This window comes from Rattus norvegicus, chromosome 13 (assembly GCF_021556685.1).
Source record: "Rattus norvegicus strain SHRSP/BbbUtx chromosome 13, alternate assembly SHRSP_T2T, whole genome shotgun sequence".
Taxonomy (NCBI): Eukaryota; Metazoa; Chordata; class Mammalia; order Rodentia; family Muridae; genus Rattus; species Rattus norvegicus.
In genome coordinates this window covers 103,761,661-103,833,201 of record NC_141546.1, presented here as the reverse complement: position 1 = coordinate 103,833,201, position 71,541 = coordinate 103,761,661, and the positions used below count along the sequence as shown (strand labels likewise).

Here is a 71,541-nt window from a genome sequence, read left to right as displayed (position 1 = left end):
TTCAAAAAGTTTTAACCACCTGTTGTGACCACCCCATTATGACTGCCTTGTTATGACCACCTTGCAATCATGTCCTTGTTTCAGGAGGGTTTTATGACCACCTTATGGTTCTGTTCTGCTTCTGTACTCCCGCCTATTTGCCAAGTCTCCCGTTTGGAAACCCCCTACTCCTGAACTATAAAACCGTTTTCTTACTCACATCCAATGCTGAGCCCTGGAGCTCTGCCTTGAGGAGAGATAGCTCGTGCACGGTAAAGCCTGCTTCAACTGCTTTGGCCACGGTTTGGGGCGGTGATCTTTCTCCTTGCATCTGTGGGATGAACAAAATGACAGGAACATGGGGATCCTCTCTGCTGACCGCATGGCCACTTTACGGATTTTAGTATTCCAGAACGGTCTTCAGCCAGAACTCTCTTCAGCCAGAACTCTCTATAGTCTTAGGTTACTCATCTTAAAAGTTTGTTTTTTCCAGCCAGGAGTGGGTTTCCCTGCAATCCCAGGACCTGGAGCTTACCTGGGCTGCAGATAAAACCCTGCATCCGAAGCAAAACCAAAGCTTCCCACACCATTCCGTGGGACTCCGAGGTTACTGCTGGCTTCAGAAGATTCTCCCCCTTTACTCTGAGGGGTGGGATCGCTTGGGTATAGTGGTTCAGAACATGGTGTGCTCCAGACACGGTGGTTACTGAAAGTGAGACACACACAGGCCGAGCTTTGGTTCAGTTCACAGCAGCGTCACGAGCATGTACGTCCGTCTGTCCAGTGTGGCCATGTCGGAGACCTCTTCCTTTGAGGCAAGGGTTTCCAAACCGACAGCAACCACATAATAATGTGGAAACGATTTTCAAATTTTGTTTTAAATTTAAGACATTTTCAAAGATCGCACCAGTCAAACTTTTCTTCTCTTCAAAATTCTCCCAAAAATTTTTAGTCAGAAATATTCTTTATATGGTGCTGGGGGGTGGTGGTGGTGGAACAGGGATTAGACAGAATTATGTAAAACCTCTACTTGTGAGGAACATCATCCAGCCCTAAAAAATTTTAAAGATAAATTATTTACTCTATTGAAAAATACATGGATTATGTTTAGAGTTTCTGTGACTCCACAGGGGTGATATTTATTTATTTATTTATTTATTTATTTATTTACTTATTTATTTATTTTTAGGGGTAGTTATTTTTCTATTTCCTGTTACTTGCTTCTTTAGGGGCAAGATTTTAGTGAGGAGGACTGGTACAAGGTGGTGCCTTCTCTTTCTCCTCCTTTGAACAAGTGAATGTTGCTGTAGAAAGAGGACAGACAGGAAGAAGGAGGAAGGAAAAAAGGAAGGAAGGAAGGAAGGAAGGAAGGAAGGAAGGAAGGAAGGAAGGAAAGAAGGAAGGAAGGGAGAAGAGAAGGAGAGAAGGAAGGAAGGAGATGTTGCAGTGAGACCAGGCTCTTGGCTGAAACCTTCGGTGCCACAGAGCCACCTAGTGGTGGGAAGAAAAAGGGGTGTTAAAAGTTCAGGTCCCTTTTCAAGGACTTAGCGTCTCTGAGTGGTGCTTTGTAAGCTGTAACCAGTTTGCCCAGGATATACAGAGATAACGAGTACTCACTTTTGCAACAAAATGTATTTAAACCACATTTCCTTGTTGACTGTTTAATATTCATTCCAAAGACCCTCTTAAAACCTTTCTAAATTAATCCTATCTTGAAAATAGTTTCTTGCCCATGAAATGCTCGACCTTGTCCTGTGGAAGTCTAGATACATACATGACAAGCGCAGAAGCGTAAGCCGTAACCTGAAAGCGGGGCGGGTCAAAGCAAATCGCTAGTGGTGTATGTAGATTGTTGTCTTTATGCGGGTGAAGACAGGCACAAGATAAGGCAAGGCCTGTGATGGGGCAGTGAAAAGGTAAGGTGGGGACAGAGTTTTTGTAAGGCGGGAAAGAGGAGAGGAAAAGGAGAAGAAGCAAGATGGAGAAGGAGAAGGATGGCCCAGATCTGTGTGGCCTTAACTGGCTAAAGGTCGTTATGAAGATTTCTTAAGGGATGGATTTTTACAGGGCAAATTATTTTTATAATTTGTCTTATCTAGGTGAGCCGTTTGTAACATTATCAACTGGTTGTGAGTTTATTGTGTGGACGTTTTGTGGATTGAGAATTTAATGTGTAAGTCTGATTGATAATTACAAGTTTATTGAGTTTTGATGTTAACGGGCTACTGGAGTTGAGACTATAACCACAGGGGTTGGATGCTGGGAATGTGAGCAGAGTCTGCAGCAAGAGAGCTGCGAGATAGGTGGTCTCTGTATGGGACCAGAGTGGTAGTGACCCACCTTGGGAACTGGATGGGTGGAGAGATTGCTGCTGGGCTCAGAGAGTAGCCATTGGCAGGGTGGGATGGAGATTGGGATCTTAGCAGGTGAGATGCTTTGCTGACGGAGATGAAAATACCCTGCAGATGCCGTGTGGCCACTGGAGCCGGCTAGCGTGGGATGGTAGATTCGTTTTTAATATTTACCGCAACAGGCATACTTCTGACTTCCCAGAGGATATGAAGACTCCAGGGACACGGTCAGCTGGAGTGTTTTTGCAGCATTGGGAAGCCCGGCTGCAGTCCTCACATGTGGAAATCAAAAGCCATCGATTTACTTTTTGTTCTGCTCCAAACAGAGAAGAAGACAAACCTGGGGAAAGGAAGTTTCTTTTGTGATAGATAATCCAGGAAGCACCGTGCTGAGGAGAAAGAAGTAAGATTCCCAGAGAAGTCAGCAGAAGGGCCCCTGTCAGTACTGCCGTAGTAAGTATCTGGGTTTGCTGCTTCCCTCTCTCTCTGCATTTCATGCGGGACGGACACCCACCTATTGGCTCTCAACCCCACTTCCAGGCTGTACTTGGCACTGGTAAAACAAGCTGCCTTAGTATCCAAGAAAGTTCCCGAGATGCCCAAAGACCTGTGGCTTGCACTTCCTGGCCTGGAGTCTGAGCCCACTTGTGTGGTACTCTGTTCTCTGACATGATATGGTGTTATCATTTTCACCTGGTCGAGATGCTCACAGAACTGGTCTTACTGGCCTGTCCTCACAGGGGAAGGGAGAGAGAGGGCCATCAGATCCTCACCTGAGATACAGCCACCCGCTCCTTTCAGCTCCATTTCTAGCTGCAAGTACTCCCTCACAGCTGCACACACAGTCTTGTGAAGGCAATGGTTCTAGAAGGTATAGAAACTGGAAGGCTGACTAGGGTAGGAATTCAAGAGATGCAGCTTTCTGAGTCCTCATCCTTGCTGTGGTGGGGCTGTTCAGGGATGTGACTGCCCAGGTAACCCGTACTCTGGTAAACAACCCCTCACTTGAGGTCTTTGAACCAGCAAACCAACGAACCAAATTGTTCAGTTAACCGGTCGTTAGTGAACCAAGTTGGTTCCGTAATCCGCACTCACCTTTGCGTAATCCGGACGCACCTTTCTTTGGTCTGTCAGTGTCCTATCTGTGGTGGATACACAATTCCGTGGCTCTCCCGGGAATGCTCACACAACACACTCACACAACAGCTTGACACACCTTCGTCTAACACCACATGGGCCATGAGGATGTTATAAAATTATTGGCTAGAGTCAACCTTTGGCATCCTCTGCTTGTACCCACGTAACTGCATTGTTACGTGCTGTCTGCATTTCTGACTCTGCGTTTAAATGAGCCACCACACCTGTAGCAACTATACATGACGCGTATGTGTGCACGCATGTATGAGCACTTTTGTGTGTACATTTAGAGGCCTGAGGTTGACATTGTACACCTCCCTGGGTAGTTATCTATCTACCTTAGGCTTTGAGACACTCTCTCATGGAACCCGGAACCAAATTGCACTGCTTTGGATGGAATGGATGCCCACCAATCCCCAGGGGACTTCCCACCTCTACCTCTCCAGTTCTGGAGTTAAAAATCACACTTGGCTTTTTACATTAGTGTCAACTGACTTAGGTCCTCACACTGCGTGGCAGACACTTCATCCGTTGAGCATATCTCCTTAGGCAGCCTCTTCCCTGACCTCCATAAGGATGCAGTCGCATTGGGTTAGGCTGCGCCATAATGACCCGGTCTTACTAATTGCATCTGCAACCACCTTGCTTCCAGTTACACTCCGACGTCCTGGGGGTTACGATTCCAGAATGTGGGTTTGTGGAGGACAAAATCCAGGCCACGACAGCGACGGCATCAGACCGGTTAGTTACAGGAGAGAGGTAGGATGTCGTTCTAGCTCATTCTGATTGCCAACTTGACACAACTTGGTGTCACCTGGGAGAGAGGAGTCTCAGTTGAGGAATTGTCTCAACAGACTGGCCTGTGGGTGTGGGCATTTTCTTGCCCGCTAATCGATGTAGGAGGGCCCAGTGCATTATGGGTGTTGTCATCATCCTCAGGCAGTGGGCATGGGCTGATAAGAAAGATGGGTGAGCACTGGTCAGTAAGCAGCATTCCTCCATTCTCTGCTTCAAGTCCTGTTTGAGCCCCTGCCCTGGCTTCCCTCAGTGACCTAGAAATATCAGCCAGATAGGCCCTCTTCCCCTCCAAGTTGCTTTTAGTCAGTGTTTCCTCACAGCCACAGAAAGCGCGTTGGGACAGAGATGTCTATATTAAGCACAGACTATAAATATATTTCACAATAAAACAAGTACTCTGGCCCAAGGCGATATCTTGCAAGATCCTATGGGTGTAAAGCAGATATTCTTTTACCTCTCAGAGTAGTTCTGCCCAGCACTGTGGGAAGAGGAAGGAGGTGCCAGTCATTTCGTTCGGGGTGGAAGGGATCCAATGCAATTTAACTACCACCAGGAAACAGGCTGTTCCTACTCAGTTCCATGCTGAAGAGCTGACAGACCATACTGCTGACGGCTTGCCTATTGAACATTGAGTCTACATTGAACATATTGAGTCTACACTGCTCTTGTCAGAGGGAGCCCATGTACCACCATCATTCCCGATACCACGACTACTCTCATGATAAGACTACTGTATAAACATTTGGCTAGGCAAAGATACCCACTAGGCATTTCCTGTCTCCTCTGTGGTGGATCCTCTGTAGTGAGCACAGGCTCGAGACACAAAGCCTCAACTCCCCCAGACTGTTCCCATGATGTTTACCCACAGTCTTCTTCCTGAAACTTCTGTCTCAAACAATCCCACCATGCCTGTCCGTCTATCAGTGGGAAGTCATATGCCCAGGAATGCCTCTGGAGCTCAAACTGCGTTTCCTTCACACAGAGTCAACAGCTGGGTGTGCTGATAAAGGTCTGCTGTTTGGCTCCCCCATGGGGAACATAGAGAACAATGGTCTGTCTTCAGGACACATTCCCTGCCGGGTGCACACCTCTGCAGGTTAATTTCCAGACGACCACCTCACAAAGTCATAGAGGTGGGTTATGAAAGAGCCCCAGGGGGACAGAAGGGCTACCCGGAATGTTATTTACAAAGCCATCTGTGTTCTACGGATCTGGCTGAGCCTTATTCAAGGATGATTTTTTTTTAAGATTTATTTATTTTATGTATGTGAATACACCGTCGCTGTCCTCAGACACACCAGAAGAGGGCATCAGATCTCATTACAGATGGTTGTGAGCCACCATGTGGTTGCTGCGAATTGAACCTGAGGTTCCATGATCAGGTGTTCAGTCTTCACGAAGCACAAAAGCAGCTGGTTCTCAAATGGTGAAGCATTTGCTAGAGGAGAGAAAAGTCTTTGATTCAGAATTTCAGCTTGGGTATATCTCTTTGAGACTTGTTGCATGGTTGGCCTTCCTTTCATGGTTGTCATCAGCACTGCTAGATCTGCCCGATGACTCAGCCCAGTTAAGGTGCTTGCTTGACTTTGCGTTATTGTGGCCCGCAATATCCTTCTGAGCCAGTCTATCACTTTTTCTAGCCGCATAAATCAAGGAAAACTCCAGTGTGCTGGTCCTTTATCTCTCACCCAGGAACACAATGATCTGTTAGCTACAGCCACAGAGCTTTACTCTTTCTCTGCTACTCCAGTCAAGCTGTCCACTCTAGCAAGTGCTTTCACATTACATGGTTAAATGCTGGTGCCATCCTAGGACATTCTAGGATCTCTTTTGGTTGTTTTTGTTTTTCAAGATAAGGTTTTTCTGTGTCTCCCTGGCTATTCTGGAACTCACTCTGTAGACCAGGCTGGCCCTGAACTCACAGAGGTCCATTTGCCTCTGCCTCTGGAGTGCTGAGATTAAAAACATGAGCCACCACTGCCAGGCTCACTCCAGAGTCTTTTGTTTTATTATTGAACACAGTGTCCCAGCTGCACATCCAACTGTCAGCACTGACCCCTAGAGGTCAACTGCTGTGACCTCCTTGAAGAGTCCAGTGTCCTTACTACAATATTCATTGCCTTGTCATAGGTGGCATTTTTTAGGCTGGACTGGAAATAATCAATTGGTAGATTTGAACAATAAATTCAATCTGTCCACCCTGTTTCCTCAAGCCTTCGAACCCTTTCCTTAATTAATACAGGGTCTCTCTATGTAACTCTGGATATCCTGGAACTCATTATGTAGAGCTGGCCTCAAACCCACAGAGTTCTGCCTGTCTCTGCCTCCCCAGTATTGGGAATAAAGGTGTGCACTACCGCACCTGGCAAGCATGGTGGTTTAGACTCCTTATCTTTTCCCCTTCCTCAAGATCTCCTCCAAGATGTGTTTCCCTGATTTCAGCTGGTACATATTCAGCAGACACACTGCTCTTTGGCAAATATGATATTTGCTCCTAGAAGAGTGACCGATACAGATACAGTGAGTGATGGTGGATGTGGGGACTAGAAAAGGCACAGAGCAAAGATCTACCTTAGCTTGGCCCATCTGAACATCATCAACATAGGAGTCAGGGTCTCGTACTTTCCATATCAAGGTCCCAACTTTAGTGAGTTTTCTGGTGACAGCCCACTGTTTCCCAGGGCCTGTGATGGGTGAGCTCTGAGATGCAGGGTCACCAGAGACTTCATCCCAGGACTGCTTCTCGATACTGATATGATGCCTTTCCTGTCACTGTTACATAGCCTAATGATTCCTGGGCCTCAGCCCACACCCTATTGGGCAAATTTCTTGCAGATCATCACGAAGATGTACTCTCATGTAGTAATTCTGCATAGACAAATAGATAATTTTGCAATTTCTGATAATAGTTTTATAGAACTCAACTGCAAATAGAACTCTGTAAGCCTTCATGTCATAGGCTAATTGCACTAGGGAAAGAAAACAGGCTTGGGACAAATTTATGATCAAGGGAAAAAACATTTATTCTAGGTCCAGTCCAAGTTGAAGCCACAGGTATGCACTACGATAAAGCAAGGCCATGTGAAACTATTGCTCTGAACTTATACTGAGCTTAAGAATGAAACACTGCTTTGAACTAACTATCAACATCCTTTGGTAACTGCCCTTTTGTGTAACAGTTTATAAGATAATTTTTCTTTTGGTTCTTTTTTTCGGAGCTGGGGACCGAACCCAAGGCCTTGTGCTTCCTAGGCAAGCGCTCTACCACTGAGCTAAATCCCCAACCCCTTATGAGATAATTTTATAAAGATTTTTTTGTCTAAAAAGGTAAAAATTGCCAGAGAGAAGAAATCAAGTGTGTCATTTGGGGCTCTGCCCCATCCACCAAATTATGTATGTATATGTCTGTCTGCCTGTCTGTATGCATGTGCATATGTGTCTATACATATGAATACTTATTAAGTATGCATGAACACTTGTGAAATTATTGAGACAGGTGGCAGGGCAGGGCTAAAGTGTGTGCATATCTGTGTGTGTGTGTGTGTGTGTGTGTGTGTGTGTGTGTGTGCTTAAATTCTCCCTTTCTTCCTCTTCTTTTCTCTGACTCACAAAGAGATAATAGACTTCAAGCCTCTTGTCTGGCCATGAGGAGTCCTTGAGTCAGAGAGAAACTAAGCCTTTTTTCTAATTCCCCTTCTGCTACCTGTGGGGGTCAAATTACCAGAAACCAGTAGCCTTTAGCCTGAGAATAGCAAAGAGTTAAAGGAAGAGAAAAATTACCAAAATTACCAGCCATGGATTATCCAAGAGCTCAAGTCAGAAGAATTGCCAAAAGTAAGCGGCTTTTGTCCACAGATAGGCAAGAATTAAACACAGAAGACTTACCAAAGATTAAGCAACTTTGGTCCCCATCACTGACTCCCTACCCCTTCACTGCTTCCCTTGGGAAACTGGGTGTCAGGATCAGTCCCGGGCACTAACTGACTCTAAAAAGAAGTGGGATGTGAGCAGAGATACGAGAGTGATCACTGTAGGGCCAAGAGGAACCGAGAGAAGAGTTATTTTTCAGTTTTCATTTTAAGTGTGCATGCATGTTTTGCCAGTATATGTGTCCTGTGTATGTGACCCAGAAAAGGGAATCAGATTCCCCGAACTGGAGTTATGGTTGTGAGCTACCATGCAGATGCTGGGAAGTGAACCCAGGTCTTCTGCAAGAGCAGAAACTGCTGAGCCACCTTTCCAATTCAAAGACTATTTACTTTTAAAGAAAAATATATAGGTCTTTAGGTGCTACTAGGAAATTGGAAGTAGTTAGGACTGTTTATTTAGATCGTTGAGGAGGGGAAGCCCTGAGAGAGGTGTGCTACATAACACAGTTGAGCCTGGTAGAATTTGAAATGTTTCCCAGGGTTGTTTGGGTGATGGGGGGTTTCATTTATGACATCTTGCGTTTCCTGCGAACTATACAGTGAGGTCTATTCCTGAGGATGAGCAGGAAGTGGGTACTTAGAGGAGGCTGGAGAAATTATAAAATTTGGAGCAAGGTCTGGGGAGTAATCCAGAGGGTGGGTTCGTAGCTGTATGTGAGTGTCCAGTTGTGGGACTTCTTTCTGTCCCTGTGTGTCTCACGGTATTCCCCAGGAAGAGGACAGACAGACAGGCAAATGCACACATCTGGGAGACATTAGAACAAAGGGTAATGGCGTTGGTCTCAGTGCTGAGTGCTACAGCTCACACCGGAGAAGAAGATGGGAAGGCTAGACAGCACCAAGTGATAGAAAGTAAGGTAGTGGATGAATGATCCAGGCATGGTGGTCTGCGCTTCGAGAAGGACTGACTGCTAGAAAAGCAAGGGCAGGGCAAGAATCCTCAAAGGGAAGTGTAGAAACCAAGTTCTAAGAAAACCAGGAAACATCTTAGTGTGGTAGTCTTAGGGCGATTGTTGCTGTGATAAAACATTATGACCAAAGCAAGCTGGAAGGAGCCGGTTTATTCAGCTGACACTTCCACATCACTGCTCATCACTGAAGAAAATCAGGGCAGGAGCTCCAACAAGGTAGGAGCCTGAGGCAGTGCTGATGCAGAGGCCATGGAGGGGTGCTGCTTACTGTCCCTCACTCCCTGGCTTGCTCAGCCTGCTTTCTTATAGAACCCAGGACCACCAGCCTAGGGTTGGCACCACTCGCACTAGGCTAAGTGAGGCCTCCCTCATCAATCACTAATTAAGAAAATGTCCTCCAGCAGGATCTTATGGAGGCATTTTCTCCATGTTTCAAAATCTCCTTTCAGATAACCCTAGGTTGTGTCAGATTGACATAAAGTTAGCCTGCTCAGTGGTTTTATGAAGAAGGTTGTGTTTGAACTGAAGGATCAGCATGATTTCAGTAAAAGGGAAGCAGAACCAAATCCAACTGCAGGAATAGTCTAATGAAAGGTAAAGGGGACAGAGCAAGTTTGAAAGAGATGGAAGGCAGCACATCAACTTCACAATTCATAGCTTGTTCCTGCCTTTGGAAGCTTATTTGTGAGGAAAGGGATCTCACCTGTCCTTGAGGACTTAACTGATAAAAAGTTGATGAGGGAAGAAAAACGGTGTCCCCTCCCCCCACCCCACTGTGTTGTGTAGCTACTGGTAAGGGGCACTGCTCTGTTAAAGAAACACTATAGTTTGTTTACTCATGTTCCATAAGCAACCATAGTGAAATTCAATCTCTCTCTCTCTCTCTCTCTCTCTCTCTCTCTCTCTCTCTCTCTCGCTCTCGCTCTCGCTCTCGCTCTCGCTCTCCCTCTCGCTCTCCCTCTCGCTCTCGCTCTCCCTCCCCCTCCCCCCCCCATTATATACAGAGTACACAGTTGCTTTCTTTAGATACACACCAGAAGAGGACATCAGATCCCATTACGGATGGTTGTGAGCCACCATGTGGTTGCTGGGAATTGAACTCAGGACCTCTGGAAGAGCAGTCAGTTCATATATATATATATATATATATATATATATATATATATATATATATATATGTTCATATACTCACAAACCTGGGCTTCATAAAAAGGTTGGAGTGCACTCATTTTAGAAGGGTCTTGTGAATATTTGAGTCTGATAAAAAGCGTTCACCTTTAATCTCATATTCAGCGCCACTACAACCTGCGCGCGCAAATTCAGATTTTGAAAATAAGACTGAGATGACTGAGAGGTCAGCAGTTGGTGTTTTGCATGCATGTCTTAGATTCAAGTTCAGATTATTTTGTTATGCTGTGCCTCCGTTTTATTTACGCGTTTTATTTATTTATATTTATTTGTTTGTTTGTTTATTTTGTATTTATTTTGCGACAAGAGTCTCTGTATATAGCCCAGGCTGTCCTCCAAACGCCCTCCTCAGGGCGGCTATGACAGGCGCGCGCCAGCTGGCTCAACTTCGCAGCCAACTTTCATAGTAATAGTCACCTCAGAGCTAACACCTCACGTTTGTCCTACAGTTAGAGGGAGCGGCCACCCCGCGGAACAGGCCTCACCCTCCTCCTCAGCACGCCCAGCGGCTCAGGGCCACCCTTTTGAGCATGTAGTGCCCGTCTCTAGGCAACGCCAGCCCATCCAAAGTCTGCTTTGGCACCGCTTGTTTTTAAACAGTCGTCCAAAAGAACCAATCAGAGGAGGCTCACCGAGGATGCTGGCGCGGATTGGTCGACAGCCTTTAGCAATGGCCAATAGGCGTGGAGACTAGCTGGGAGGGACCGGAAGTGAACGACAGGAAGAGGGGCGGTGGCCGCGGGCAGTTTGAATCGCTCGTGCTGGGCGGCAGGTGCGGCGCGCTTTGTGAGGAGCTCGGCGGTGAAGAACCCGGGGTTCTCGGATCCCTGAGCCGGGTTCCGAGAGGCGCTCAGGTGAGCAGCCCCCCCCAGCCCGGAATCCCCGTCCCCCACGCGGCGCCCCATCGGAGTCCCTCATGGTTTCTTGTAGCTTCATTCTCGCTTAGCGGCTTTGGGTCGCCTGGGTGCCAGGCTGTGCTTTGTGCTCAGCAGCCAGAACTAAATAGCACTGGCAGGATTCTGACGGAGGACAACCGTAGAAACCCGCCAGAACCTCTTAGGACCTGAGGCGGGCGATTGGCCCTTGAAGCGAGCCCTCCGCATAATTTAAGACATACTTTCCGGTGGAAGTCCTTTTAAACCTTCACCTCCGACGTTTTGCTTCATCTTTCGTCTTCCTCTCAGACCCTGCCTCTTCAATCTTACTTTTTTGGTTTACGGATTTTTACAACTTTTGCTCCAGTGACCCAATTTAGGTGGCGGTCAGATGGTTCCTTACATCGTCAACACCTAATCGCAAGTAGGCAGGGGATCGGTGTGGTGTATTTATATGTAAGCGTAGGCGAGGTAGAAAATGTATATATGTGTTTTAATGAACATAGTAAAAAATGCTCTTTAAACACCCAAGGCTAATAACCAGAACTCTGACATCTCTCACTCAAATAACAACCCTAAAACCCCATGATGCCCACTGGACAGTATGTAAGTGGAGACGAAACAGTGCTCTACTCTGAGTCTCTGAAAAGACGACACCTTGGTCTGCCCTCAGGATCCTAACCCTCGAATCAAAAACTTCTGTTGGCTTTTAGGGCCTTAGGATGTGTGTAGTCCTGTTTCGATTTGATGTCTCAGGATCAAGTGGTATCCAAGGGAGTCTTCCCCTTCTCTGAGAAGAAGGGGAGGTGTTTGTGAGGTGGGGACTGGGCGCAAGGGGTGGGGTGGGGAACTACCATTAGGATGTAAAGCGAGGGCTGGAGAGATGGCTCAGCGGTTAAGAGCATCGACCGCTCTTCCAGAGGTCCTGAGTTCAATTCCCAGCAATCACATGGTGGCTCACAACCATCTGTAAAGAGATCCGATGCCCTCTTCTGGTGTATCTGAAGACAGCTACAGTGTACTTATATATAATAAATGAATAAATAAATCTTTTAAAAAAAAAGGATGTAAAGTGAATAAATAATAATTATAATAATAATAATAAAGAGAAAAAAAATACATCACATAGGTGAGCAGCCATGGGAAGACAGGCTTAGGAATTTAAAGTATAAATATTGTATAATAATCCGCAGCATAATGAAATATAACTTTTGTTATACTAACTACATACATAACTACCTTCTTGTTTTCAACAAGGTGTGACTACAAACAAACGTACATAGCTGTTTGTAGGTTTTGAATTAGAGAAGAAGCCTGCTGCATTTCCTGCTTGTATCTCACTAGATTGTTCTTTCTTGTCTTGTTGACCATGGCTTTTTTCCTCTCTGTGTAGCCCCGGCTGTTCTGGAACTCACTCTGTAGACCAGGCTGGCTTCAAACTCAAGAGATCCGCCTGCCTCTGTCTCTCAAGTGCTGGGCTAAAAGGAGGATTTGGCTGAGGAATCTTGATGTAATGATTTCGGTGGCTGGCTGAATAGTTAAGACAGTTTTGCGTGTGGTTTTGGTCTAGCGTACTCTCATCTTGAATGGACAAACTACAAGCTGATGTCTTAGAGCAGGGTCAGTTGTTCTTTGTCTTAATTAAGAGGCCTTTGATTTCTTTTAGAAAATTTTGCGGGAAATTGGGCGTGGAGTTACAGATGTCTTCTGAGAAATGAGATCTTGGAAAAAAAAATCATGAAGCTGGCAGCAGAAACTGTCTTCAAGGCCCTTATCTAACATGCCAAGATCCTTGTTTCTCTTTAACTTTTGGAAATATCTTTTCAAAATATTTCCAGTTAGATACTGTCTCTATACGTACATGGATGTGGCTCAGAAGGAGGTGATCCACATTTCCTTTGTGTCCTAAGCTGAAGTATGTTTTTGGGGAACTGATATAATAGTTAACACATGTAGGAAATGTACCAGGAGATGCCATTCTAATGCTCAAGGAAGTTGCCAACATTATTCTCATAATTGACAAAACCAAGACAAAGACCAGTTGCATTTGAGTGACAGCGGCAGGGCTCGAATTGCCCTTTGAATCCCTGTCTGTGTTCCTTTTACATGTGGAGCATGCCTCTGTCACCTTTGCAGTGGTCCTGGCAGTAGCCCGGACTTACTCTTGACTAATGCATGCATGCATCAGTCTAACAAACGATGCAGCTTGGAAAGAGTTAGACGTCTGTGAGAGCCTGACTGGAAGCTGACCTGTTAGACGTCTGTGAGAGCCTGACTGGAAGCTGACCTGTTAGACGTCTGTGAGAGCCTGACTGGAAACTGACCTGTTAGACGTCTGTGAGAGCCTGACTGGAAGCTGACCTGTTAGACGTCTGTGAGAGCCTGACTGGAAGCTGACCTGTTAGACGTCTGTGAGAGCCTGACTGGAAGCTGACCTGTTAGACGTCTGTGAGAGACTGACTGGAAGCTGACCTGTTAGACGTCTGTGAGAGACTGACTGGAAACTGACCTGTTAGACGTCTGTGAGAGACTGACTGGAAACTGACCTGTTAGACGTCTGTGAGAGACTGACTGGAAACTGACCTGTTTAGGAATCACAGAAAAAGCTTCCCTGAGGATTAAAAGCAGTGGTTCTCGAATGGTAGGGTTTTGAACCCCAGAGGGGTCACGTTTTAGATATCCAGCATAGCAGATGTTTACATTAAGATTCATAACAGTAGCCAGATTACAGATATGACGTAGCCATGAAATAATTTTATGGTTGGGGGACACCACAGCATGAGGAACTGTAGTGAGGGTTCGCAGCGTTAGGAGGATTGAGAGGCACTGCTCTAAAGTGCGCATGCTGACGATGGGGAGAGGGAGAAGACCGTTTGGAGATCATGTGGTGCTTTCCTTTCATGCAGGTAGATCTGTTTCACCTGGAAACATTACAGCAAGGCATTTCTGTCTTCATATAAAGCAAGTGGCTACGACTTTAAAACTGAAAAATAAGAATAAAATGAGGAAAGCACAGAATGTTATATAATCTTAAAGTTTCTTTACTAACTTTTTTTTTTTTCCAGTTTACTTCTAGATGCTTTAAAAATAAAACAAGATGAGCTGGGCGTTGGAAGAGTGGAAGGAAGGTCTCCCGACCAGAGCTCTTCAGAAAATTCAAGAGCTTGAAGGACAGCTGGACAAACTGAAGAAGGAGAAACAGCAGAGGCAGTTTCAGCTGGATTCTCTCGAAGCCGCGCTGCAGAAGCAGAAGCAGAAGGTATCAGTGCGGCAGGCGGCCTCCTGCTGGGTCCTCCCCTTCTTTTCCCTTTCCTGTAGGAAGCAGATCTTGCCATCTCCAGGTGGTATCATCTCTCCCTCTTCAGATGTTTTCAGTTGCCTCTGATCTTCTTCATCTGTGGCTTTATTGCTGCAGACCTGCAGATATTTAGGGCTTCATTTCATTCTAACTTAGGTTTGGGAAATAGCTTTATTGCCGCGTGTGAGAAAGAAGGTCAAGTGTCTGGCCTCAGAGCTGGATCGAGATAGTTTTATGGTATTTTACAGTTGAAATGGAGATTGCTGTCTAACAGTGAGCTTTAAAAAACTTTGATGTTCCCAACATCATCTCTTCTGGGGTATTAAATGAAAACCTTTAAAAAAAAAAAGCAAAACCCCTTTAGCCAACTATGTAGTAGTACAACTATGCTTGTGACTTCTAATATATTTTTGCTTATGGAGGGATTTTTAATTCCTTTAAATAACTGGCTTCTTCATTAGGACTTGAAAAGGAATAGTCAGGAAAAGTTATAAGAGTTATTTTAAAATTCTTTTTTAAAAATATATTTGTGTGTGTGTGTTGTGTGTGTGTCTGATTGTGTACCACATGTATGAGGGCTCAGAAAAGGACATCAGATCCCATAGAATTGGCGTTGCGGACAATTGTGAGTCACGTGACGTGGGTGCTGGGAATTGAACCCAGGTACTTTGCAAGAGCAGCAAGTTATTCTTACTGAGCCATTGCTGCAGGCTTTTGTTTTCAAATTCTTTAGAGGATGTTAAAAGATAATAAAATGTGGACTTTATAGAACTTTGTGTCTGTATATACAGAGTTTGGTCATTTAAAATTTCTTTGTTCATGAAGTGTCACCACCCCCTCCTCAGGGGTTTATTATTACTATGGCATCACAGAAAAGTTAGAGTCAGATTTATGTGTAATACTTGGTAAGTACATAACTATTTCCTTGTCAACAATCTGTTAGGTTGAAGATGGAAAAACTGAGGGTGCAGACCTGAAAAGGGAAAATCAAAGATTGATGGAGATATGTGAAAATTTGGAGAAAACACGGCAGAAGCTTTCTCACGAACTTCAAGTTAAGGAGTCACAAGTGAATTTTCAAGAAAGTCAACTGAGCTCATGCAAAAAGCAAATAGAAAAGCTGGAGCAGGAGCTTAAGCGGTAACTGTCTGAGTAACGTAACATTCCTGTGGACTTCAGTGCTGAGGCCTCAGACTCCACCTGAGAGCTTGGGCAAAGGCTGAGGAATCCTAACTTGTAGCTAGGCTCACATAAGGAAGGTTAAAACTTGTAGTGCTGAGGGTCCCAATATACAACACCTGCAGACAGGCCACACTGGAGAGAGCCTCATTTGTCACCCCTTGCTTTTGCCAGGCACTCAGGGAAGCTAAAGCTGCCAGAGATCAGCTGGTACCTGCCTATAATTTCTCTCTGTAATTTCGATGGAGCAAAAGAGCCCCTAAAGTTAGATGGATAGCATTTCTAGCCATAGTCTTTGTAGATGTATTATGTTAATTTGTATCTCTTTATAAAATGCCGTAGAATTCTCTAAGTTATTTATTTGTGTGTTCGTGCACACATGGTGAAGTCTTTGAATAATTTTTGGTAGCCATTTCTCTATGAGTCCCAAGGATCAATCTTGGATTGGTGGCAAATGTCTTTACCTACTGAGCCACCTTGCCCATCCCAAGTCTCTTATTTTGTAGTGATTATCATAAGTAATGTCTCCATTTTCATAATTAGAACCTATGTTTGAATAATACCACTTGGCTTGTGTTTCTGAAGTTCTTTCTGTGTCTTTTTTTGTTTTTTGTTTTTGCTTAGATGGAGTGTAAAATACGGTCGGACTGTATCCCAAGCCCTCTTTACTTTGCTGCTAAAGTCCTCGTAGGACTTTATAATATTTTGAAAGGTGGCTACTTCCTTTTACATCTGGCTTAAGAATTAGCTCTTACTAAAATGTCGAATAAAAGGATTTTGAGAGCATAATTGTCATACACTTCTCTGTTCTTTGGAAATATATGGCATTGGTATTCTGTAGTCTTTGTTCTAATCTGTGCTCTTGGTCTCTTCGGCTTTTTAAACAGGTGTAAATCTGAGTTTGAGAGAAGCCAACAATCGGCAGAGGTTTCCTTAAACCCATGCAGTACACCCCAGAAACTCTTCACCACTCCACTCACACCAAGTCAGTATTATATCTGCTTAAACAACTCTGAGCTCTAAATTATGAATTAATGATCTAGTCCAAATTTGTACTTCCCTTTTAATTTTAGTGTTTCAAAAATGTCATCCCCAATTGCATGTTTGTTGAGTTATGTTGATCCATTAGGAGTAAGCATTTACCTCTATATTTTACCCTTTTGCAGTATGTTTCAAAAGAAATTTTGTTTCAGAATATAGGAGACACCTGTTTTCATATATGAGTAATTTGATCAATACTTTGACATATTGCTCCACAATGTTCTATTAAATATTAAGATATTCAAGACTTTGCACAATCATTGCTGATCTTTTAATTCTTTTATGAAGTCATTAGTTGACACAAAATCTTATTTGGTTGTCTGGGTTTAGGTTCCACGTATGAAGATCTAAAAGAAAAATATAATAAAGAAGTTGAAGACCGGAAAAGATTAGAGGCAGAGGTTAAAGCTTTGCATGCGAAAGTAAGTTCATTATGGTCCCTGCCAATGAACATGTACTTACAGAAACCCTTGGCTGTAGCATATGGAGAGCGATTTGCTGTATATAGATCCATCCGGTTTATTTCTCTTACCTTGAGAAAAACTCCAGGCTTCATTGGTAGTGGTTATTTTCCTTTGTTTTAAAAGTAGGGGCCAACAAGATGGCTCAGCAGGTGAGGGCCCTTGCTGTGACATCCTGACTTTTCGGGTCTGATCTGTGGCAGCCATGGGGGAAGAAAAACACTGGACTCCCGTAGCTGTCTTCTGATGTGCACAGGTGCAGCGGTGTGCACATTAAACTTAGGAAGTCTGGGCTTGGTGGAACATGTCTGTGATCTCAGCTCTGAGGAGACTGAGGCAGGAGGGTCTGGCATGCCGAGCCATCCTGAGCTATGTGGTTAAGACCTTGTCTTAAAATCAAAACTAAAGACTCTAGGTGAGGTTAGTTTTATCTGCAAATATTGAATGTTCATGGGGGTAACCAGGGCCGTTTTATCTTATTAAAACTAGATAAGGACCATGTTTGGAGAGGGAAGGTCTGGGGACTTATTCCTTATTCTTAATGCTTGCTGCCGACTCCTCTCTGTGCACTGCAATTCTGTCAGAACTGTGGGTTTTGAGAGTTGTTATTGGTAAAATTTTTATTTCAGAAGAGAATGCTGGCAATGTGGTGTCCTGTTTGCTTTGGTAGTTGCCAGTAGGTTTTTCTGTTTGTTTGTTTTGTGTTTTCAAGACGTAGACTAGACTCAAACTTATATGTAGCTGAGGATTGCCTTGAATTTCTGAACTTCCCACCTTGTTTTCTGAGGGCCAGGGTCACAGAGGCGTGCCACTGAACTTGGTTTATTCTGTGTTGTGGATAGGCTCAAGGACTTCATGTATATTGGCCACATACTCTACCAACTGCACTGAACCCTAGAGAGAGACTCCATTATCATATGGGCCAGTAAACAGAGAACTGGTGAGAGAATTGCTTAAAGGCAACAAAGACATAGGCATTTAGTGAGATGTTACAATTCAAACAGCTGAAGGCAGGCTTTATAAGTAGGGAACTAAATATTGAGGATCAAAAGAGACCTATTTCTTTACCTATCCTTAAAGCTTGTTTGCAGTCACCAGGAGTTTTGTACCAAACGTACTGCTTACCACAATAAATAAAAGTAAAGTTATCCAGCTTGTCTTAGAGACATGCACTTCCTCATTTGGTACCAGCTCTACCCCGATGTTAAAGGAGTGTGACTTTCTGTAACCATTGACTCTCCAATGGCAGAATAATGCTTGCTGAAGAATTAACACAGCGTCTGCCTCCAAGGCTCTGTGTTATCAGAAAGAAGGCAGAAATACTGTAGAGCACGGGCTACACGCAAGTGTCGATATAAAACAGCACGTGCTGCTCCTAGGGGATTACCAGGTATGCAGCATGAGACTGGTGACAGTTCTATAGGTTGGTCTTGAGAGGTAGGTGGGGAAGACAGACAAGCAAAGGAAGCCGGTTTGGGACTTAAGATGGAGGTGGATCATGGTAAGCATTAGAGCCGAGGTTTGGCCCTTAGGAAGTGGTGGATCTGTCTCAGGTGGTCGTTCTTGCTCGCCTGAGGAACGGGTGAGGACACTGCATTACCAGGTCTTGGCACTCAGGATGTCCTGCATCTGTTTGGAGTTCACCGTCAGCCTGCTGCTCTTCCTTGTCACTGTGGGGTTGTGGCTTTATGTTCTCTTTGAAAAGAAATAGCCCTGAGTGTTGAGAGTTCCAGGTTTGTGGGTGAAGGTAGGGCAGTAATGAGCTTGTAGAACATAGGCAGGGTCCTGGGTTTGATCCCCAACACTGGGGGAAAAAATAAATAAATTTTAAAAAATGAGATTTCTAAAGAGCTCTAAAGAGTTTGTTTTTGCAGAAAGCGAGCCTGCCTGTTTCCCAAGCCACCATGAATCACCGGGACATTGCAAGACATCAGGCTTCATCATCGGTATTTTCGTGGCAACAGGACAAAACCCCAAGTCGCCTTTCATCTTGTTCTCTGAGAACCCCACTACGGAGAGATGTCTCTGCTGCTCACTTTTTGGGGGAAGAAGTGACCCCTAACAAATCAAGTGTTCAGATAGGGAGAGGAGACTGCAGTGGCCTCCCTGACGATCCTCATTGCTCTCAGCCTTTGCATCAGGCCAAAGCCCAGAATCAAGGTAACTTTCTGACAAATTAAGGTTGAATGAAGGTTTTCCTAGATAATTTTAGTCTGGGGTGTGCACTGTATATTTTGTTAGACACCTTTCTAGTTCATATCCTAGACTCGTGTTGTGAAATTTTCCATTTCTGTAATGACAAAAGACATTGACAGTTTTGGAGAAACTTGTATTTTTATTGAAACATAGTGCTGTTGGCCTTTAGAAGTAGTGTGAAGACTTTGATTTATTTTCCCAGAAGCAAAGAGAGAAGGTTGATTACAAGTCTGCACTCCCCATGTATCTCGCCTGTGCTCTTAGAATGAGCTGTGCTCTGGCCAGCCTTGGCCAGAGGTGTGGCCTGTGTGCAGAGCAGTTCTGCCCTGCGAGCCAGCCTGTCCATAGGGAACAAACCTGTGACCGTGGCTGCTGTTCCACACTACTGACAGCCAGCCTGCAGGTGGTGTTGTGCACTCTGCTCTGTGGACTCTGGTACTTCCCAGTGCTGGGGTACATGGACAGTTGTCATCAGTGTGTGTGGTGAGAGCTGCGGTGCTGCCAGTGTCCTTGGAGCCAGCACTGTGTGGGGGAACAGGGAGGGACTTGGCTGTTCATTTTGTGACTATGTGAGATTTACACTATTGTTCTTCAGTGGAGGCAAAGCTCTTGGGTACTGTAGGGGGTGAGCATTCCACTGCCCAGCATGGGTTTGAATTGATATGGACATAAAGCAGACCTTAGTGTCCAGGGTGTAAAGTTCAGTGGCGACTTTTCAGAGGACATCCCCTGTGGTAAGCACACCACTACCATAGATACTGCTTGTAAAGCATTCCCTTCCCGTGCGCCTCTGAAGGCGTAAGGAAACGTATTTCTCTTTTTCTATATAAAGTATTCAAATTCATGTGTCAGTGCAGAGACTGGCTGTTGAAGTTAAATCTAATTAAGGTAGTTTCTGTATTTAATGTAATAAGACTTATCTCACTGAAGATTTCGGAGTAGGTAAAACCACTAAGTTGTGAACAGTTTGTGAATACATGTATATCTATCTGTATATATCATATAAATTGGAGTGTGGTTTTCTTTTGTGCTTTAAGAACTAAAAAGCAAGATGAATGAGTTAGAACTACGCCTGCGAGGACAAGAAAAGGAAATGAAAGACCAAGTGAATAAATTCCAAGAGTTACAGCTACAACTGGAGAAAACAAAAGTGGACTTAATTGAAAAAGAGAAAATTTTGAATAAAACCAGAGATGAAGTAGTGAGAACCACAGCCCAGTATGAGCAAGCAGCAGCCAAGGTACTTGACTTTTCCATGGATGACTGAGAAAGGGCTGGCTTTTTACATCTAAGTTGACAGAATAATTCTGAGGAAAGGCCTTTGGAAGCCCATGTTGGTGCTGCTGAGGCACGTGAACTAGTAGTCGTGGTCAGGTAGTGATAGGACCTGTCTGGCCTGTGCCCTTGAGTAAGTCACAGTGAGCAGTGAGCACTGATGGGAGAGGAGGAAGCTGGAGAAGCTTCAGGACACAGAATGGGAGCTAGATCATCTGCCCCTGGGACTCAGTAGATCATGGGAGCTAGATCGTCTGCCCCCAGGACTCAGTAGATCATAGGAGCTAGATCGTCTGCCCCCGGGACTCAGTAGATCATGGGAGCTAGATCATCTGCCCCCGGGACTCAGTGGATCATGGGAGCTAGATCGTCTGCCCCCAGGACTCAGTAGATCATGGGAGCTAGATCATCTGCCCCCGGGACTCAGTAGATCATGGGAGCTAGATCGTCTGCCCCCGGGACTCAGTAGATACGTGTGGCCCTAGACCTTTCTTAAGGCTTTGAGTGAGATCATGTTTAACCCAAGCCTTTTCTTTTTTTTTCTGTCACTAGTTCTTCACTAAGTTCTTTATTGAGTGTCTGCTGTCTGTTCAGCGTTGTTCAAGGCCTGGAGATAGGAAGAGCAACAACAATTATTGGAGGCAGAATATAGTAATAGTGAAATAAATTCAGAAAATAGTAGTGTAGTAAATAAACACGTTTTTAAAGAATTACTATGTGGTAATAAACATCATGGAGAAGTGAATTACCTTCCAAAACCAGCCATGATGGACTTGGTACCTTCTGGGGCAAGTCTCTGGGCCCAGTGTTTGGCTTATTTTGTCATTCTATGTGGAAGACCCACTTCCCTCCACTCTCTGCGTTTTCTTGCCTTCGCCTCTGGCATCCTACATTCTTCTTAATGTCATGATTTATGTCCTAGGCATGGGGTTCTTTCTGTTGGCTATTAGAATTACAGAGAACCCCAAAAAAGCAATGTCTGAAGTGTTCTTAAGGAATTGTTTTTCCTTTAATAAATAACATTCTGAGTTTATAGGAGAAAATCGCTGCAGTAGGCCTGGGTCTCTTTGCTTTCCAAGGCCAAGTTCCTTTTTCTTCCCTAATTAAAATTTTGTTTTAAGTAATTGAAGGTGCACATTCAGTTACATGAGGTGCTAGCTTATTAATGTGGCAGACTACACTGATTGGGTTTCAGATATTTGAAAGGAGCCTTATGTGTTTAGAAAAAATTCCACATTGATTATGGTATGTAATTTTTTATTTAGATGTGAATCTTATTTGCCAGTAACTTGGTAAGGATTTAGGTGTCTGATTTTCATGAGAGAGATTTATTGTTTGGCATTTCTTTTTTCCTTCCATCTTTGTATGATACTTGTTACCAGGGTAATTTCAGCTTCATAAATGAGCTGGGAACTGTTCTGTTCTATTCAGTCTTCTGGAAGAAGAAAGTGCCATTGTTTTAGTTTCTTCTTGGATGCAGTAGAATTTACTAAAAATCACCCAGACCTACAGATTTCTTTCATGGAGACTTTAATATTTATACATTCAGTTTTTTAAAAATATTTATTTACTTTATATATAAGAGTTCGCTGCGGCTGTCCACAGACGCATCAGAAGAGGGCATCTGTTCCCACCACAGATGGTTGTGAGCCACCATGTGGTTGCTGGGAATTAAACTCAGAACTTCTGGAAGAACAGTCACTGCTCTGAGTTCTCTCTGCAGCCCTACGTTTGTTTGTTTGTTTGTTTGTTTGTTTTTAAAAATAATTAACAAAATTATGTTTCCTACTGAAGGAATTCTAATGGTTTCTGGTTTTAATCAGAGTTGTCAAATTTCTGTATTTCTTTCTCTTTCCTTCCTACTTAATGTTGCCCTCTTTGAAGTATGTTTTGCATATAGTTAGGCTTTTAATTCTTTACTGTTGGTGAATTTAGCTCATTTACATTTAGTGTAACTATTTGTCATGACTTAAGCCTGCCAGTTTTGTTTTGCTTTCTGTTTCTGTTTTTTATTGCTTTGTTTCTTACCTTTCCAAGGATTACATAAACGTTTCGTGGGATTCATAGGCTATTGGTATGTTCATTTTGACAGCTTTAAATATGACACACTTCTCTCCCTTGTTTTGACCCTACCTCATTTGTAATAGTCTTCAATGTTTTCTTAACATACACTTAGAACTATATTGACTGTATTAAATTTTTTAAGTCAATTGTCAGATGTTAAAAAATGTCAGAGATTATTTAATTGTTGCTTTCTTGTGTTTTCTCCCTTTCCAGGGTTTTGGGTGTGTGTTTGTTTTTTGATCATTACTTTTCTGCTTAAAGTGCTTCCTGTTGGATTGTTTTAGGGGGTGTGTGCTGGCCATAAGGTCCTAGTTTTCCTTTCCTTGAAAATGTTTTAATTCCTCTTCATTCCTGAAGGATATTTCTGGGTTGAGGTTAGCTCATTTTTGTTTTGTTTTCTCCCAGGGCTGTGTTTATATTTGACTTGAACGCTCTAGTTAGCCTCCTTCCTTCTTTCCACGCACAGTTTATTTCAAAGTAATGTTCAGAATAGGCCTGGTCTATCTTTTTTCAAAGTGATGTTTAGATGAAAAGATTGGGGTAATTTTTGTAAAGATTTTGGCATGATACCTGGGTCAGGGTGAATTTATAATATTAATTGATACCTGGGTCAGGGTGAATTTATAATATTAATTGCTGTTATCATAACTCACTGAGTTTATAGTTGACTTAGCTGATTTTGGCTCTATCTCTGTCTCTGTATCAAGAACTAGCATCAGTCTGTTTTGGTGAGAAAGGATCTTTGTGGTCTGTCATTTTTGGTGAGCTCTCTTATCAGAGTATTGTTAGAGTTTTTCTTGGACAGTGCTTAGAACTTGGCTCTTCATCTCATTACTGTGCCTCCAGGTTAGGACTTGGTTTTATTTCTGTGCCTTTCGGATGTCATTTTTCCCCCAGTCAGTTTCAAATCTTCCCAACTGAAAACTCAGTTCCATTTTCCTTTGTGCCTCATGAGAATTTGTTAAATGTTCTGCTTTATGTTGTGTGTCATTAGAATTGCTTATTTTACAAAATGGAGCTCTGTGCTCTCAAGTGATTGAGTGCTTGCTTATAGTTTGGGTCTTTTCTAACAGTTTGCAAACTTCAGTTTGAGGCTGGCAGGGAGTGCTCAGGGCCATAAGCTACATGCTTGCAGGAACCTGAACTTGTGTTTTTGAGCATTGGTTCTCAGCCTCTGGGTCATGCAGGGCTTTTATATTAAACATCCTGTATAGCAGATATTAGACTATGATTCATAAGAGTAGTAAACTTACAGTTATGAAGTAGCAACGAAAATAATTTTATGGTCAGGGGTTTCCACAACATGAGGAACTGTGTTAAGGGTCTCAGCATTAGGAAGGGTGAGAAGCACTGCCTTAGAGTAGTGTGGAGCGCACATGACATCTAGTGGCCGTTTACTTACACATGGGCTGTGCATAACTGGTACCTCAGTGACATTCAAAATAGTTTTGAATGAAGTATAAATACCTTCAAAGATGTTTTTATCCACCCTGCCTGTAAAGAAAGGATCGAAGTACCTTAGGAATGTATTTTTGCACTTCGAGGGAGTACCAGTAGAGGGCGCGAAGGGTCCATTTACTTTGTTTTGTTTTTGTTTGTTTTTGGTTTTTTGTGAGATTGCCAATCATCCAAATGCCAGTCTGTCCTCATGGCCAGTGACCTTTGAGCTGCCTATCCATTTCCATATGCTGAGGACAGCAGGTTCTCAGTCACTGTGTCTTACATTTATATTTACTCTTATAAATCATGCAGTATTATTCTTTGGGAATTTAAAAACCTTAAAGATTATTGTAACAATGGAGTTATTATAATGTCTGAGGCAGAAGGTAGATTTGATGTGTTGGCTTAAGCATGTAATGTTTTCTGAGGCTAGGGAAATGGTTCATTTGGAAAAGTGCTTGCTGTGGACCTGAGTGGAGTCCCAGCACCGACATAAAAAGCTGGGAATTCATCTGCATGATAGAGTCCACATATGCACACATGTAAAACATTCAGTGTTTTCTGTTGAGAAAGTGTTCCATTGTGTAGCTCAGACTGGCCTCACACTGATGACTTTGCTGTCTCAGCATTGAATGCTGAAACGTGCCACTACGTGAAGCTCACTCTTATCTTCCTAAAGTTCTGGTTTTTCCAAAATCATTTAGTTGCCATTGAGCAGTTTGGTACTGTTCATCTTTGCTTAGTTAATAACTGACATTTTGTCTTCCAGCAAGATATTGCATAGTGTTTTCTTCAATCCTCAGATTTCCAATATAGTACTCATAATGGTGTTAAATTAGACTCTGGGTGGCTGAGCAGATGGCTTCCTCAGTAAAGTGCGTATCACACAGGCCTGAGGGCAGTAGTTTAATCCGTCTCCAACACTCCTGCTTAAATGACTTGTGCACATAAATGGGATTTGTGAATTGATTCAGTGGGTGACAGAAACTGACAGCCTGAATTCAGTCCCTGGAGCCCATGGTAGGAGAGAACTGACTGCCTCCCTCCCAGAAGCTACTCCCCATCACATGTGCACACATAGTAACTCAACATGTGCCTGTAGTCCTACCACTGCGGGCAGAGTCGGGTGCAGGCAGAGGCAGAAGGACCCCTGCTGCTGGCTGTCCAGGCTGTCCAGCTGAATTGGTGAACTCATCCAGTATCATTGAGGGACTGCCTGAAAAACTAAATGGAGATCCATTGAGATGGAGAACACTGATGTTGACTTCTGGTCTCCATTTGCACTGCTCATGTGCGCCTTTCTACACATTGCAAACCCAGGTACACATACACTCAAACATGTCTGTATTGCTAGAATTTCAGAGAAAAATACTAATGAGGAAACTTACTAAATCGAGGCTTCTCACAGAGTGGAGAACTCTTTCCCCATTAATATAAGCTTTCTTTTTTTTTCCAATTATTTATGTACATGGGTGTTTTGCTTGGATGCACGTCAGTGTGTGGGTGTCAGATTCCCTGGAACTCGAGTTTAGGCAGTGAGCTCGTATGTGGGTGCTGACATTCTGTCCCTCGGGAGAGCAGCCGCACACTCACCTCTGGGCCGCTTCCCTAGCCTCGGTACAGCTCTCTTGTCACTACTTAAGTATGGTGTTTGGGGGTCAGCTATTTTAAGGATTTGAACTAAAGGGATGGCTTCAAGGAATGGAATGAATCTCAACACATTAATGACTAAAACAATTTTGTTTAATTTTAGGAAAATACCCCAAATTTTCATGTAATTTTAAAATGGGCAGATAAGTAAGACAGCAACAACATATTCTTTCTGTTGCTTTTGAGAGCATAATTAGAAAACAGCTGTGGTTTCCTGGGGTCTGGGAACCTCTAGAAATGTAATGGCATAATGAGGATTATGGAAAGAAGTGGTTTATTTAATATTTAAAGTTTTTCACAAAAATTCATTATGGGCTGAGTATGGTTGTACATTCCTATAATCCCAGCACCAGGAAGGTAGAGGCTGGCAGATCCATGAGTTTGAAGCTACTTTGGTCAATGTTACAAGTTCTAAGCCAGCCAGGGCTGCATAGTGAGGGACCTTGCTTGAGTGGGCGGGGGGGGGAGTCTTGTCTGTCTGTCTGTCTTCTAATATGATTGCAACAGACTTTCATAGGACAGCAAGGATCTTGCCCTAGTTATTTTATAGCTCCTAAATCACTAGGCCAGTATCACTGTCTGATTGTTAATAGATGTTCTGTGTGAAGGAGGTCAGAGGACAACTTGAAGGAGTGAGTCCTCAGCCTAGCTGGAACAAGAATTTCTGGGTACTTCTCATGTCTCCATCTCTCATCTTGCCATGGGAATGCTGGGTTTACAGATGCACACCTGCTCTTCATGCAGGTTCTGGGGACTGGAGTCAGACCGTCAGCTCTCAGGCCTAGTGCTGCCTTTCGATCCGCTTACCACGCAGTGGTGTTGCCATGCAGTGGTGTTGGTGTGTTCTAAGACTGCTGTCTCCTTTTCCTGTGGGGCACACTGTGAATTGTTTTAAAATGCACTAATGTTTAACCTCCTTGTTGATATTTCCTCCATATAAATATCTGTGTGCTTATAGAATCAGAGTGACCTTAGGATTTGGATGATGAATATAAACCTGACTTTAAGTGAAATAAAAAGGCCAAAACATGGTAAACATGAAATGGACTGTAGGAACTACAATTTATTTGTATCAATATGTTTGTAGCCCTTGCTGGCCTGGAACTCACTATATAGACCCTACTGACTTTGAACTCAGAGATCTGCCTACCTCTACCTCTCGTACTGGGTGGGTTTCCAGGTATGAATCACCACACTGGCCTAGACTAAAATTTCTTAAAACACAAAATTCAGCTTTCTTCTCTGAGTAATTAGTCTTGTGTGGAACACTTTTATCTGTTATCAGTGTACTGCCTTGGAACAAAAGCTGAAGAATTTGACGGAGGAGTTGAGTTGTCATCGACAGAACGCAGAGAGTGCTAAACGTTCTCTGGAACAGAGAGTTAAGGAGAAAGAAAAGGAACTTCGAGAGGTAAGGTGACAGGGCTCATGGAGGACTTTATATGAGACAGACCCATTGGCTTTGCAGTTTGAAGGAAGAACTGTTTTTTTTTTTTTGACTGAGGACATCATGGAGCACACTTGCTTTGTGAACATAAGGCCACTGCCGTTGCCCTCACCATTCCTCATCATCCACTTCTTTATTTGCAAGGACGGACATGTTTTTGGAGTTAGCCTTCTTTATGGGCTTGAAATTTAGTACTGAGTAGGAAAGGAACATCTTTAAGCTCATGCTCTACGGTGAGAGGATTGCCTCGTGGTTTTCAGTTGTCTTTTTGAGGCGTGAGTTAGTTAATCACCTAATCTGGTGTTTGAGGTGGTCAGGGGTTCATGGGGGCATGGTGGAAGTACTGTGTCAGTGTGGGTTGTTCTGGTGATTCAGTCTGAGCATAAATGCGCATCGACATTCCCTTGGTTGCCAAGATCAGCAGTCGCATTTCCTTCTTGTTCTGTCAAATGGAGGCAGTTGTCGGTGACTGTATCTGGCTGAACATGGGTTTATTTAGTCCAGGCCCTGTGAACCACGGGTCCTTCTGCTTTCACTGCCCAAGTGCTGGGTTAGGTGTATGGTGTCACCATGCCAGATCCTATAGCCATTGGGGTTTTTTGTTTGTTTTTTTAAAGCATGTCTGTAGGTGTGTGGGCACGTGTGTATTTACAGATGTACATACAGATGCATGCACATGTGTGGGTACATGTGAGTACAGATGCACATACACATACATGCACATGTGCGGGCACATGTGAGTACAGATGCACATACACATACATGCACATGTGTGGGCATGAGTGAGGAGGCTGAAGTTGATGCCGAATGTCTTTTTCTTCTTCAGTTACTCTCCACTTTATTTTTGGAAGCAGGGTCTCTGAGTTGAACCTAGAGCTGGCTGGTCTATTCTTATAGCTGACCAGCTTGCCCTGGGGATCCTCTTTCTCTGCATCTTGAGTGCTGAGATTGCAGCTAACTACAAGCCTGCCTGGGTTTTCTGGGGTTCCTGGGGTCCATGCTCATACATGGATGGCAAGCATTTTATATACTGAGCCATCTTCCTAGCACCTAAGCCTACATTTTTAGTGTGTTCTGTGCTAAGTTGTATTGATCGCAGCTCAGCTGTTTTTTCCTGCCCTCCATCCTTCAAAACTGAGATAACTAAGATAGGTGATAGGTGAAAAGAGGCTGGCTTCCATGTGGTCGGCTGGTGACTCTGGTTATCAGGAGTCAGCATCATGGGTGATTGTGGCGTTCAGTAGATGGTCAGTATGACTCCTGCTGTCTCTTGCACTTTGCAAATAGCATTGCCTGGTAGGATGTGTGGGCTTCCCTGTGCCTGTGATCACCTTTGGTAATGGTTGGTTGGTGTGATGTTTTGCTTCTTAGGAGCTGTCCCGACAACATCAATCTTTCCAAGCTCTGGACCATGAGTACACTCAGATGAAAACCAGACTTACCCAGGAGTTACAGCAAGCCAAGCATTCGCTCAGCGTCCTCCAGCTGGAGCTGGAGAAGGTAGGGTGCAGACCTTAGTTCACACAGTCCTGCACACGTGCTGCCTCTGTGTCTTAGTTGACTTAGATTTTGTGTTAACTAAAAGTGAAAAGCAGAAAAAAAAATGTGACATTTGATACATTTGAAAAAATGTAATATTTCAGGTTAAATATGTCATTTTTTATGGTGAAAACTTTCAAAATCCTTTGTCCCAGCATTTGTGCAGAGCATAATTCTTATGTATAGTCACCCTACTGAGCAGTAGCACACCAGATCCTGCTCCTGTCCAACAATCTTTAGAACCTGAGAGTCATCCTTCCCTTCCTCTGATATCCCCATCTCTGAAATGACCATTTTCTTCCCGACATCCTTGAGATCAGCTTTTTGGTACTCTTGATATGGAAGTCAGTCTAGGTCTCAGTCTCTAAGTTCCTTTGTTCTCTAAATTCTCTCCTTAGTTCCCTTTCAAAGTGAAAACAATCTTTATGGCTCAGTTTTCTCAGAAAAAAGGTTGATAAGACTGGGTTTGTAGTTCTGAATCTCAGTGCGCATCTTTGATATTCTGGTCATTATGGGATCTGTAACAATGGGAGGCTGTCCTAAGTAGTTTCTTCCCCCAAGGAGTTAAAGCTGGGCCAGTTATCAGTTGACTTATTTAAGATGCCAGGTTTCTGGCTTTGCATGCTCCCTATGTTATGATGGCTCTTGTTCTATGTCTTCAGTCTACAGCGTTCTACCTTTGTGAGCTGATCATAAAATTCAGCCATTGTTTCTGAATGAGGACCTCCTTTGGTCCCCTGTATCTCTCTTTCTAAACAGGAATTACAGTCTTCACCGTGTGCAGCCAACACTTCTAGGTCCCCACAGTTCTTGCTTCATATCTCAACCTAGTCCATCAAAACTACCGACTCTACCTTTGTTGACATACAACTGTGTGTGTTTGTATTTTATAATGTATATGTGTATAGCCCTGTGTGAATAATAGTATATTTTATTTTTTAATTTAATATCTTTTATTTAAAAAGTAAAAAGATGCATACAATATATTTTGATCATATTTTACCTCCTTTCTCTTCTTAATGATTTCTAGATCTACACTCCCAACTCTATATCTTGTTGTGTTATTTATAACCCTTGAGTCCATTTTGTACTGACAATGTACTCCTGAGTATGGAGCAGAGTTGACCTGACAGGGGCCACGCCCTTAGAAGGCTGACTTTCCTCTCTCAGCAGCCACCACTTGTTCTTTGCTCCTCAGGTAGGGATGGGAGGGAGCTGTCTCCTTCTCCCCATCCATGCTGGAGTGTGGACGAAGTTGATCTTGTGCAGGTCTTGAACACGCAACTGTGGCTGCTGTAGCTTTATGACTCCAGAAGACATGTCTCACTCTGGTTACCCCCACCCTCCAGCTCTTACAGATTTTATAGCATGTGGTCTTGTCACCATCACCTGTCAGGGACTAATTGGTCTTCCACCCCAGCAGGTTTTCCATGTGCCCTTCCTCTGAGCCAAGAGTAAATTTGACTTTGTCGTCAGTGTGTTTTACCATGTCCACTGCAACATCCCAATCCCAGTTCCCATTCTCAGTTGCCATGCTAGCCTCCTGCCTGCCTCCCAAACCCCTCTCCTGTGTAGTCACTTACTGCCCCATTGCCAGGCCACATCTTTCTTGGGTGGCATACTCATGTGCCTTCCCTGATTCCTTGTGACATTCATCTCCTGGCCTCTCCTCACTTGCTTCATTTTTGCCATGTGGCCCCCTGGCTATCAGCTCAATATACTAAGTGGGGACATCCTCAGGCCTTGATTACGATGCTACTACTGGGCTGCTGTTTGCTCCTGAGTCGGGAAGCCTTTGCTTCTGTATTAGCATCCCTGGTTGCCACATCTATCCTCTATCTCTGATACTCTGCTTTCTGTGGTTTGTTTAATTTCTTCCTGTAGTGTGAATATTTGAGTGTGTCTCTTGCTCATTTGTGTACTGTTGTAATTAGGCCTATGATGTTCTGAAAACATGGACTTTTTCTTGTTATTTTCCTTAATAAAGTAGCTACTTACATAGCACTCATAGGTAGTATAGAGATGATACAAAATTCACAGGAGGATGTGCATAGGCTATAGGCAAATTCCACACCACTCTATGTAGTGAGGGGATGATCACCCATTTTCTCTGTCTGTCTGTCTGCCTCTCTCTCTCACTCTCATCTCTCTCTCTCTCATCTCAACTTTTTTGTTTTTCTTATTCTTTAAGAATGATTATTTGCAGAAAACATGCATTCAGAACTTGGTTATTTTTTTCTCTATTGTAGGTCACATCAGTGAAGCAGCAGTTAGAAAGGAGTTTGGAAGAAATTAGGCACAAGTTCAGCAGAGCAGAACAAGCTCTTCAGGCGAGTCAGCTCACAGAGAATGAGCTGAGGAGAAGCAGTGAGGTATGTCCAGGAACAGATCCCACGCAGGATAAAAAGAGAAAACTCTGTGTGTGTGTGTGTGTGTGTGTGTGTGTGTGTGTGTGTGTGTGTGTGCCCGTGCGCATGTGTGTCACACCATGCTCATGGAGGTCAGAGAACAACTTGTAGCCATTGGTCCTCTCTTCATCTTTATGTGGGTTCCCAGGATCAAACTGAAGATTGCATCTTTGTGTGCTTTCTCCCTGGTGCAGAAAGGGACATGGAATTATTTGTCAGTGCTTTATTACTACCATACATCTTTTTCCTTTTCCAGGTGTTAATGTAAAAGTTTTATATATGCCAAATGTCCTTATTTTTTTTTATTTTGAAATGATTACTCATGCATTTAGCATGAGGAATTAATATATGATCAAGTCTAAAGTTTTTCATTTACACGTATGTATTATTTGTATACCAAATGTCCGCTTGCTGTCCAGAGAGGCCAGAAGAGGTTGTGAAAGCCTCCGTGTCCAAAGCAAGAGCAGCAGCTGCTTCTCTGAAGCTGACTGAGCGATCTCGCTGGTTCCTATGGTCACAAGTTGTGAAGTTGCAGTTATCCATCTGTGGGTCAAGATCCTTTGGGGGAGGGGGAGGGGGGGTAGAATGACTCTTTCATGGGGGTAGAATATTAGATATCCTGCATATCAGATGTTTACATTATGGTTCATAAGAGTAGCAAAATTACAGTTATGAAGTAGCAACAAAAATAATTTTGGGCTGGGGATTTAGCTCAGTGGTAGAGCGCTTGCCTAGGAAGCGCAAGGCCCTGGGTTCGGTCCCCAGCTCCGAAAAAAAAGAACCAAGAAAAAAAAATAATAATAATTTTATGCTTGAGGGTCATTACAACGTGAGGGTCATGGCATTGGGAGGATTGAGAATCACGGTTTTAAAGATTATTTTAGACCACTTGAGAGGTGGAATTATGAAAAAAGAAAGGACTTGTTTGTAATTTAAAGGGAGTAAACTGCTAATGTGTGATTATTATTTAATTTTCCTCCTTTCTTTCTTATCTGTTTATTTGGCAGAGTCTAAGTTGTCTGGAATAGCCTAAAGCCTACTAAGTACTTAGCACAGGGCTCAAATTACAGATCCCAGTGCTGGCATCACAGGCCTGTGCTGGCACACATGTGCTCCTTTGGTTTTGAGATACATACACTCAGGCTGTGTGTCCCAGGCTAGTATAGAGCCTGCCTTCTCTACCTACAGTGCTGAAATATGAAAACCTTCTTGAAGGATTAATTTGGAATTACACAGTGTTAAAAACCCCAATGGAAATCATAGACTTAAAGAAATGACCTTAGTTCAATCTCTGGCCCTGTCAAAAAATAAATAAATAATATAGTTATAAGTGGATTTATTCTTTAGAAATGAACATTGATCTTAGCGTCCAGTGTGCACCCTGTAGAGAGAGATACCTGTTGTGCCAGGCAGTGGATGAGGGCATGGTATGGGAGTGTTCTGAGGATTTAATTCCCACACATGTCAGTTTGGCTTCTCTGAACTTCCCTGGTAGCCTGGAGTTTGTTTTAAAGGACTTAATTAAGAAGCATTTAGAAACAGCTGATGGATGGGTTTGACTAGAGCCACAAATTAACAAAGAACAGTAGAGGAGCAGTAAAGGCGCGTCTCAGGTGTTACAGGAGGAATGTTTCCACTACTGAGCCGCTTTGTCATCACTGAGCCTGCTAATGATGAAAGAAAAAATAATTTTGTCCATTACAACAGTTCCTTATCTAGGTGATAAAGTCTAAATATATTTGTCCCCATGGTATTTCACTGTAAATGTGAACACCTGTCATAGCAAAGATGACGTTATTAAAGCAGCCAGCAACAAAGTGGGAAGACTGCTGGGGATGGGGTGGGGGCGTTCAACTCCTGTACTCTGCGTGGAAAACATTCAGTCAAATCCTGTGATGGGTTCATCTGCAAACATTTCCAGTGCATGTTTATTGCAGTAAAACAAATGTTTGCCTTTTGGCCAGTGGGGACCAACCAACAGATGCTTCTGCTAACATTTCCACAGGCAGACTGGCATGAAGCTCTTCCCTCTGTGAGCCTCCCTTTTAGCCAGGAACTCTCCTGCGACTTGACTGGCTGCCTGTTCAAACATTCTGTAGCACTGTCATGTGGTTCAGTCTAAACACCTTTGCCGGAACTTGTGGGACATTTTAATAGTCTGGACATTGTCCTGCAGGTGTTCCTGAAGGCTTATTTGGTCTCCATGGGGTCTGGTTATGGTGCCCCCTCTAGTTCCAGACTGCACCACTCTGCATTACATGCCGATCATGTTCAAATGAACACAGTCGTGTGGAAAGGCTCAGCACACGCCAATATACAATCTTACTATTCATCTTAATTTATGCCTATGTCTGCCCGTGAGTATTCTTTTGGAATAAAACAGTATGAGTTGAAATTCAAGGCTTCCCTGCCTCTTGTACTTTGAACTGTGGTTGGGTTCAGAGAAGCAACTTGTCAGTGTTACCTTGGGGTGATCCCTTTCTAGTCTCCAGACAGATGCAAATGATAGCCTTCCCTTTCAGGACTATTCATGATTAAGTCCATTGTTTCATATAAAGTGTGTGGCCCAGTGCCCTGCCTGTAAATGTTCAATAAACCATGAAGGTCCAGGATGTGCTTGCTGTTTTTGTTTCACAAATATCAATGACCTTTGATGTTACAATTATTTGTGATTACTTGTCAGCCCTGAAGGGTCATGGCCAGGACACGGTGCATTTGAGCATTTTCATATTTCGTATCTAATTGTAAGTAAACACAAACAAGTTCAATGTGCTTATAGGTTTTGGATGCTGAAATGAAGTGACAGTTGTACTGAAATTTTCCTTGACTGTGTTTAGTAAACTAATGTACTTCTCGCAATTAGAAATTATAAGCTCTGGAAATGTGATTTAATGGCCCAGTCAAGGGTAAAGTTAACATTTTGTATCAAAGTGACGCGCAGATCAGATAAGCTGCTCACCCGGCTTCTGGTGCCAGCTTCCATCACACTGGGGTTTGGCAGTAAAATGCCATCGTTGACAGGCAGGATGAGGAAATGCTTGCTTGGGGACCTTTCTAGGCACAGGGATTTGTATTGTATTAGGTCCTCTAAGGAGTGTGGTCTGGCAGGCAAGGATGACAAAGTAGAAGGGAGGAAGCACGTCTTCTGCATCCATTTCATTCCCATATAGCTCGCCTTCACCCAGCAGGGGACATATTGAGCTGTTCTCATGGATAGGATCATGAAATGCATACCCGAACTGCCTGGCCCTAGCCAGTGATGCTTCCCTCGCTGCTCCTAAACCAAGTTGCTCTGGGTAGGGTTGCTTGATAAGCTCTAGTGTTGGCTGGTGCTGTGGAGATGGCTGTTTTCCAGTGTATTGCCCACTTTTGCAAATCACGTGAGGACAGAAGAGATGCCTAGGAGACTCTACCCTTGTATGCTTAACTCATCGTGGCTAATGAGCTACCCAATCAAGACTTAAGTGGCTGTAGCCTCATGGAAAACTAATTGCTGATGGATGGCAGCCTGTGCATCCATTTTCAGATGTTCATTTTCTAAATTCTGGCCTCTTAAAATTCTTGGGTTGGTTGCAGTCATAGCATTATAAGCCTGCTGGGTCCCAGGACTGGCTGAACATTCCTCTGTTAGGAACCAATATTTATGAAGCTAATACCAGAATGGAGAAAGACGCCCTAATCTTTTCATTGAGCTTGCTGCTTCCTTATGTGTCTGCAGTTATGGACTAACACAGAGAGACCAATAGGCATGCAGACATAGCAACCACCCGTCCCCAAGACCCCAGCCTCATCTTCTGCGGAGGTACATGCACTGTTTATCATGCACTGTCTTCCCAGCTTCCTTTTCAAGGCCCTGCTTTGATTTGATTATAAAAATAGTAAGTCAATCCATGATTCAGCCCTGATGATCATGCAACTGTTACATTGGGGGAAGAAATAGTAAAAACAATGCCCCACTACACATGTCGAAGTACTTAAAGTGTTCTATTACATCTGTGATCTCATTAGATGAGTGATCGTTCTTAGAACAAACACGTGATTACATTTCTGTGGTTTATTAATGCTAATTTTAATCAGTTACATGATTTTTTTCCTTGTAAGCTTGACTACTGACGCTAGTATGCAGGTTATCTTCTTTTTGCCTTAAGACCTTTTGTAGCTGTCCTTTAGTTCTCATTGATATTTTAATTCCATAGTCCATTTGCTAGTGTTAGCAAGACAGGGTCAGAACACAGGAGACAAGAGTGTATACTGACAACAGGCTCTGTCTCATCTTAATGACGGGATGAATGTATATACATGAACACAGCAGCTGCCAGCAAGTTTTCAAGTACTTCTAGTAGCCAGATTCTCCCTCTTCTTGAATTTGGCTTTGTTACATGGGTACCCATCTGCTGGTAGTAACCAGACTGATAATTGAAGGCAGTCTTCCAATATAGCATCGCCAGGGCCATCTGTTTTCTGACAGTGCAGTGGGGTTTTGGAGGATGGGTCTTAATTGTTTCTTTAAGATTCAAAAAATGTCTTCCTACTTCTCAGAAGTGTATTTATGAAATGTAATTTAAAAAATGCCTTACGGGGGGGTTGGGGATTTAGCTCAGTGGTAGAGCGCTTGCCTATCAAGTGCAAGGCCCTGGGTTCGGTCCTCGGCTCCGAAAAAAAAAAAAATGCCTTACGGATTTCATTTCATAAGAGTGTGAGATATACTTAAGTTCTTTCAGTTGGTGGTGATATGCCAGTTCTTGAGGTAGTGTGTGATACAGGTGGATGTGACTTTCAGATATTAAAATATTATTAAAAGTTTCAAGGGGTGCCTTTAATCCCAGTGTTCAGGAGGCAGAAGCAGGTAGGTATCAAGAGTGAGGCTAGCCTGGTCTACATAAATTAGTGTGCAAACTCAAACACCTCAATTCAATCCCTGCAACTAACCCACGTGGTGGAATGAAAAAACTGACTACCCCAATTTGTCCTCCTGTCCATGTAAGTGCCATAGCATGCCCTGCCTCTCCAGTGTGTGCATGCATGGTTGCATTTGTGTGCATACACCAACAAAGGTTGTAATAATAAAGGAAAAAGAGTAAAGGAAACAAGTTTAAGTGTGACTGGGGTGTTTTGATGTCTTAGGCTGTTAAGGAGGAATAACAATGTTTTTATTTGGTGTGTTCATTGGTGATTTAGTTTAAGAATTCCTGACATAGTGGGATGAAATTGCACTTTTATGTATGTATGAGGATTGCTTTGCTGTGCACATGTGTATGAATATTTAATGATGGACCCAGTGAACCCGTGAGTGCTCAGGTTCCCTATCCAAGATGCATTCTGTGCTAGCTTTTGCTGTCACATACTGAGTGACATACTGAGTTAGCTCTGTTAGGTATGTATTGAATGACTAGGACACACCATGCAAAATCCTGCTGAAGGCTGAGATGCTATTTTATTGATATATGCATTTTCATAGTATACATTCTAATATACGTACTTGACTGCTCTAAGCTATGTTGTGAAAGCATTTATTGAAGGAAATTTCATCAATAAGGGAACACTTATGATAGTAAACCTTATGCTGCTGTTTTTTCAGTGAAAAGCAAAAATTTGTCCTCGGAACATTAGTGTGGCATATTTTTAAAAAATTTTTTGCAAAGCTATTTTTGACTAATTTGGCTTGATAGAAATCTGAAACTCTTGTCTTTAATTATCTTATACATAGGCTTTCTCTTCTGAGCTAACTCTTTAACAACCAGAAAGTTTGAAGAAGCATATTTCCTGAAGGTATAAGATAATTCTTAGACTTAACTTGGTATCTGCTTTTGTGATGTAATTTGATTCAAATAAGATGATTCTTTAATTAGATATTGGAAAGGAAAGTTCATTGCTGACTGAGACACAGACAGATCTGTGAAGGACCTTTATTAAGGCAGAAATTGTGACTCTCGTGAGCATTTGTTTAGATTAAAACAAACTAAATATGTTTTAGGAAATGAAGAAGGAAAACAGTCTCATTAGGAGTCAGTCTGAGCAAAGGACCAGGGAAGCCTGCCGCCTGGAGGACGAACTTGGTAAAGTCAAAGTGTGTTTGAGTCAGAGCCAGAGTTTTGCAGAAGAAATGAGAGGTGAGTGTAGTATCATTAGAGTTGTCTGTGTGTACGTGTGCTATGGTGTGTGTGTGTGTGTGTGTGTGTGTGTGTGTGTGTGTGTGTGTGTGTGTGTGTGTGTGTGTGTGTGTGTGTGTGTAGGTCAGAGGGCAACTTGATGAAAGAACTCTCACCATCCGGCTATGGAGATCAATTTAGGTCATCAGTCTTGACACTAAACACCTGTGCCATTGACTCACCTCAGTAGCCTAGAATTCTATTGTAATGTCTTATTCCCAAGAGGAAAGATGGATTATGTTAGGCTATCAGGACGTGTCCTTCTATATTTACCCCAAAATGTCCTTGTGGTAGATAAATTAAGAGCACGTGGAATCTTAAAATGCGTGTTTTTCAACTCTTTTGGCACCAGCGAGTGAACACGTCCTACACAGTACTGTATTGGCAGTGCTCTTTTTTTTTTTTTTATTAATTTTTTTTTCCAGAGCTGGGGACTGAACCCAGGGCCTTGCGCTTGCTAGGCAAGCGCTCTACCACTGAGCTAAATCCCCAACCCCGGCAGTGCTCTTTTACCCTAGAGTGCCAGCCTATGTGTCTCCAGTGTGCTCATTGCATACAGAGTGCTGTTCACAAATTCATATTTTCCAACCCTTAATAACCATTGTATTTTGACACTTACTTGACTGAATGACTTTATTTGGTTTACAGCCAAAGAATAATGTTGTATATAGCAAATGAATCCATTTTTTTCACATTTATTTGTAGCATATCATTTATATAACATTTCCTAACCTGAGATATGTGCATGAAGAATGTATTTCTAACCTTGTTCACCTGAATGTGTGATACTTCTGTGGATTTTTTTATTCTCTTTTTGCTTGTTTTAGACTGGGTTTTGTACAAGTGATCCTGTCTCAGTTTCCCAAGTAGCTAGAATTGAATCCCTGAGACTGCTTTCCCTTTTCCATAGCAGGTGGATGAAGTGCCAGTCTTTAGCTTTCCTGAGGAAAACTAAGAATAATGAGTTATGACTGAGTCATTTTTCAGGGTTGATCAAACGTATTATTGTTTAAGGTCTACAAATGCAAGGTAGTTATAATACACCTTCAAGGTGATGTTTCATAAGTCTTCAACTCTCATTGGGTAGGTTTGAAATTAGTGGGTTAAAACAAGTATAGTTTTTCATTGTTTTATACTAGCTTGTATTATTTACTATAAAGCTTTCGATTATTCCCTCTTACTCCTATTTCTTTTTATCATTGCTTAGTGAAAATATTGCCGGGGGGAGGGCTGTCAATGAGACAGAAATATGGTGGTGATGGGAACTTCCTCAAGAATCTCAAATCCTCTCACTACACTTAATAAGGAGGGGTTGGAATGTAAATACATTCTTGCCCACAAATACTCAACATAGATTGTTTAAAAAGGGAATAAATCTGAATACTCTAAATTTTCTTGTTTTATACATCATTTTTATGATTGAGATATTATCAGATACATTATGAGACTAAAATGGCCATTTTTCTCTCTGTCTTTACATAAACTTATATAAAATAGTAACCTAAGATTATTATTAGGCCAATTACTTTCAAGGACTCTAGCATCAATGTCAAGTTTTACAGGATGTGACAGCCTATTAATTTCAATGCTTTTCTCTTTTTCTTAGAGTTTAAACTTATATTTTATTTATAGAATTCATAGACTAGACATGTTAGGCAACTTTTCTCCTACTGAATTACACCCTAATGCCAGAGTATAAAATTCTTATGAAATCGGTATTTGTTATAAACATTGACAACTTTGTGTTCATTTGTTTGTTTAAATAGCTAAGAATACCTCTCAGGAAATCATGTTACGAGATCTTCAGGAAAAACTAAATCAGCAAGAAAACTCACTAACTTTAGAAAAACTGAAACTTGCCTTAGCTGACCTGGAAGGACAGCGAGACTGTTCTCAAGATCTTTTGAAGAAAAGGGAACATCACATTGAGCAACTGAATGATAAGTTAAATAAGATAGAGAAGGAATTTGAAACTTTGCTGAGTGCTTTAGAATTAAAAAAGAAAGAATGTGAAGAATTGAAAGAAGAGAAAAATCAGATTTCTTGTTGGAAAAGTGAAAATGAAAAACTCATAAATCAGATAGAGTCAGAAAAAGAAATCTTACTGGGTAAAGTCAACCACTTAGAGGCCAGCCTCAAGACACAACAAATAAGTCATGACTATAGTGAGAGAGTAAGGACACTAGAGATGGAAAGAGAAAACCTTACTGTGGAGATTAGAAACCTCCATAGTCTTTTAGACAGCAAGATGGTGGAGATCGAGACACAGAAACAAGCCTACTTGGAACTGCAGCAGCAATCTGAATCCTCAGACCAGAAGCATCAGAAAGAAATGGAGAATATGTGCTTGAAAGCTAATAAGCTCACTGGGCAAGTTGAAAGTTTGGAGTGTAAGCTGCAGTCACTGTCAGGGGAAGTAGAAACCAAAGACCAGCAGTACCAAGACTTGCGTATGGAGTACGAGACAATGAGGGATTCGCTCCAGGCCAGAGGATCTTCTCTGGTGACGGATGAGAAGAATCAGAGAAGCTCTTCAGCTTTTGAAGAGCAGCCTGCAGTGAGTCATTCCTTTGCAAACCTAGTGGGGGAAAAAGGAAGCATATATTCAGAAAGGAGTGACAGCTCTGTAGATAGGGGCCAAAGTCCAGAAAATGTAGCTGTCTTACAAAGTAGAGTCACTTTACTTGAAAGTTCCTTGGAGTCTCAAAACCAGATGAACTCAGATTTGCAAAAGCAGTGTGAAGAGTTGCTACAAATCAAAGGGGAAATTGAGGAAAACCTCATTAAAGCAGACCAGATTCATCAAAACTTTGTGGCTGAAACAAATCAACGTATTGGTAAATTGCAGGAAGATGCTGCAGTTCATCAGAATATTGTTGCTGAAACTCTAGCAACTCTTGAGAGTAGGGAAAAAGAGTTACAGCTTTTGAAAGAACAATTAGAAGCCCAGCAAACAGAGGTTCAAAAGTTAGAGAAGAATAACTGTCTTCTTGAAGGTGCTCTGAAGGAGCTACAGCTTTTAACTGACACTCTGAGCTCCGAGAAGAAAGAAATGAATTCTATCATCTCATTAAGGAAAAAAGACATTGAAGAGTTAACCCAAGCAAATGGGGCTCTCAAAGAAGTTAATGAGGCCTTACGGCAGGAGAAAATGAATCTTCTCCAACAGCATGAGGAGATTACAAGGTGTGTAGCAGAAGGAGAGAGAAGCATTGCAGAGTTGTCTGGTCAGTACAAGCAAGAAAGACTTTTGTTATTACAACGGTGTGAAGAAACAGAAACTGTGTTGGAAGGTCTCAGAGGAGACTACAAAGCAGCACAAGAAAACAATGCTAAGTTAGAATGCATGCTCAGTGAGTGCACTGCTCTTTGTGAGAATAAAAAAAATGAACTAGAGCAGTTAAAGGAAACATTTGCAAAGGAACAGCAAGAATTCTTAACAAAATTAGCTTTCACTGAAGAGCAAAACAGGAAGTTAGTGCTAGAGTTGGAGACAGAGCCACAAACTGTGAGATCTGAGATTACAAACATCAACAAGCATCCCGTGAGTGAGACTGATGCCTTAGGGCAAGAAAGCTGGTCTTCAAAGGAAGAGCAAAAGGAGAAGCAAAAGGAAGTCAGCAACTTAACACCTGAGAACGAGCAATTGATGGAGTTAACACAGACTAAACATGATTACTATCATCTTGAAGTAGAGCCAGTTGAGAACTCTGTAAAAGCAACAGAAGAAGAGATAAGGAAGAGTAGTTCCCAGTATCAGATGGATATTGACACTAAAGACATTTCTCTAGACAGTTATAAAGCACAGTTGGTACAACTAGAAGCTTTGATAAAAGTTATGGAAGTAAAACTCGACCGAAGTGAGGAGGAGAAAAACAGCCTGCGTCAGGAATTACAGACAATTAGAGAAGAGCTGGGAACCAAGACTTCACAGGACACTCAGTCACAGGCGAGGGTTGGCCTTAAAGACTGTGAAGTAGAAGCAGAGGAAAAGTATGTGTCAGTGCTCCAGGAGTTGTCAACAAGTCAAAATGAGAATGTGCACTTACAGTGCTCTCTGCAGACCGCAATGAACAAATTGAATGAACTAGGGAAAATGTGTGAAGTACTGAGAGTTGAAAAGTTACAACTAGAGTCTGAGCTGAATGACTCACGATCTGAGTGTATCACAGCAACTAGTCAAATGGCGGCAGAGGTCGAGAAGCTAGTGAATGAAATGAAAATGCTCAACCATGAGAATGCTCTGTCCCACGGTGAGCTGATGAAAGATACTGCAGATGTTGAATTTGATGATAAACCAAACCACACATCTGTGTTCTTGACTCCTTTGGACAATAGTGAACAAATGACCTCATCAAACAAAGAGGTCCGAGTACACTTTGCTGAATTACAGGAGAAATTCTCCTGTTTACAAAGTGAACACAAAATTTTACATGATCAGCACTGTGAGGTGAGCTCTAAGATGTCAGCACTGCGTTCCTATGTTGACACATTAAAAGCTGAAAATTCTGTCTTGTCAATGAATCTGAGAACTTTGCAGGGTGACTTGGTAAAGGAGAAGGAGCCTGGAGCTGAGGATGGACATATTCTGCCACTGTCATTCTGTAGGACAGACAGCCCTACTCTGACAAATTTTGGAGAAAATTCCTTTTATAAAGATGTTTTAGAACAAACTGGAGACACATCTCATTTAAGTTTAGAAGGGAATGCTTCAGCAAATCCTTGTGATGTAGATGAAGTGTCTTACAGTAGTCTGGAGGAGGAGAATCTGACTGAGAAAGAAATCCCATTTGCCTCTCTGAGGACTGTTGAAGAACTTGAAATCCTGTGTCAGGTGTACTTGCAGTCCATCAAGAATCTAGAAGAGAAAATTGAGAGTCAAAGGATTATGAAAAATAAAGAAATTGAAGAGCTTGAGCAGTTACTAAGTTCTGAGAGGAAGGAACTAAGCTGTCTTAGGAAGCAATATTTGTCAGAAAAGGAACAATGGCAGCAGAAGCTGACAAGTGTCACTTTGGAAATGGAGTCCAAGTTAGCAGAAGAGAAGCAGCAGACCAAGAATTTGTCCCTTGAACTTGAGGTAGCACGACTTCAGTTGCAGGAGCTGGACTTAAGCTCAAGGTCTTTGCTTGGCACTGACTTGGAAGGTGTAAGTACCTAGGATATATGTGCTGTTTCTCGGTGTGTGCGCCTAGTTAAATGTTTGTTGGATTGAATCATATGAAATCAAAATTGGAGTATTTTTAGGGTTCAAAGAAATAAAGGAAAATGTAACAAAAAAGTTTCCAGAGCTCTAAACCAGGACTCAAAAAAGTGAGGAAACTCTTTGAGGAACAAATGGTCATTGTAATTTGTTTTATATATTTTATGGAAAAGCACCAAAGATGTTTTTAAATCTTTAGAATGTATACAGTATACAGACTTTAGAATGTATACTGTAACCATGGAAACTCTTACAAAGGAAAACATTTAGTTAGGACTGGCTTACAGTTCATCATTTTAGGACATTATCGGTATGACGGGAAGTATGGTAGCACACAGGTAGACATGGTGCTGGAGAGGTAGCTGAGAGTTCTACATCAGATCGTCAGGCAGCAGGGAGAAAGAGGTATTGGGCCTTGTCCACCCCTAAATGACACACTTCCTTTAACAAGGCTATACCCAATCCCTGTCAAGTATCATCACTCCTAGTGACCAAGCATTCAAATATATTAGCCTGTGGGGAGACTATTTCTATTCAAACCACCACATATACTTTACACATATACTTGAAATTAATAAGGAACACAAATATTAAGAACTTAGGAGCAGTGAGTGATGTGTTAGAGAGGCTTAGCCATGCCTTCTAGATTATTTTAAATATTACAGTATTAGTCATTAAGCTAGATATAAGAAATTATTTAAATGTTAATTTTTTTTTTAGCTGTTAGCAATAGTATCAGTTACTTAAAGAAGTTTACTTTATACTTTAGTTCCTTGTGGTTTTTGTCTTTTCTAGTTGACCAGCCTAAATACTAATGCAGTATAACTTTGGAGTCTTAATCTAATTTGCTGAGGTGAAGGTCAGAAGTCATTTTGAGGTGGTGGTAGGGGTAGTCATAATCATAGTGTTGTACTTTATATGAAATTGAGACAAAAACGTGCACTTTATCCAAGAACGTACTGACCAAGATGAGGTCTTTGGGCTGAGAGTCTGCTCATAAACACTACTGCTTGTCTTAGTAAAGAACATGAGGGCTTAGAACATGGGGGCTAAGGATCAAAATGTTAACCATTTATCTGAAGTTTGTTAGCCTCTCTTATTTGATAATCACAAAGAAACATTACTCTTTTAAGCTTCCTAGAACATTTAAAGCTATGAAAGAGAGATGTAATTTCCAATTAGATGTAGTTGAAATAAATGTCTTCGAGGATTAATTCTTATAAGTATCTTACCCAGTGCTTTACACATAGGTAGAACCCGATGAATGTTCATGTTGACTGTCTAGACAGAGCAGGATGGAATGAGGTATTGAGAGGGAAGCTATTTGTAGAGGTTTACAAAGAAGTACCCATATGGGCAGTGTCTATAAAGTAATAGTTAAACAAACCACTAATTCTATTTTGATTCTTCTAAAAAATAAAATGCTTTCTTGGTTTGTATTATATTTATAGGCTGTTCGGGGCCCAAATGATGGTTATGCTATAAAAGAATCAGAAGTATATATCTCAGAGACTACAGAGAAAACGCCAAAGCAGGACACTAATCAGACTTGTGATAACGATGTTCAGCAGGACCTTTGTCTAGAAACTTCAGTCACTGAGACCGAGACTACCAGGCTCACAGGAGATGGGTGTGAAGAGCAGCCTTCAAAGATCAGTTGTGAGGCACCAGCAGAGGACAGAACCCAAGACTATTCAGAATGCATTTCTGAATTGTTTTCTACTCCCAGTGTTTTAGTACCCATGGATGTTCTGGAAGATCAGGGGTCTATCCAGAATCTCCATTTGCAGAAAGATACATCAAATGAGAATTTGAGATTACTTCCTGAAGTAGAAGACTGGGACAAAAAAGTTGAAAGTTTGCTGAATGAAATTAAGGAGGCAGATTCAAAACTCAGTTTACAGGAACTGCAGCTAAAGATCAAGATTGCAACATGTATAGAATTGGAAAAAATAGTCAAGCACCTCAAGAAGGAAGAAACTGACTTAAGTGAAAAATTGGAATCTCTTCCGTGTAACCAGGAGGTATGTCCAAGAGTAGAAAGGTCAGATCTTGATTTTAACTTAGATATGGGAGACGATGAGTTGTTTCGTGAATCTACTAAAGATGATGCAGCCAACACAGAAGACAATTACAAGGAGAAGTTTCTTGATATGGAAAGAGAACTGACCAGGATTAAGTCTGAGAAAGCTAATATTGAGCATCACATTGTATCTGTGAAAGCTAACTTAGAGGTAGTTCAAGCAGAGAAGCTCTGTTTAGAAAGAGACACTGAAAGTAAGCAGAAGGTTATTGTTGACCTTAAAGGAGAACTATTTACAGTTATAAGTGAGAGAAACAGACTTCGTGAAGAACTAGATAATGTGTCAAAAGAAAGCAAAGCACTGGACCAGATGTCTAAAAAGATGAAGGAGAAAATAGAAGAGCTGGAGTCTCACCAGAGGGAGAGCCTCCATCACATTGGGGCAGTAGAGTCTGAGGTCAAGGACAAAGCAGAACTCATTCAGACTCTGTCCTTCAGTGTGGATGAGCTAACAAAAGACAAAGCTCATCTCCAGGAGCAGCTGCAGAATTTGCAGAATGACTCACAGGGATTGTCTTTGGCAATTGGTGAGCTGGAAATCCAGATTGGACAACTGAATAAAGAGAAAGAATCACTAGTCAAGGAGTCTCAAAACTTCCAGGTCAAGCTGACTGAGTCGGAATGTGAAAAGCAGACCATTTCTAAGGCCTTGGAGGTGGCACTCATGGAGAAAGGTGAGTTTGCAATGCGACTGAGCTCAACCCAGGAGGAGGTGCATCAGCTGAGACAAGGCATTGAGAAACTGAGTGTCCGAATTGAGGCAGATGAAAAGAAGCACCTCAGTGCTGTGGCGAAACTGAAAGAAAGCCAGCGGGAAAGTGACTCATTGAAGGATAAAGTGGAAAATCTGGAGAGGGAGTTGGAGATGTCAGAAGAAAACCAAGAGCTGGCGATTCTTGATTCTGAGAATTTGAAAGCAGAGGTGGAGACCCTCAAGGCACAAATGGATGAAATGGCCAAAAGCCTGAGAGTTTTTGAATTAGACCTTGTCAATGTTAGATCTGAAAGAGAAAATCTAGCAAAGCAGCTGCAAGAGAAACAAAGTCGAGTGTCAGAATTAGATGAACTGTGCTCTTCCTTGAGAAGTCTGTCAGAAGAGAAGGAGCAAGCAAGAGTACAGATGGAAAGAGACTCTAAATCAGCAATGCTGATGCTTCAGACACAGTTGAAAGAGCTCTGGGAGGAAGTAGCAGCCTTGTATAATGACCAAGAAACCTTAAAGGCCCAAGAACAGAGTCTAGACCAACCAGGGGAAGAAGTGCATCTCTTGAAAAGTAGTATTCAAAAACTAAAAGTTCACATAGATGCTGACAAAAAAAAGCAGTGCCACATCCTAGAACAGCTGAAGGAAAGTAAGCATCACGCAGACTTGTTTAAGGACAGAGTTGAGAACCTTGAACAAGAATTGATGCTATCCGAGAAAAACAAAGAACACTTGATTTTCCAAGCTGAAAATTCCAAAGCAGAGATACAGACTTTAAAAACAGAAATTCAAACAATGGACCAAAACCTCCAAGATTTGGAGTTAGAACTTACTAATACAAGGTCAGAAAAGGAAAATCTCATGAAAGAACTAAAAAATGAGCAAGAGCAAATATCTAAATTAGAAACAATAAATTCTTCTATTGAAAGATTACTGAAAGATAAAGAGCAAGAAAAAGTACAGGTGAAAGAGGAAGCCAGAATTACAGTGGAGATGCTTCAAACTCAGTTAAAGGAGCTAAATGAGACAGTGGTTTCCTTGTGCAATGACCAGGAGGCCTATAAGACCAAAGAGCAGAATCTGGGGAGCCGAGTACAAACTCTTGAACTTGAGAAGGCTCAGCTGCTACAAGACCTTGGTGAGGCCAAGAATAAATACATTATCTTTCAGTCATCTGTAAATGCCCTCACTCAAGAAGTAGAAGCTGGCAAACAGAAACTAGAGAAGGAGGAGGAAGAGGTCAGGACACTGAAAGAACAACTTAAAGGTCAAGAGCAGCTTGTGTGTAAACTCGCCCGAGTGGAAGGAGAGCAGCAACTCTGTCAGAAGCAGAAACTAGAGCTGAGAAGTCTGACTATGGAGCTGGAGCAGAAGGTCAAAGTGCTGCAGTCTGAAAACGACGCGCTGCAGACCACCTACGAAGCACTGCAGAGTTCCTACAAGAGTTTAGAAGGTGAACTTGGGTTGATAAAGATGGAGAAAATGGCGCTGGTGGAAAGAGTAAGTGCCATTACTTATCTTCATGAGGGGTATGATCAGGAGGGAGAGACTGTTTATATAGGCTTGACTACAGGGACATTGCATCAGCTCGGCAGAAGTGACTGCTTTAATCTGCTTGTGAGACACATTCTTGTGAGTTAGATTAGGTTCACATCCTGAGTTTGATGTAGGTAGTTCTAGGTTCTTTTTTTTTTTTAAAGATGTGTTTATTTTATGCATGTGAGTACACTGTCACTGTCTTCAGACACATCAGAAGAGGGCATTGGATCCCCTTACAGATGGTTGTAAGCCACCATGTGGTTGCTGGGAATTGAACTCAGGTCCTCTGGAAGAGCAGCCAGTGCTCTTAACCACTGAGCCGTCTCTCCAGCCCCCTAGCTCTAGGTTCTTACTATCTATAGTTAAGTTCATAATGGTGAAAATGGCTCCTTATCCAGTGGAGAACCACTGTGGCAAGGATGTAACAGATTAGGGTCAGAAGCTGTGCTCTGCCCTTCTTACCTTTAGAAAAAAGAATGCCTAAAGGTATTGTAATTAGGACCAGTAGGACACTCCTGGCTTCCAGGGTGGGCTTGAGAAAAATTAGGCTGATCTATGAAAGGGATTCCTTCAAATTAAATGTCTTATTCATCAACTAATTAAAAAGGAATGTCTAGAAAATGAAGTCTATCACAACTATTTCCTAGGATTTGTGTAATTATGATCTTAAGCCTTAGCATGTATGATGGAATTAGTAGATCTAAGAGCTGATAACAATCTATGATGGTAAAAAGCTAAGACATTCCCTCAAAATATTCCCTACTGTTAATTTAAATTAAAACCTTTATGAAGGATCTTAAGAGTCAGGAATATTATCTTTTTTCTTATGACTGTCTTAAATCTTTGCTGAGGAAAAAAAAATGGAAGCTCACTAGTAGGTTTTGAAAATACCAGGTGAGTGGATTAGTTGTGGGGAATGGTGGTCAGCCAGGTTCTATTTTCTTAAAGAAACTGCACGTCATAACCGCGGTTAATTGACTCATAACAGACCACCCAGAGCAAGTGCTGATGAAGGTTAAATTCCAGGTTAACACAATGACTGGGAAGGAAGCAGAGCTACAGAGGGAGCTGCATGACGTGGAACAGAAAAGTACGCAGCTGAAAGAAGAGTACAGCAAGGAGAAAACCAGGCTAACGGAAGACTTAGAGGTGGTGATGGAAGAGCTGAAGAACACCAAAGTAAGTTTCCCGTGGCAGAGTCCTTTGGCTCTGCTCACTGGCGATGCCTACTCTTCGGTCGTCTTTGTGAGAAGTTTGCAGTGTATCCCAGTTTGTTTCAACTTTTGGAACCCAAGCTGGTATGTTGAGGTCTGTAGTGATGCTAACCATGTGATACCTCCATGAGCCTAGGAGCCACGAGAGGGATGCTTCTCTAGGGACCATGATCAGTGTCATGCTGAAAAGAACTCCAAACCACACTGGCTGTCGGGGAGACCTAGGGAGCTAAGTAGAGAGGGGGGCTTATTTTATGCATCTGGAGATGTTATATTTTAAACATAACTGCACTGTAAGCTGCTTTAATATGTTTTAGTTGTTTTTCTGAATACTTGTAAAATGAAATTCAAGGTTTTACATGAAATTAACGTCTGTTTTGTAGGTAGCACACCTTAAAAATGTGAATCATCTTGAGAAGGAATTTCAGCGTGCTCAGGGGAAAATAAAATTGCTGCTCAAATCCTGTAAACAGCTGGAAGGAGAAAAGAAAATGTTGCAGAAAGAGCTCTCGCAGCTTGAAGCTGCACAGAAGCAGAGAGCAGGTGGCTGGAGTTGGGGTACTCAGTGTCCATGCTTAAGTTGCTTCAGTGCTCTGTTCAGTGCTGAGTTCTTAAAAGTAGCTTAGTAGTTTCTTAGTAGTGTTTTCTAATTTCTGAACTGTGGTCTTAACCTTGTGTTGAGTAGGATTCAGAGTGAAGCCTACATTTCGAAATAGTTATCTCTCTGGGGAGAAACCTGATGATACCCTTTGCGAATGGATGCCCATAAAGAGTTTGCTGTTTTGGTAGTATTTGAGTTTTTTCTTTTATTTCTTTTCTTTATTTTTGCTTATTGGTAATTAGCCATGCCATTTTTATCCACCTATACTCTCTGCTTTCTCCGTGAATATCCAGTGGCTAATATGTTTGGGAGGCTTCTAGAGTGTGGCAGGGTAGTTCAGTGGTCTTTTCTACTGAGAAGTATGATTGGAGTAGGTTTGGAGAACTTGAGAGTTTTCCTCATAAATCGATTGCCACCTCTAGTGTCCAGAAGCTTACTGAGGCCCCTGCATTGATGTGGTTCTTCTACATTTGTACCTACTTGTTCCTGTATTCTCTTAAAATGCCTTTACAGTCTTTAGCAACTGAAATTTTCATAGGCTGGCACCTGTCACCAAAACCATACAACATAGACTTTGTGATCAGTACTAAATTAGAGTGTTATTCATTTATGGCAGAAACAATGGGTTGGGAAAAGAAGGATATAAAAAGTTAGTTTACTTGACTCTTGTAACTAATTCTGTAAGGGAGGTTGGTTTTTATTGGGTGTTACGTTGTTATGTACTAGACTGTTTCATACATGAACAGAATGTGGTCCTTAACCTCTGGAAAAGTCCAGAGAAGACTTAAAAATTACCTGCTGGGAGGTGTCCATTATCTGAGTAGCAGCAAGCTGTGTGACAGATGTCACTGTTTTCACAGGTTCTCTTGTGGATAGTAATGTGGATGAATTAATGACTGAGAACAAAGAGCTGAAAGAGACTCTTGAAGAAAAAATCAAGGAAGCAGATAAGTACTTGGATAAGTACTGTTCCCTTCTTATAAGCCATGAGGAGCTAGAGAAAACCAAAGAGATATTAGAAATACAAGTCGCTCGACTCAGTTCACGGCAGAACAAACAGGATCTCCAGAGTTCTCCTTTGCTGGATTCTTCGGTTGCAGGACCATCTCCAAGTACTTCTGTCAGCGAGAGGAAGTCAACATCTGGCCTAAATAAAACTTTAGGCAAGAGGCAAAGGTCCAGTGGAATTGGGGAGAACGGGAATGGGACAGCACCTTCTACACCAGAGACGTTCTCTAAGAAAAGCAGGAAATCTGTCAGTAATAGTGCTCACCCTGCTGAGGACGAGGAAGAGACTGAGTTTGAGCCAGAAGGACTCCCAGAAGTTGTTAAAAAAGGTGGGCAGAGGTTGTACAGAGCATACAGAGTCACAGCGATGAGCATACAGCTCATGTGTAGACCAGGACGTAGCTCACATGTGGCCCTTCGTTCAGTTCTCTGTGTAAACATGCGAAGTTTGAGATTTCACATAGAATTGGCACCTGGAAAGATAGAAATCTTTACTTTTTAGGTTCTTAAATACTGCACAATAGCCCACTGCCTGGAGAGACTAGTTCATTTTTAAATTGATGACATTATAAATCACTAAGGTTAACTACAGTACCACAGAAAGCTGGTAGATTTGGAAATAACTGCTAAGCATCCATTTAGAAATGCTGTTTTTCGGGGTTGGGGATTTAGCTCAGTGGTAGAGCGCTTGCCTAGGAAGCACAAGGCCCTGGGTTCGGTCCCCAGCTCCGAAAAAAAGAACCAAAAAAAAAAAAAAAAAAAAAAGAAATGCTGTTTTTCAATCAGCTTTTTCTTTCTTGGGACAAGTGTGCTGGCGGACACTAATCTACTCCCCCTCCAAAGCCCTCCCCCAGAAGAAATAGTTTAGAACTTTCAAAGCTATTTGATATTGTTTCAGTCTCTAAAATCACAAGCAGACTTTTTTGTTCTATTAACTCTGTCTTATTTATTTATTTATTTATTTATTTACTTTTATTTTTCTGATATTGTGAGACAGAATCTTACTGTGCAGCCCAGTCAGGTTTTGATCTTGAAGCATTTCTGTCTTAGCCTTATTGTGCTAGGATTATAGACATATACAATATCCCCCTTCAGTCATATAGTTTTATTTATTTATTTTGAAAATCTATAGCAGGTTGGATCTTGAAATCGAAGCTGATTAGAAGAGCTATGTTCTGAGTAACCGGTTTCAAAGTATGGCTAGCTATCACTCTCTAGTAGATTACTTATTTCTAAGCCTGTAGTTAGATCTGAATGCAACTGTGGAGTATCCTGCGTTGTCTTTTTTGTTTGTTTTTTGTTTTTGTTTTGTTTTGGTTTTTTTAAGACAGAGTTTTTCTGTGTAAGATCCCTGGCTGTCCTGGGCTCAATTTGTAGATGAGGCTGGCCTCAAACTCATAGAGATCCACCTGCCTTTGCCTCCCGAGTGCTGGATTAAAGGCGTGTACCACCAAGCCCTGTCTCCCTGTGATATCTTAGAGTGGTTTTGTGGCTAACCTTCTCCACTCCTGTCAGGTCAGTTGCTTTCCTGGGAGGAGACAATGTGAGCAGATACAAAGGCACTCTTAGGAAGTCCAGCCTGTGCTACCTGACTGCACTTGAGACTGGTGTCCTTAAGTCACTGTTGGTTTACATTAACTCTGAGACAAGAGCTGGCCTTTTCTCATCCTAGTTCATTTGTTTTAAATGTCCTGCCTATCTTAGAAAATGTAAGGTAATACAGCCATGTAGAAGAAGCAAATTTTTTTTAAGGTATAGTGTCATTCTCCTTGATCCTTTTCCCGTTGTGTTTTTGAAATCTTTGCTCTTTCTAATACAGACTTACCTGTTAATTTTCCAATTCATCTGATGACTACCAAGGCAGTTATGAAGTCTAATACATTGTTTTCTATGGTGGGGGAAACTACGTTTTGTAGTTATTTTTACTGTTATTGAACCTTTGTACTCATGCACAACACCTAACCTCCATTGCTAGCACAGCCAGCACAATCAAGCCTCTAACCAGTGCCATTACTGACAGACAGCTCTTTGGCCCTTAGGGTTTGCTGACATCCCGACTGGAAAGACAAGCCCATATATCCTTCGGAGAACAACTATGGCAACCAGAACAAGCCCCCGCCTTGCTGCACAGAAGTTATTGGGATCTTCCCCAACTCTGGGCAAAGAAAATCTTGTAGAGTCCTCCAAACCAACAGCTGGTGGCAGCAGATCACAAAAGGTAACATGCGAATGTCATTTCCTCCCTGTCGTCCTGGAAAACTTAGCAGGCCTAAGGGTGGATATTGCAATTTCTGACTCAGAAATGGGCAAGCCCAGGGATACACATCAGTTTCCTGAGGCCTAATCTTATCTTCTACTGAAAGGGAGAGAGGGCTGCTGTAAATAGCTTTCTGGGAAACCCCACACATTTGTCAGAGTTTCGAGCATGGCTTGAGTGCTTTATGGAGGTTGTTTTCCTTTGGGCACAGGCCTTGGTCACTGTTCTCTGTCAAAGCTCCTAATTCTCTATGGTTTGTATTCATTCACTGCATTGTGCAAAAGGTGGAGAATATTTGCTTGGTCGTTTTTATTTCTAATACTGTAATTCCTACTAATAGCACCATTTCTGTAAGCAGTTATATGTGTTCCGCTAACTTTTAATTTTAAATCTCAGGTTTGCCATGAACTCACTGTGTAGCCAAGGCTGGCCTTGAACGTGTGATCTTTGTGCCTCTTCCTCCCTGAGTGCTGGAATTAGAGATGTGCACCAACCTTCCCATTTATGCTTTGTGTAAGCCAGGCAAGCTCTCCGCTGTATCCCAACACCTTGCTTCACTCGGGCCTTATTTATTGTTCTCTTACAGTGTAGTGCTCTTGAAATTACTTTAGTCCTAAGATTTTTATAAAGCTAAGAAACCGTCCTGTGAAGTCCCACAGAACCTATCCCTTTTTCTTCTTTTTTCTTTCATTAGGAATTGATGGTAAAGGCCGCTTACATGTGGTGTTCAGATTTGTCACCTAGGAGAAAGGGTTTGCACACTAGGGGTCCCACACTCCACACTGCTGTCAAACCTGCTGGTACAGAGCAGTAGCCCTGGTTCCCTGCAGACTCTGCATCAGCTCTCTGCATCAGCTACCTGCAGTAGTTGGCACCAGCACTTATGAATTACAAAGCAGTTTTGTGCACTTGAATGGCAGGGGATCCTCTTAAAAGGAGACTTCATGATTAGATTACCATTAAGGAACCTAGCCTAGTCATTCTCAGTTTAAGTCAGCATTTTCTGAGCTCTCTGTTCAACTGTAGCCCAGTGCTCTGCCACTCAAAACTGGAAATCTGAGTTTAGGCAAGTCCTTATGTTACTTACTAATAAGTGGTGAGTTCAAGGAAGAAGGAAATGGGTGCAGTGTATTGGATGCGGTATTCTGTTTATTGTGTCACCAAGATGAGGACGCCCAGGAAATCCTAGTCTGCTGGAGACAGAGGAGCTGCTGTTTATACACTTGGTTCCCTGAATAGTGCTGCTTGGTGGGCTGGCCTCTGTAAATTGTAAGGCCGCTATGGATGGTTCGAGGCGGAGGATGGGGCCAGTTGGCAGCTCTTTGAGGATGTTGCATTTCCCCTGCTAGTAGGATTCACTTCCGCCAGGTCACCACATCTGTCCTTTCCACTCTGGCTACAGATATCACTGGGAGGATGGGTAGTAGCACTCACTGTCTCCTAGACACAGGGCCTGTCCAGGCTGTGGACCATCCAGAGCACACTGTCCACAGGAGCATCACCCACAGTGTGGCCAACTCAATTCCATGTCAGAAATGAAGTCTGAGGGGAAAGCCAAGGAATGCACTGCATGTAGTAGTCTTTTTGTTAGGCCTTGTTAGGCAGTTCCTCCTCTCTGTGTGACCCATCATTCTCTTTCTCCTTCCCACCTATATACTGAGTACCCTGTGACTCTTGGTTCAAGGGAGACCTTGTCTTGGTGTCATTGCTTCTCTTTAAAAGAAAAGAAACGGCATCACCAACAACCCTATTTTCCCTTCAGCTTTGCACCAACTCCTGGTCCTTAGCTGCTGGTTTTTCAGTGTCTTGTGCACATGATCTGAGATAAGAGCAGGCTTTCAAGGGATTTGATTCTGTTTACTGCATTTTCTGTAATGCACAGTATCTTAACTGCCATGAAAGCCACATGCTATCTATAGAAAGAATGTACATGGAAAAATAATCTCCATTCTTGTTTTTGTTTCAGGATCTTTAGAACCTAGAACTCTTACTTAGGGAGTGTCTGTTGTACAGTTATTTTGGGGACACCACACTGAAGACCAATCTGTACTTGCAAAGTAGCCTTTCTTTTTAAACTTTTATTATCTTTTTCTTCTGAGGGAGGGGGTAAAATGCAGTACTATGTAGAATTGTTGAACATATAGCTTCATCCATTTATGTAGATTTTTCTACCACTGAGCTACCCCAGCCTTCTTTTTAATTCTTGTTTTAGGATAGTGTCTCACTAAGTTGTCTGGCTATTCTGAATTTGCCCTATAGCAGGTTCAAGCAGACTTTGAAGATTGCCATCTTCTTCCCTTAGTCTCTTGAGCATCTGGGATCCAGGCCTGGGCCACTGGAACCACTAAATGGCTGGTTTTGTTGTTTTGAGCTTCTCTGTATTGTGCAGGCTAGTCTTGAACTCTTGGTCTCAACTGATCTCAATGTCTCTCATCTTGCTGCCCTATTTTCTTCTGAAGGGTTTGTACTTGTAACTTGCATTCTTGCCTTTAACTTTTTGTAGTTCCTTGTCCTCACCTTATTTTGGGACAGGGTCTCTTATTGATCAGAGCTTCTTAGAATAGGCGATTTAGCCGGCAATCCCTGCCGTGCTGTCATGTCAAGATGTACACATAGTAGGTCCTAAGGTTTACAGTGTAAGCACTGTGCTAACAGCCTGGTTGGTCCCTAGCCCTTCTTATCCAATTCTCATCCTTGTATATCCCCACTGTTCTGTATGTCATATGCTTTGACTCAGCACCTATAGATTGACACTTCAGTATGGGTCCTGGGTGTATGACCTGTTGTAAATACAGTGTTTTCCTCTGAAGTCAGTTATCTGCATTTGGATTGCACTTACTGTGACTACTGCAGGACTCGGGACTTATGAGGCAGGTTTTGGTTCTCAGGGATTTGTTGTGCATTTACCATGTAATCAGGTGCATTGTGGGTGTTAAAAATGAGTGTAGGTAAATTAGATGCAGCCTTTGCTTTCAAACTGTTGGCCTTCGGTTCTGAAGTGCCACACTTGCTTGAGAGTGGGGCTCTGGCCATCAGTGATGTCCAGAGAAGTCTGAGAGTTACTATAGGTTGTGTCTGATGTTTTAAAGTCCTGTTAGGTGGCTCCTGCTTTCAGGGAGGCAGATAATAAGATTGTAGTCCCTCCCACAGAAGAGCCAAACCCAGGTGATGGCTGCTGACCACTCTTGAAAGTGTGACCAGACCTGACTGTACAGACCTCTTGAGTCCACCATAGAAGAGGCTGAAGCAGGAGGATCACAAGTTCAGGATCTCTGCCCTATAAAGTAGGTTCAGGGCTAGCCTGGGCAACATAGTGAACCTCTATCTCAAATCTACAGTAAAAATAGGGCTGAGAGTGTAGCTCACTGGTGGGTCACTTGCCTCACACATGCAGTGCCCTTTGTTCAGTCTCTTATAGAACAAAACAGTGAGAACCACCGGAAAATAAGGATGTGTTTTTGAACCCTAACAGATTATGTATCTTGCAGGTCAAGGTTGTTCAGGAGAGCTCAATGGATGCACATGCTGTCTTCCAGGAACTCCCAGCAAAATCTCTCACAGCCAATAATATGCCTGGGAGAAACTCTACAGAGAGCCCCAGGGAGGGCCTGAGGGCCAAGCGGGCCTGCCCTGCCTCCAGCCCAGCCGCTGGGCCTGACCCCATGAACAATGAAAACTGCCGAGTCCAGTGAGACGTCTACTCAGCATTCTGGAAGGTGGCAGAACTCAGAGGAACCTGTCTGTGAGGACTTGTCTTAAGCCAAGGACATGTTATCTGTCTCTAGAGAATACCTGCTGTTTGTGTGGTGTTCAGTCTCCCATATGTCAGACGCAAACGTTTGAAAGAACCTACTACCCTAGCCCTTCTTCTTCTTCCTTCCCTACCCCTAATAGTCCTGATTCCTAACCTTGAGTGTAAATAGTGGAGAGCTGGAGAATTGGCTGCAGTTAAATGGGAAGCACCATAACGATTTGTGTGTGGACTTTACACTCCATGCTGCAGTGATTGGGATCTTCCTGTTTAGAACGTTAGGCATCAGATCACTGTAGATCAAGAATTGGAGCTGAGTTAAGTGAGGAGAGCCTGTGTGCATGTGGTGTGGCCCTCTCCTCAGTGTGTTTCATAACCTCCTGCTCACGTAACCTGTGCGTACCATGTGGGGAGTGCAGTGAGCACTCAGGCCTGCAGAGTAGGACTGTACAGACAGACACCTTAGTGGTGGTGTAGATGATGTCAACTGTCACTGCTGTCCTGCTAAAGGCATCATAGTTCTTTTGGTATATATTTCTGTGTCTGGTGATTTATTGAAGTATGTTCTTTTTTGCAAAAGTTATTTCCTAAATATAAAAACATTATGACTAGCACCACTGTGTCATGTTTTCTTAACTAAAACCACCTCTCATAAAAGAAAACATGTATGAACAAATGATACAGTTTTTTGAATGTGTGACACTAGTATACTCACTGAACGTGAGACATACTGGAATGTTGGTCATACAGATGGTTTGAGAATAGGGATGTTTTAAATTCTGATGTCTTGTGCTCATTAAATATCACTAGCAAAGGTACAAGAGTGAAGTTATCCCATCTGTCTGTGGATAATAGGGCTTGAAGAGATGACGGCATTTTGACCCATATCAAATAAAAACACTTGACTGAGCCTCTTGAATAAGGGTTAAAAAGTTTTTTCAGGCTTTAAGTTAGAAGATGATTTGTTCTTGGCTTTCCTTTCAGGTTGGGATCAAACTTTCACACAGTCATTTTAGATTTGAAAACTGTCTCCTGCGGATGGGTCCACTGTGGGAGATAAACCACTAGCATTAACTGAATGATATCCATCTCCTGAAGGTGAAGCTCTGCTCTCTTCGCTTGCTCCTGTCCCAAGGCCACCGTGTGCTGAAGGTCAGGCCAGCACCTTTAAGGGATGGCTCCCGAAGGTGCGGGGTGTGGCCCAGTACTTTCCAGCATCCTTAGGAACGTTGTCCTTTGTTACAGGTCTGCCACAGCTCCTTTGTGACGTGGGATGCTTTCATTACTTAGAAGCAGTGGGTTCATCGTTTGGTTGGGTGCCAAGCTAAGGGTGAGGATCAGTTTCTTTCTTGTTGCAAAAGAGGAATATGTTGAAGATGGTTCTTAGAGCAGGTCTGACTAGAAAGTAAAAGACTTCATTGGTGAAATACCAGCCATTATGTGTGGACACGTTTCTGAGCATGTCCTGTATGCGGTGGAAGTGTAATGACAGTTTTATCCTGTAGCCTGGCAGACACAGAACTCGCCTGCCTCTTGCCTCTGTCTCCCAAGAACTGGGATTAAATGCATATGCCAACAAGCTTGGTATGGCAGTATTTGACTTTTTTTTATTGGATATTTCTTTAATTACATTTCTTTCTTTTTTTTTTTGAGTTTTAATTTTTTTTCTCCATCTTTATTAAATTGGGTATTTCTTATTTACATTTCAATTGTCATTCCCTTTTCCGGTTTCCAGGCCAACATCCCCCTAACTCCTCCCACTCCCCTTCTATATGGTTGTTCCCCTCCCCATCTTACCCCCAACAATCACATTCACTGGGGGTTCAGTCTTGGCAGGACCAAGGGCTTCCCCTTCCACTGGTGCTCTTACTAGGATATTCATTGCTACCCATGCAGTTGGAGCCCAGGGTCAGTCCATGTATAGTCTTTGGGTAGTGGCTTAGTCCCTGGAAGCTCTGGTTGGTTAGCATTGTTGTTCATATGGGGTCTCAAGCCCCTTCAAGCTCTTCCAGTTCTTTCTCTGATTCCTTCAACGGGGGTCCTGTCTCAGTTCAGTGGTTTGCTGCTAGCATTCACCTCTGTATTTGACATGCTTTGGTTGTGTCTTAGGAGATAATTATATCCGGTTCCTGTCAGCATGCACTTCTTAGCTTCATCGATCTTACCTAGTTTTGGTGGCTACATATGTATGGGCCACATGTGGGGCAGGCTCTGAATAGCCATTCCTTCAGTCTCTGCTCTAAACTTTGCCTCCAAATCCTCTCCTGTGGATATTTTTGTTCCCCCTTTTAAGGAATGAAGCATCTGCATTTCGGTCATCCTTCTTGAGCTTTATGTGGTCCATGGATTGTATCTTGGGTAATTTGAGCTTTTGGGCTAATATCCACTTACCAATGAGTGCATATCATGTGCGTTTTTCTGTGATTGGGTTACTCACTCAGGATGATATTTTCTAGTTCATTCCATTTGCCTATGAATTTCATGAAGTCATTGTTTTTGATAGCTGAGTAGTACTCCATTGTGTAGATGTGCCACATTTTCTGTATCCATTCCTCTGTTGAAGGGCATCTGGGTTCCTTCCAGCTTCTGGCTATTATAAATAAGGTGACTATGAACATAGTAGAACATGTGTCTTTGTTGTATGTTGAAGCATCTTTTGGGTATATGCCCAGGAAAGGTATAGATGGGTCCTCAGGTAGTACGATATCCAATTTTCTGAGGAACCTCCAGACTGATTTCCAGAGTGGTTGTACCAGTTTGCAATCCCACCAACAATGGAGGAGGGTTCCTCTTTCTCCACATCTTCACTAGCATCTCCTGTCACCTGAGTTTTTTATCTTAGCCATTCTGACTGGTGTGAGGTAGTATCTCAGGCTTGTTTTGATTTGCATTTCCCTGATGACTAAGGATGGTGAACATTTCTGTAGGTGCTTCTCAGCCATTCGATATTCCTCAGTTAAGAATTCTTTGTTTCGCCGTGTACCCCATTTTTAGTAGGGTTATTTGGCTCTCTGGTGTCTAACTTCTTGAGGTTTTTTTGTATATTTCAGATATTAGCCCTCTAGTGGATGTAGGATTGGTAAAGATCTTTTCCTAATCTGTTGGTTGCCATTTTGTCCTAATGACAATGTCCTTTGCCTTATAGAAGCTTTGCAGTTTTATGAGGTCCCATTTGTCGATTCTTGATCTTAGAGCGTGAGCCATTGGTGTTTTGTTCAGGAAATTTTTCCCCAGTGCCCATGTGTTCAAGACTCTTCCCCACTTTTTCTTCTATTAGCTTGAGTGTTTGATGTGGAGGTCCTTGATCCACTTGGACTTAAGCTTTGTACAGGGCAATAAGAATGGGTCAATTTGCATTCTTCTACAGGTTGAACCAGTGCCATGTGTTGAAAATGCTATCTTTTTTCCATTGGATGGTTTTAGCTCCTTTGTCAAAGATCAAGTGACCATAGGTATATGGGTTCATTTATGGGTCTTCAATTCGATTCTGCTGATCTACCTGCCTGTCTCTATACCAATACCATACAGTTTTTATCACTATTGCTCTGTAATACAGCTTGAGGTCAGGGATGGTAATTCCTCCAGAAGTTCTTTTATTGTTGAGTATAGTTTTTGCTATCCTGGGTTTTTTGTTATTCTAAATGAATTTGCAAATTGCTATTGCTCTATCTCTATCTCTATGAAGAATTGGGTTGGAATTTTGATGGGAATTCCATTGAATCTGTAGATTGCTTTTGACAAAATGGCCATTTTTACTATATTAATCCTGCCAATCCATGAGCATGGGAGGTCTTTCCATCTTCTGAGATCTTCAATTTCTTTCTTCAGAGATTTGAAGTTCTTGTCATACAGATCTTTCACTTGCTTGGTTAAAGTTACACTGAGGTATTTTATATTATTTGGGACTATTATGAAGGGTGTCGTTTCCCTAATTTCTTTCTCAGCTTGTTTATCCTTTGAGTAGAGGAAGGCTACTGATTTGTTTGAGTTAATTTTATACCCAGCCACTTTGCTGAAGTTGTTTATCAGGCTTAGGAGTTCTCTGGTCACTTAAATATACTATCATATCATCTGCAAATAGTGATATTTTGACTTCTTCCCTTCCAATTTGTATCCCATTTGACCTCCTTTTGTTGTCTGATTGCTCTGGCGAGGACTTTGAGAACTATATTGAATAAGTAGGGAGAGAGTGGGCAGAATTGTCTAGTCTCTGATTTTAGTGGGATTGCTTCAAGTTTCTCTCCATTTAGTTTGATGTTGGCTACTAGTTTGCTATATATGGCTTTTACTATGTTTAGCTATGGGCCTTGAATTCTTGATCTTTCCAGGACTTTTATCACAGAAGGGGTGTTGAATTTTGTCAAATGCTTTCTCAGCAGCTAATGAAATGATCATGTGGTTTTTATCTTTGAGTTTGTTTATATAGTGGATTACATTGATGGTTTTCCGTATATTAAACCATCCCTGCATGCCTGGGATGAAGCCTACTTGATCATGGTGGATGATTGTTTTGATGTGCTCTTGGATTCAGTTTGCAAGAATTTTATTGAGTATTTTTGCGTCGATATTCATAAGGGAAATTGGTCTGAAGTTCTCTTTCTTTGTTGGGTCTTTGTGTGGTTTAGGTATAAGAGTAATTGTGGCTCATAGAAGAAATTCGGTAGTGATCCATCTGTTTCTATTTTGTGGAATAGTTTGGATAATATTGGTATGAGGTCTTCTATGAAGGTCTGATAGAATTCTGCACTAAACCCGTCTGGACCTGGGCTCTTTTTGGTTATTTCTTTAGGAGTTATGGTACTGTTTAGATAGTTTATCTGATCCTGATTTAACTTTGGTACTGGGTATCTGTCTAGAAAATTATCCATTTCCTCTAGGTTTTCCAGTTTTGTTTAATACAGGCTTTTGTAGTAGAATCTGATGATTTTTTAATTTCTTCAGATTCTGTTGTTATGTCTCCTTTTCTTTTCTGATTTTGTTAATTTGGACACACTCTCTGTGCCTCTGGTTAGTTCTGGCTAAGGTTTATCTATCTTGTTGATTTTCTCAAAGAACCAGCTCCTGGTTTTGTTGATTCTTTGTATGGTCCTTTTTGTTTCTACTTGGTTGATTTCAGCCCTGAGTTTGATTATTTCCTGCAGTCTACTCCTATTGTGTGCAATTGAGATTTTTTTTTTTGTCAAGAGCTTTTAGGTGTGCTGTCAAACTGCTAGTGTATGCTCTCTAGTGTTTCTTTTTGGAGGCACTCAGAGCTATGAGTTTTCCTCTTAGCACAGCTTTCATTGTGTCCCATAAGTTTGGGTATGTTGTACCTTCATTTTCATTAAATTCTAAGAAGTCTTTAATTTCTTTCTTTATCTCTTCCTTGACCAAGTTATCAGTGAGTAGAGCTGTTGTTCAACTTCTGTGTATATGTGAATGTTCTTTCCTTATTGTTATTGAAGACCAGCCTTAGTGCATGATGATCTGATAGGATGCATGGGATTATTTCTGTCTTCCTGTATCTGTTGAAGCCTGTTTTGGAGAAGGTAACATGAGGTGCTGAGATGAAGGTACATCCTTTTATTTTAGGATGGAATGTTCTATAAATATCTGTTAAGTCCATTTGGTTCATAACTTCTGTTAGTCTGTCTATGTCTCTGTTTAATTTCTGTTTCCATGATCTGTCCATTAATGAGAGTGGGGTGTTGAAATCTCCTACTATTATTGTGTGAGGTGCAATGTGTGTTTTGAGCTTTAGTAATGTTTCTTTTTTGTATGTAGGTGCCCTTGCATTTGGAGCATCTATATTTAGGATTGAGAGTTCATCTTGGTTGAATTTTTCCTTTGATGAGTATGAAGTGCCCTTCCTTATCTTTTTTGATGACTTTTGATTGAAAGTCAATTTTATTTGATATTAGAATGGCTACTCCAGCTTGTTTCTTCAGACCATTTGCTTGGAAAGTTGTTTTCCAGCTTTTTACTCTGAGGTAAAGTCTTTGTCTCTGAGGTGTGCTTCCTGTAGTCAGCAAAACACTGGGTCCTCTTTACATATCCAGTCTGTTAGTCTATTTCTTTTTATTGGGGAATTGAGTCCATTGTTGTTGAGAGATATTAAGGTATAGTGATTGTTGCTTCCTGTTATTTTTGGTGTTAGAGGTGGAATTATGTTTGTGTGTCTCTCTTCTTTTGGTTTCCTTGCAAGGAGATTACTTTCCTGCTTTTTCTAGGGTGTAGTTTCCTTCCTTGTGTTGGAGTTTTCCATCTATTATCCTTTGTATTTGAACTTTAATATGTATAATCCCTTTTAACATGAGACTGCACCTGGTCTATAAAATACAGATCAGATGTAGACTGATAAATCAGTTTATTTTAGGCTGGGGACGTGGCTCAGTGTTGAAGTATTGTGTAGTATGCTCAAGAACAGGCTTTGATCCCAGTGCTTCCAATAAAGAAAAACAATCTTTTGGTGTACATGCGATTTAACCACTTTTTGAAAAGGAAGCAAATTGCTTCCCAATGAGATGAATGGATATATTTTACATAAAGAATTAAATCTCAACATTTGCATTCGATAGTGCAGGATGTAAGAACACTTAGTGTTTCCCTGATTGACGGACGCTTTTATGATCATCAGTGCGGGGAAGCCTGCCTCACTTAAACTTGGAATGGGAGACAGCACGTGTGTTTACAGTCTTTCAGAAATATACATTCTATCCCAATCTAAAGCCAAAATTCATTTAAGTGTGTGTTGGGGAAGGGGGGAGTAGTGGGGAGGGAGATGGTATTTTTAAAACCACACATTCTGGAGTTAGTGAGATGGGTAATTGGGCCCAAAGCTGATTACCTGAGTCCAGGTCCACAGAACCCATGTAAAGGTTGAAGAAGATGAGCATCACAAAGTCATTCTACAAAGTCCCTCTCATCTTTGCATACACGAAATACAGTATGTGCATGAATTAAAAGTCTATCCAAGGATGACATCCGTTAGATCCCTGCTAAAGAATGACCATTGGAAAATATTAAGGGTAAATATATCTTTTATTTGCCTGAAGTAGTTGTCATCTTGGAGGCTTACTGCTTCAGTTTGCTAACGAGGCCTAGTCCTGGAAGCTTCTAGCCTCTGTACAGACTTATCTAGGCCTAGAATGTTTTCAGCCTCTGAGACTTGCTGCTGAATAATCTCACACTTTCTAGTTCTTTCTGAGTTCTGACTGGCTGGTCTACTCCGCTCTTCTAGCTCAAACTAATTTCCAGGCTGACTGACTCTGTCTTTTCTCGGTTTCTCTTGAATTGCTCTGCCCCATACCTGTGTCTAGTTTCTTCTCTCTCTGCAACCTGTGTCTGTACAACTGTTCTAGTAAAATTGCTTCTCTCTCTCTCTCTCTCTCTCTCTCTCTCTCTCTCTCTCTCTCTCTCTCTCTCTCTGCTGCTCTCTTAAGTAGCCCCTCTACCTCTCTTCTTGTGAGAGCTGGGCATATCCTATTCTGTCAGATCTTCCTCTGATACGTCACTTTGAGACATCACTTTCAAACATGGGTCCTTCCATCTACAAACTTTGCCTTCATTATTTGGTTTACAGGTATATGCTAAGGATGAGTCTGTGGTCCAGCCAGAGGGATTAAAGGTGTGTGTTGAGGCTGAGCCACTCCACAACTAGAAAAAGGATTTTTTTTTTTATTATACAATCTCAGGGTCCACAGTGTGATCAAATACCTCCAACACTTAACCCTCTCTTGTGGGTAAACCGTTGGTTTTGTAACAGCAGAGACCTCGAATGCAGAATGCAGTTAAAACTGCAATTCACAGCATGTGACCCGACTTTCAGTTAAATCACATGAGTTGCCATCCCCAGTTTTTGAAATTGTGTTCATGTTCCTTAAAACAGCCAGGTGGCCCTGGTTTATTTGCCTCACCATCTCCTTTGGGCTGTCTAGCTCTGCAGGCTTAGATATTTCAAAACCGAAAAATGAGGGTTCTTAAACGCTTTAACCCTCCTTTAAGCCCAGCATCCACCGGAGATAGTGGGAAGGAAACGGTATTAGGATCTGGGAAAGTGGCCCTGTTTAGAAATAGTTCTTTGGAGCAAATCCAGTCTGTGTTGACAGGATATCTATCAACAGTTCAGTTTACACGAATCAGTAGCAGTGGCTCGATCCAGCTGCGACGCTCTGCTGTTTCTGCTGTTTGGAGGTAGTTTCCATCTCTAACTGTCAGTCCAGCAGTCCTGGTCAGTACTGTCAGGATAGCAAACAGGAATCAGCATTGGCGGCGTGGCCCAGCAGAAACAGCCAGGCCTCCACCTAATCGACATGAGTCTGCAGGGCACGCAGGACCAGCAGGGCTGCCGGGAGAAGCTCTCTGCTGTGCCTGTCTGAACAAAGTGAAGATCAGCGAAGACGTGAGACCAACGATGCCTTGCAAAGCCAGCTATGCAAACCCACCACTACTGTCCGTCGAGTCCTATTTATACCCCTCCAAACATCAGGTGTCCTGCCACGGGTCTTGCCTTAGCAAAACTCCACATGAATCAGTATCAGCTGACATATCCAGAACCTTCCATTTCACTCTGCCAATCAGCCAGTGTCCGAGGAAGTGGCAAGAATCCACCAGAACAGAAACGCTTTTGGGTGTGTTTCTATGAAGTCAGGACAATGACCAATAAGCAATGGCAAGACATACCAATACCACTGAGCGTCATCCATTGTCGATTGGATTATATTTATATTCCTTCTTACCATCCTGCATCCTTTCACATTTGCTTTAGCAAAACATCCTTTGACCTGTGTGCCCCAGCAAAACATTTGACATAACTGACTTTGCAAGGAAACCAGAAGTTGCCACTTCACAGCCTGGAAGTTAAACCCCACCATTTAAAGGGACAGCCTGTGAGTGTGGAAGTTGGATCCTAAAAAACGGCTAAGACTTTGGTTTTTATCATCAGAAGTATTTAGAGTTGGTAGCATGTGTTAGGAGCCTGAGTTACATATTTGATGAAAAGCAAGCATGTTGGTTTCAGTGTCTTATAAAGTGGCTAAGTTACAAATAGGACTCTGGCTGACGAATATGGGGAAACAAATCAAGTTCCGAGTCCTGGGCACAATGAAGGGCGTGGCATGGTGGAAAGACATTTTCCGTGTGCTGGAACTGAAATGGCCGTTTGTGTCAGTGGCAGTGGTGAGGACTCCAGTGGAACATCAGTGAGGGGGTAACATCTGAAGTTTCAGCATAGCTGGATTTCTCAAGAATCACTCATTTGGTTCCAAGTAATCTGTCTTTTTGTGCTGTTACCTTCCCAGATGTATGGACCTGGAAAATTTAGGGCACTTCTTTGAGTCTACAAGGGGTACTAGATTGAGTCTGCAACAGCTTCTAACTGCTTTTTCAGGGGCTCAAAACATTGGTTATTTTGGAACTTCCAGGTTCTTTCAAAATCACTTGAGTGCCAGCAATATGTCATAAAAATAATTTAAGTGAAAGACAAACAGGCTGGTTCCCACCAGACCCAGGTTCACAGCGCCATGTTCTTCACAGCAGTGCTCTTGGAGGATTGGGGTGGGTATTGTATTAAAGTGGAGTCTGATGACCGGAAGTCAGCTGGAGCTGGTTGGTATTTGAGGACATTTAAATTGTGATCATTTATCTATTATTCGGATAAACTGTCTTCCCTTTGGAGTACGGGGCTGGGAACGCCTCCATTGACTAGGTCAGCTCTTCCAGGGAAGTAAAGCTCATGTCTAGTTCCGTCCCAACTGCCCATCCCGAGCCGTGACTCCCCTGGGCTGTGACTTGCATTTCCCTAGGAAGGGAAGCACACCTCAAGTCCTTGTGTTTGTTCAAGTCTGACACTTTTGTGATGTACACTCCTCGGCTTCCTTCTGTGGCTGAGACGAAGTAGCGGGAGCTGGTAGAACTCCAACTCACAGGTCTGAAGACCATGTATAACGTTGCACGTGTTTTTTGTCTGTCTCATAGAATGTGGGCTATTCTCATGTGAAAGATGATGTGCAGTAGTTCCTTCCTGTGGTTGTCATGAAGCACCCAACAGAAACTCTTAAGGAAGGAGAGCTTTACTTTAATTGAGAGACCGTATTTCATGAGAGGAAAGACATGGCAATGGGGGGATCTTGAGATGAAGTGGCCGCCAGTCTCCACCCACATGCAAGTTCGCCAATCAGAGGAGGAGGTCTGATGCCCTGCGTTTTCACTCTGTGCCTTAGTCCCTTGACATAGGGTGTCTCACTGAACATAGAGTTGGGTTGGTGACCAGTAAGCCCCACTGACCCTCTTGTCTCTGCCCGCCCCTACTCTGTGGTTACTGATGTGCTAGCAAGCCCAGCCTTTTATGTGGGTGCCAAGGATTTGAACTCACGCCCTCATGCTTGAGCAGCAAGCTGAGTCACTGAGCCATTCCTCTATCCCTAACTTTTAAAAACACCGAAGCTAGATTTGTTAGAAAAATCTGTTCTTCCAACATAATATGTTAGCATCAGATCAAATTCTGTTCTCCAAAAGTCAACTGGAAACCAGTCTGTAGCCTCCTAAGTGTGTACTTTGCAAAGAAGGGTGATCACAGATTTGAGTATAGCATTCAATTACTGATCATGCAAATGAACCGTGATCAGTACTTTTTCTCATTTTTTGTTTGGCTCATTAAAAATAGCCAAAGAAAACAACTACTGCAATTTTACTTACAAATGAGTTGTGTTCTTTAAGTTCAAATATAAATTGACTGTTTAGAATGCAGAACAGATCCCCTTATAGAAGCAGCATTGCGGATTGTACCTAAATTGAAGCAGAAGCAAACAGCACACACCATGCCAAAATGGCAGTTGGGTTTGTGGTGACTGTACAAACCTCCATTCATGGTTCTGCGGGAAACAGCTTTTAAGAATGAGGCTGCCCCAGGTTCGTTTGCTCTGCTCTCATCGTTTCTGCAGTGCACCCCGACACTTCTCGTTCTCTCTTGCCAGTTCACAGCAGTAGCGTAATGGTCTCAAGACAGACATGTGGGATGCAGACTCACGGCTGCCTCCTTGCCAGCCTAGCAGCTGCTTCCAGAGGGGAGCTGTGTCCTGAATGCTGGTTCTGACCCTGTAGCCAAAAGCAGCCCTCTAATGCTGCCATGTCTGTGGTGTGCTGCTGATGTGTCCATGCAAGTGGCTGATCCTATAGTGTGCTGCTGCTGCTGCTGCTGCTGTGTGTGTGTGTGTGTGTGTGTGTGTGTGTGTGTGTGTGTGTGCACGTGCACAGAGGAAGTTTATTTTTTTGGAAGTCACAGATATGTACTCCCAAGCCTTGTAGATTGAGTTTCGGCCTCCGGATTTCCCGCTAACCTGGCAGACAGATAAGGTTATTGTATTTATTCTTCTGTCTCAGGTCCAATATGTAAAGTCATGTTTCTCAGTGCTGACCCTTGCATTTCACATGCTGTGCTTTCATTCATCTCCTGTGGCCTGCGTTCTGTTTGGTAGATTGTTTAAGACAAGACAGAAAATCTAGTCTTGTCCTCTAAATCCAAAACTCTTTTCCTTGTTCTGACATTGTGGCTATGATGTTTAATAACTTACCTGCTTACCTGGCCAGTTCTCTTCTGTTAGGGATTTAGCTTTGGTAGAGTTGAAAATGTGGCATCTAGATTCCCACCCAAACTGTCAGTGTAATAAGGAAGGGATCTCACCTCTCCTCCTCTTTGGTTTTCTCCTCATCTTTGGTGCTGCCTTGCATGGGGTTGGAGATGGGTAGGTGTCCACAGTCACAGTCTCTAGCAAAGCGCTGGGACGTTCCTGAGCTGTGAACAGAGCCTCTTGAAATTGCAGCCATGTTACCTAGCAGAGTTTCTGGCTGCATTCCCACTGCCTCCTGCTAGACCTTGAACTTCCTGGGCAGCCCACTTGTGAATGGATTCATCTTAGACAGCATCTTTTTAGACTCGGGCCAGCAGGAGGTCATGCTCTGTCCCCTCGGGTGCTTGGCTGGTCATGTATAGTCTGTGTTATGTCTGCTGAGTGACCTGGCAATCAGTTGGCCTGGGACAGGCAAAGCAAAAGAGAAATGGATGGGGGTGGTGGTAGTGGGGTGAGTGAAGACCACTGCCTTTGGAACTCCAGGAAGAGAGATAAGCATCAGAGGTTGGATGCTTTACCTGTGACGCCAGCATGGGCTCAGTGCACGTGGGAATACCAGGTGTGATTGAGCTTGCAGTGTAGCCTGTCTATCTGCAGAGTGGGACTACTATGTCCAGAATTCAAAGCAAGTTCTTATTGAGAAAGCTGGCTGCTTGTCGCACCTACCAATCTGTCGTTCTGAAAACCAGAAGCCCAAATTTGCAACCTGATTCTTGTTCTAGGGCATGAAATTAGAAGATTTTCTCCTTTGAGTTGGTCGTAAACTCATTAAGAAGAGAACGTGCTGGTCTGGAAGTGTTTCACTCTGATTTCCCAAATGTAGAGTGGATCATAGTCAGGGAGGAGATTGTTTAAGCCAAAGTTAGCTAGTTTAAAAACGACCCCCCCCGCCCCCCAGGGAACAGTGTGGTTGCCATGGCAGAGACGGAGAGTGCCAGTCCGCCTGTCGCTTCCTCTCTCCTTGTCAGAGCAGACAGCTTTCATTCAGACGCTTGACATTGATTTTCTCCAGGACTGTGTACTATCCCCACCCCTCAGGATGATTAGCTTAAGCTCTCTTTCTCTTGCAGTGTATGTTTTAAATGACCATCCCATAATAACCAACTGGGACCTGCAAAGGAGGTGTTTCCAGAAACATGGAGAACACCAGGTCAGAAAGACTGAGAGAGCCAGCAGTCTGACTGCTGGACAAGTCTCAGATTCCTCCGCATGTCAGAAATGTTAAAACTATTCTAAAATTATTTATTTGTGTGCATGTGCGTGTGTGTGTGTGTATGTGTGTGTATGTGTATGTATGCATGTGTGTATGTATGCAATGTATGTATGTGTGTATATGTATGTATATATGTGTTTATGTGTGTGTCTGTATATGTGTCTGTGTGTGTCTGTGTGTGTAAATGTGTGTGTATATGTGTGTATGTATGTGTGTGTATGTGTGTATGTATGCAATGTATGTATGTGTATGTGTGTGTTTATGAGTGTGTGTATGTGTATGTATGTGTATGTGTGTATATGAGTGTGTATGTGCGTGTACATGTGTATGTGTACGTGTGTGTACATGTGTGTGTGTGTGCGCCTGTGTGTGTGTGCCTGCATGTACATGTGTGCAGCAGTCTTGGAGGTCTGAAGAGGGCATCTGATCCTATGGAGCTAGACTTCTGGGCAGTTGTGAGCAGGATTCTTCCTTCCCCAGCTTCTGCCCTAACACTATTTTTAAAACCAATTTCCAAGAGCAGAATCTTTTGCTTTGCTCACAGCCTTGCTGATGAAGAGCACAGACTGTTTTCAGAGATCTCTTAGTCAGCACCCACCCTCCCTACCATCTTGTTGACTTTAGGCTCCTCAGAAGAAGAGAGAGAGCTTTGAAAGCCAATGCTGCTTGCAGCTCTTTGAAGCCCGGCAGTCTTTCAAAGCAGCTCTGCCTTGTGGGGACAGGGAATGTGCCTAAATCTTAATTTTAGGCTATGCACGAACTCAGCTACACAGAAGAATCCACAAAGAAAGTCCATAATTACTGTGCTGGTGGGATGGCTCAGCATAAAGGTGCATGCAGCCAAGGCTGACCTGAGTTCCCACAGGGTGGAGAGAGAGAACTGACTTTCAAAAGTCAAGTGACTTTTATGGGTCCATGCCTGGGTCTCCCTCAAATCAATGTAACAAAAAGTTTTAAGTACATAATTTTCTAATGCCTCTTGGTTTAAATCATCAATGTAATTTATTACTCTGACTGTTGTGATTTCCCCTAAATACTATATCGCTTATTGTCAAGGTCGTCTTCATCACTTTGACAAAATTGAGATCTGGAAGGAAAGATGGTTTTCGCTATACACACACTATCTTATCTTAAAGCTAGACTCTGGGCAACTCCTCAAACAGAGCACGTGACAGCCAGTATGAGCAGTGGCTTGCCCTGCTTCCCACCCCAAAATCTGATCACTCATGGCATTGAGGGAGTGACGTGTCAAGAGAACGAGGTCTCGAATTCTTGGCAAATGGCTCCTCACCGCCCTGCCTTAGCAGGGATGGCGCTGGATGAAGTCAGCGAGGGAGCTGTGTTAGGTTGATGGATGATGGCGAGATCCCTGTCCCCCATGGGTCTGTGGATCACAGAGCTTCTTGGATTCTGTGCACAGGCTTCCTCTGAAGCCCGAGCCCACACTGACTTCATCTTGTGTTTCAAGGCTTCTCATCTTGCAACTCTCAAACGTGGCAATGTGCCCTTTAACAGTTTGGGGGTAAGCTTTCTGTTGCCAAGATAAAACACCTGAGGAGATACACTTAGTGGAGAAGGCATGGATTTCAGCTCACTGTCTCAGAAGTCTCAATCCTTTGTTCACCAGTGCCATTGCTTTGGGCTTGAGGTTGGGTGACAGCAGGCTGTGTGGCAGACAGGGCTGCTTGCTTCACAGAGCCAGCCAGCAAGGGAAAAAAGGTCGGCACAGTGCCTCATCGGCACATGCCGAGGACCACACTCTCCTCTGCTGGCTTCTCCCTCATCCCGTCACAGTGGCCCATCAGTTTATGAAAGATCATTGGATTAGTCCATCACTGGAGCCAGACCCAGCTGTTTCCTGCAAAGCAGTCAGCTGGCGACAAACTCGTCATGGTGTGCAAATTCAGAGGCAAACCCTAACACATAACCTGGACCCTAACAGCAAGTAAAAATCCATAGATATACGGTCATGTATTAGGATCTCTTCTCTCAGATCTCTTCCTTTTCCATGGAGAGTCTGCTTGAATTATTATCATCCACTAATCATTGATAATTGGTGTTTATCAAACTTGATAATTATCAAAGAACCAGAATGAAATCACAGGGTTGATATGTCCAAACAAGTCCTTCGTGTTATTCGAGTAACAGTAAGAAAAGCCCTGCTGTCTTATTTTGGAAACTGTTAACCAGCTGACAGAAAAGATGAATTTTGCAGGGAAATTTAATTGAAAAGTGTTAGAGGGTCACACACCATTGAAGATCAAGAACGGAGACGGGTGAAGACTTTACACTAGTCACTAGTAAAAATATTGTATTTTAAAAATGATTCACTCTGTGTGTGTGTGTCTGTGTGTCTGTGTGTCTGTGTGTCTGTGTCTGTGTGCGCGCGCCCGTGTGTGCATGTGTGCAAGCTTGGGTGCTCACGACCCTCCAAAAACATAAAAAAAAAAAAAAAAAAGGTTGAGCCAGGGAGTTTTAAAAGTGGTCAGAGGACAGGTGTCGGGAGCCGTGTGCTGGGGCTGGGGTTGCCAGGCTTGGCGGTGAGACCTTATGCTCTCTGAGCCATTTTGTTGACTCAAACTACCGGATTTTTTAAAAGTCCGTATATATTACTATTAGTAATAAAAAAATTAGAAAGGTGGAATAAAAATTAAAAAGAGGGAAAAGAATAAGAAAATGCTGCTCAAGAGTTCACTGTTTTTATTTGTGGTGGAGGTATGGGGATTCCCTTACCTGATGACGTGGCCATAGGTTAAGGTATTTTCTCTGTACCCCTGTGGGAACGGCTGTTTACCAGGCCTCTCGTCATCCTCTGCTCTGCTAATTGCCACGTTCGAGTCAGAAAAGGATGCATGTTTCACAATATCTTTGTTCTCCAGCTCCATATAAAACTGCCCACTTGAGGTAGGTGTGCAGTTCATATCTCTAACTGAAGCTTAAGGGGCAGAACCAAGACGCAAGAAGAGCGCCCCCGGCAAGTTTAAGCTTGTTTAAGAAGATTGCAGCAAGTCACATGCTGACCAGGACTGATCCCAGACATTACCTCAA

General features: G+C 42.6%; 1 protein-coding gene across 3 annotated transcripts; it reads left to right on the top strand.

The window, feature by feature from the left end:
• Positions 1-11,037: 11,037 nt before the first annotated feature.
• Positions 11,038-56,593, top strand: Cenpf (centromere protein F). Of its 3 annotated transcripts, none has more exons than XM_087580078.1 (18): positions 11,038-11,147; positions 14,234-14,427; positions 15,410-15,606; positions 16,533-16,630; positions 17,017-17,108; positions 19,022-19,307; positions 20,381-20,583; positions 27,058-27,183; positions 28,591-28,719; positions 31,008-31,130; positions 37,141-37,276; positions 39,082-42,464; positions 43,970-46,804; positions 47,870-48,022; positions 48,441-48,615; positions 49,519-49,995; positions 51,706-51,884; positions 55,412-56,593. In XM_087580078.1, the coding sequence occupies exons 2-18, from the start codon at positions 14,266-14,268 to the stop codon at positions 55,613-55,615; spliced, it is 8,958 nt and encodes a 2,985-aa protein (XP_087436204.1). In that variant the 5' UTR covers positions 11,038-11,147; positions 14,234-14,265; the 3' UTR covers positions 55,616-56,593. The 3 variants fall into 3 exon arrangements, with proteins under 3 accessions (XP_087436204.1, NP_001420787.1, NP_001094297.2); NM_001433858.1 differs by having other exon boundaries at positions 11,043-11,147; positions 48,441-48,600; NM_001100827.2 differs by having other exon boundaries at positions 11,043-11,147; positions 16,533-16,645; positions 48,441-48,600.
• Positions 56,594-71,541: the final 14,948 nt, after the last annotated feature.

Bases quoted from the DNA above. Each gene is read 5' to 3' on its own strand.
- Cenpf (XM_087580078.1), top strand. From the start codon at position 14,266: ATGAGCTGGGCGTTGGAAGAGTGGAAGGAAGGTCTCCCGACCAGAGCT. The intron at 27,184-28,590 runs GTAAGGTGACAG...TTTGCTTCTTAG, and splicing joins AAGAAAAGGAACTTCGAGAG to GAGCTGTCCCGACAACATCA. The intron at 37,277-39,081 runs GTGAGTGTAGTA...TTGTTTAAATAG, and splicing joins TTTTGCAGAAGAAATGAGAG to CTAAGAATACCTCTCAGGAA.